The sequence below is a fragment of the Rhinichthys klamathensis genome, unplaced genomic scaffold, assembly GCF_029890125.1.
Source record: "Rhinichthys klamathensis goyatoka isolate OS25496 unplaced genomic scaffold, OSU_Roscu_1.1 h1tg000139l_1, whole genome shotgun sequence".
NCBI lineage: Eukaryota > Metazoa > Chordata > Actinopteri > Cypriniformes > Leuciscidae > Rhinichthys > Rhinichthys klamathensis.
The window spans coordinates 570,951-643,039 of record NW_026606674.1 but is presented as its reverse complement, the minus strand read 5'-3'; the positions used below and the strand labels follow the sequence as shown (position 1 = coordinate 643,039).

Genomic DNA, 72,089 nt, shown 5'->3' with positions numbered 1-72,089 from the left:
ATCGACAGCAGGGAAGCTTGTTGATAGCCAAAGAGTCAGTTGAAAAGCTCCATCTTGAACTGAGCTTAGCTCATCAAAAGAGTGAGCTTTGGGTATTTTTGACAATACATTTACAGTTATACGTACAACATTTGATTTTTCCTGAATCTTTTCATTTGACAAAAAATGTTTTACATATCATTGATAAACTATTTCTCAATTTAGGGAGTGGCTAATTAAAACAAAAGTAGCAATGCTACTAAATTAACTGACTTAACTTTTATTTACTTTTATTAACTTTAATTACAAGCTGCTTTTAGCGATTGAGAAAACAGTAACATCATGTATGAGCTTTTTAATAGTGGGAGGTTTGAATCATTTAAGTGTATCAGTGTGTTTACATGATTCATGAAAACAAACGATTCACTGATCAAATAAAAGATTCTCTAACTGAACAAGCGATTGTTCTAACCATTTAAAGGAGAACTCCGGTGCAAAATGAACCTCGGGTGTAATAACACATTGGTACAGACTAAATCGTTCCCTGAGATTTGTTTTCATGATAATCGAATGTAAAGAGTTTTATGTCTAAAAACAGTTTAGCTTATAACGCTAGTATATTGGGCATAGAGTAAGCAAAAAGAGATCGCTAGTTTATACCACTAACAAGGCTCAAATTAGCCCCACACTAACACGGTAGCATAGAGTGTTCTTACATGCAAACCGAAGCATTGAGAACTTTGTAAGTGTACAGACCGTTTAATAAGAAGATACTTTACACAGACAGTGCAGTTAGCGCATACAGACAGGAGCCATCTTGTAAAACAGTCTCGACCAATCGAACCACGAAGGTGAGCGAACAGTACGTGTAGATATTGAAGATAAGATAAATTATATTTATTTTTTTATTTTCTCTGTTGCGTTCAGTGCTTCTCTTATGCGCTCAGTGCTTTCTTCCGGAAACAACGGACCATATGAAATTCCAAGTCACAGTTCAGCTCACGTATCACCGTGTTCGTGGTTTGACTGATCGAGACTAGTTTCCAAGATGGGTCCTGTCTGTATGCGCTAACTGTACTGTCTGTGTAAAGTATCTTCTTATTAAACTGTCTATACACTTACAAAGTTCTCAATGCTTCGGTTTGCATGTAAGGACACTCATTATGCTACCGTGTTAGTGTGGGGCTAATTTGAGCCTTGTTAGTGGTATTAACTAGCGATCTCTTTTTGCTTACACTATGCCCAATATACTAGCGTTATAAGCTAAACTGTTTTTAGAGATAAAACTCTTTATATTCGATTATCATGAAAACAAATCTCAGGGAACGATTTAGTCTGTACCAATGTGTTATTACACCCGAGGTTCATTTTGCGCCGGAGTTCTCCTTTAAAGGCACACTGTGGAATTTTTGGCCACTAGGGTGCGCTCGACCTGTAATTTTCACGTCTAGTGCCCCTAGAGGCCACAAGCGCCGCAGCATTGTCGCAAAAATCAACAAACAGTCAACCGGTCAACCTCCCGTGTCTTTATGTGTGTGCAGACGGCATTTGATTTGTATGTTGGAGAAAGTTAATCGATTCACTACTGACCAAAATAATAATATAAATATAAGATTAATAATATAAATCCTATAAAGAAAACAAATTGAATAAAAGTAGCATACGCAGAAAACAATGTTTGATCAGGTAGGTCGCATTGACCTATAAAGCCCTAAATGGTTTAGCTCCTGTGTATTTAATGGACCTATGCCCTAAATTAATACATGATGATTAACTAACTATATTCTTCTATGTACATTTCTGAAATGCACTTTCTGTAAAGCTGCTTTGAAACAATATGTATTGTGAAAAGCGCTATACAAATAAATTTGAATTGAACTGAATTGAATTGAATTGACAAGGGTTGCCCAATCCTGCTCCTGCCGATCGTCTGTCCTGCACAGTTCTTCTCCAACCCTAATCAAACACACCTGAAGCAAACAATTAACGTCTTCAGGATCTCTTTGCAATGGGTTGGAGATGAAATCGAGTAACGTTAGTCGGGAAATCGTGTAACAAAACTGATATAACTCACTACATATTTCCGTTATTTGTAGTCTTCAGTTTGTTTTTCCTTTTACACAAATACAAACATATATGAGCTGAAAGGAAAAAAAACATTTACATTTACATTTGTATACGGCAGTATGTTGTGACTTATATCAGTTTTGTTACACGAATTCGCAGTAATTATTACATTATATATACACTTTTATGCCGATGTTTATTTTAAACTCTCCCTTTTTCTTTTTTTGGTCTCCTCTGACAAAATCTTTGCTTTCTTCGCTTTCTTCCGAGTAGCTGTTGATTCAGTCATGACGACAACATACAGACGCCGGCAATCAAACGCGAGTTGAGCTCTCACGTTAGAATTTGAGGAAGTTGGGGTGGTGGGGGAAGTGACGTATGCCGTAAAGCGGTCGAATTTTGTAGTTCTTTTTGTGCTCGGGTTCCTACCCGAAACCCGAAGTTACATAGTGCTAGTACAAGCGATACAGACACCTTCAGGCTTCGGCAGACGTGTCATTCAACCTATTGAAAGTCGATGTACCATCTCAATGGGTTTTGGTAATATAAAGGTTGAAAAGTTCCACAGTGTGCCTTTAAGTCTTTGTTGTTTTTTTAAGTGAAATATTTGTTTAAATGCTGCCGTTTATAATTTTCAACATTTTATAACTACTTTTATTAATTGTATTTATTGGTGAATATTAATTTACCATTTAACTTATTAAAATATATTTAAATTTAGGTCATTTAAATAAAATTTTGGGCAAGGACACATTCAGTTACATGCATGGTGACTTAGACAAAAATTTTATATTATTTTATAATTAATTTATGAGGTTGTCCATTTGAGGAGTAGCTAGATAATTAAAACAAAAGTAGCAAAGCTACTAAATTAACTATTATTATTGATTGTTAGTAATTCAAAAGTTGTATTTTTTATTTAACGTATTTAGCTAATCTTTGCATATAGCTAACTTGAGTTAAGTGTAGCTCAACCATAGTTTAACTAATTGATTAGCTTGTAGCTTAGCAAGCAGCAGCTGGCCAATAACTTGATGCTGTTACATACTGTATTAGAACTACAAATCATTCCCAATGTCGTAGATGAAAGTGGCACTTTTTTCCCCCACTGCGTTCCCATCAAGTGCCACGTCATCCTGTTCCTGATTGTCTCAGTGTCAGCCAACCCGGCTCAGCTGATGTCCCACAGGTCTCCGACTGCAGGATAAAATCGGAGTCTACAGCTATCATAATTAATAATCACCCACCCACAGGCTTCTCAGCCTAACCTTCAAAATCCAATCCAGCTCCTCTTCTGATCCCCGGATTGATAGATGTGCATGTTTCCGCGCGCACACTGTAAATATGTATGTACTCATAAACTCAAACAACATTCGTCCCTTTCATCTGCAGGTTCGCCGTACGGGGAGGAAAAGACACACACGTACAGATACACACTCGCGCGCTTTTATCTAATGTCAGATATCGAAATGTCAAACCATCGTTTGGGGGGGAAGGAGGGCGGAGCGGGTAGTCGTGGATGTCTCACACCCCCTAGTCGAATCCCAGTGCAGTCCGATCAATACATCGTTATAGATCTTAATCACGTGAAGCGTATAATCGCCTAAAACCTATCAATTATAGAGAGTGAGATAGCTGGGCCGCCAAATCCTGGCCTGCAGCCTCCTTCCTCCTTGGATTAGGATCTGAGATTGGGTCAGGATCATAGGAGCTACGCCCTGCCCGGCCAGATAGCACATTAATGACCACTCCAGGGGCAGCTGTCTCTCAGGCTGCAGTCTGGCAAAATAAATAATAAATCATTTAGGCTGGAGCTGACATAATTACCAACTAAGAAGCTCGGCACAGGCCAGCGAGGCCAGTAACAATGGCAGAGGAGAGAGTGATAGGCCGAGCGCTCTGCGCTGATTAGCTCCTCTTTCTGCACACATAAAGCTCGGCTACTCTCTTTACAACATCCTTCTACCTTTGCTGCCTCTCTGAAGTTTATATACAAGATCATGGAGCGCTGGTGCTGCACTTTTGAAATTATGCATCGTTAGTGGCACCGAGCGGAATTGGATCAATTATACAAACTACACTAAATATCAGACAAATTCAAATTTTGCTGTGAAGCAGCTCTATAGAAGACAGTAGTGTCATTATTCAGCTCAAATCAGTTCAGTGTTGATTCAGTTCAATTATTGTGTCAAGTTCATCAGTTATGAAATTAGTTCAATTCAATTAATCTATAAGCAGCTCTATAGAAGTGTCATTATTGAGCTCAAGTCAGTTCAGTGTTGATTCAGTTCAATGTGTAAAGTTCATCAATTATGAAACTAGTTCAATTAAATTCATATAATAGAAGACAATAGTGTCATTATTCAGCTCAAATCAGTTCAGTGTTGATTCAGTTCAGTTCAATAATTATGAAATTGGTTCAATTCATCTAAGCAGCTCTACAGAAGACATCTATTCAGCTCCTGGGAGGTCGATTCAATTCAGTTCAATGGCAGTGTTGATGTTGCAAAATTCATCAGTTTTAAAACAAAGTTATATCAGCTATATGGCAGCTCTGCAGAAATCTCAATCTCAATTCAGTTTTAATTTTGTTCTCATCAGATATGTGTCCAGTCAATTCTTTAATATTCCTGAATATTAAGTGTCTTTTCAATAATGACATGTCAGGAAACTGTGAGGGAACTGACGTGGAAAGTCACATGACGATGGCAATATGGCAGATACTACGTACATGCATATTCATAAAACATACTTTATTAACGAAAGGTAAGGAAATGCAGTAAGTGATTTTGGATGCAGCTACAGTATAAGGAGGAGGAGACAGAGACATTGGAAGGAATGGCGGCAGAACAAAATCCTGCGTTTCAGTTCAAAGAGCCTTTTTGATCAAGCTAAAAATGATAAATTATGATACCTCAAATAGTTTTTGACATGTCTTTTTTCCCTCACTTAAGTAGATATATTCTTTATTTGAATGCCTGTTGTCTACATAGAAAATCGCGGCCTGGGGGAAAAGTTCCAAGAAGGCCGCCAATTTAACGGACTTTCCTTGAAGGGACCTTAACAGTGTTTACACTCTTTATGGAAATTAACCAATTAAATTAACCCACTTTTCCCCTCCACATTATATAGGATAAAACTATACCTTTGAGCCAGAATGAAGTTAAAAGACGTAGCTTTTTCTGCGCAATGTTGCTATCATTAACTAAAACAGTTAAAAACATTTTTTGTCAATTGAAATAAAGCTGAAATAAAACAAAATATAAATATTTGACGAAAACCATTAACAAAATTTGAAATGACTAAGTACTATAGAAACAAAACTATAACTGAAATAAAAATAAATTGAAACTATTTGTATAAAACAAAAACTGATAAAAAAAAGACAAAAGCCCATAGAAAAATCACAAAATTTTTAACTGAAAATATTAAAATAAAAAATTAAATAAATATAAAATTCAAAGTATTCAAAATATAAAATAACTAGTGCCAAATCGATTAATTGCGATTAATCGCATCTAGCATAAAAGTTTTTAAACACACACACACACACACACACACACACACACACATATATATTATATTTACAAACTTTTATGTTAGATCTGATTAATCCATGGAGCACTAAAAAATAACCCAACACCGGTTCTGTTTTATCAATTGACCAGCACAAATGGACACTAAGTAGAAATAACAATACAAATATTTTTTTTTTAAATAGCTATTTTGAATATGCTTATAATTTTTTCAAAATGAATGCCAACTTACCTTGAGGTAAATAAAATATCTAGGCAATGTTGCACAGTAAATATGAAAGTGGTATTGACCAGCCCCCCTTTCTGCTGGCAAGCAATTGTCATTCCCTCCCACCGAAACACCTTGTTGCCGATGGCGATGCAATTAAAGGGACGGAGAACTCATTTCAGATGCATGTCTCCTTTGCTCGAATTGCCAATCAGGAAGGGCGATTTTGAGGTAGCTGTGGAAATGCCGCACTCTCCCGCTTCATTTGTTCTGCATTCAAAGGAAGATTTAGAACGATTCAGATAGAAATATATAGAGAGTAGGAAGGCCGGAAACAAATATGTTGTCTACATGTTCTAATTTATCTCACCTTACACACCTTTTCTGTCCCGCACCTCTCCAAGAAGCCTCCTCACTTCCCAGTCCAAATTTAAATTCAGAAAAATTCCTAAGCGGATTTTCTCAATTTAGCCATACTTTTAATCTTTGGCAAAAATGAGTGATGACTTCTTTCAATATAAAAAAAAAGAAAAAAAAAGAAGCCTGACAGGCTTACAGCGCACACCGGCGGATTAGTTTCCCGTGGAGATGAGGTTTTCCTTTGTGCTGCCGTGTGTCTGTTTGATGGGGGTTTAACAGGAAGCGTTCATGCTGAAATTGGATGCAGACAGGGATAGTGGTGCGATGGCCGGGTTTTGATATGGACCCCACGCAGTAACTCTGGTCTAACATACCCTCATCTTCGCCTCCCTGAGGCCTGCCTTAATGCCTATGAAGACTACTACACTCCCTGGATACACACAGCAACAAACTGGGGTGTTATTTATAGCTAGAAGAAAATGCACTTTTCTCCATGTTTACGCCCATTGAAAGTGGTTTCCGGAGGAAATGTGTGCCCTATCATTCTCGCTTTTGAGATATTGGATTCCTCACATGTTGCCGTTCTGCCAAGGATGCTGACGAAAGATGAAAACACTGCGTATGATGCCGGACTCTCGCAATGTAAGATGATTATGACATCTTGTTGCGTAGAAACGGGCCATATGCTGCCGCAAAGCAAGGTTAACAGGTTGTTTACCAGCTAAATCAGTTCAGGGTCCTGCTTCGTGACAGTGCATTACACAAAATGAAGGACAACTCGAGCTTTCTTCCAATTTGGGTGAAGTAGGGCGGTCCAAGACAAGAAGCATGATTTGAAAAGTATTAGGATCAACACAAGGCGCTTCATAGGCACGTGATTGGACGACTGGTGTCCTGGTGAGCACCCCCACCCCCTCCCGTGCTGGCCAGGGTTCACGACAGATGGGCAAAGGCAGGCCTAAGCTCAGACTGTCTGAGACACTCACCAGGGCAGGATGGGTATCCTGTCCTATCAGTCTCATCCTCTCAATCCTGCAAACAGGCATTTGTTTGTTGGTTTGGCTGCTTTGATGCCCCATTATACACCCTGTGCTGACAGACAGAGAACACTGGCTTTCCCCTGATTTGCAAGAGGTGGTGTAAACAAACCTGGAATCATGACGGTATTTCTTATTTAAAGTGATGTACATTGTTCATATAAACATGCTCTTGACAGTTCTTTAGGTTTATAGGAATGAACATTCATATGGTCGTTACAGAAAAATAAACCCCTTTGAGTTGATTTAGAGATTTTATAATTTAACGGTATTTATATTGGGTGTTTATAACTGTGCATGCTCAATGGTCAATTCTAGTAACACAATTCTTTAGCAAATATTACATGAAAATCCATTTTTTGTACTGTAACATTATAATATTGTGATTTTAGTATCGATATACTATTTTTTAAAATATATTTAAAATATAAATTTCTGTTTTTATTTTAATTTTAGTTCAAATTTTTGTAATGTTTATTGTTTTTGTCATTTTTATTAGTCATAGTTTTTAAAACAAATATCTATATAAGTTTTATTCATTTAAATTTTTAGTTTTAGTTATTTTAGTACATCAAGTTAAACTAAATAAAAATGATAAATGTTGCTTTGACAACTAGCTGAAATAAAATAAGTTTTATTTCAGTTCACGTTTATTTCAAGTAACAAACAGGTTTTTATGGTTTTAGTTAATTCACCTGATAGTATTTAACTTTTAATATATATAAAAAAAAAAAAAAAAAAAATTATATCAGTGCATCCCTAAAACCTATTATGTAATATTTATTATAAAAAAAATATTAAAGGGTAAGTTTACCCAAAAATGAGAATTCTGTCATAATTTACTCACCCTCATGTCGTTCCAAACTCGAAAGACTTTCATTCATCTTTCATCTTCTGAACACAAATGAAGATCTTGAGGAAATCTGACAGCTTTCTGTCCCTCCATTGACAGCTACGCAACTACCACTTTGATGCTTCAAAAAGTTCATAAAGAGATCGTAAATCTAATCCATATGAATTGATTGGTTTCTGAAGAGACACGATCACTTTATATGCTGAACAGATTTAATTTAGGCTTTTATTCACATATAAATATTAATCATCAGTTGTGGTAAACGGAAGCTCAAGCATGTTCATTTGATGTGCAAGAACCAATGAGGTTTGTTCTCGTGTTACGCAGCACGTTTGAGCTTCCGCAAGAACCAATGAGGTTTGTTCTCGTGTTACGCAGCACGTTTGAGCTTCCGCAAGAACCAATGAGGTTTGTTCTCGTGTTACGCAGCACGTTTGAGCTTCCGCAAGAACCAATGAGGTTCATTCTTGTGTTACGCAGCACGTTTGAGCTTCCGCAAGAACCAATGAGGTTTGTTCTCGTGTTACACAGCACGTTTGAGCTTCCGCAAGAACCAATGAGGTTTGTTCTCGTGTTACGCAGCACGTTTGAGCTTCCGCAAGAACCAATGAGGTTTGTTCTCGTGTTACGCAGCACGTTTGAGCTTCCGCAAGAACCAATGAGGTTTGTTCTCGTGTTACACAGCACGTTTGAGCTTCCGCAAGAACCAATGAGGTTTGTTCTCGTGTTACACAGCACGTTTGAGCTTCCGCAAGAACCAATGAGGTTTGTTCTCGTGTTACGCAGCACGTTTGAGCTTCCGCAAGAACCAATGAGGTTTGTTCTCGTGTTACACAGCACGTTTGAGCTTCCGCAAGAACCAATGAGGTTTGTTCTCGTGTTACGCAGCACGTTTGAGCTTCCGCAAGAACCAATGAGGTTTGTTCTCGTGTTACGCAGCACGTTTGAGCTTCAGCAAGAACCAATGAGGTTTGTTCTCGTGTTACACAGCACGTTTGAGCTTCCGCAAGAACCAATGAGGTTTGTTCTCGTGTTACACAGCACGTTTGAGCTTCCGCAAGAACCAATGAGGTTTGTTCTCGTGTTACGCAGCACGTTTGAGCTTCCGCAAGAACCAATGAGGTTTGTTCTCGTGTTACACAGCACGTTTGAGCTTCCGCAAGAACCAATGAGGTTTGTTCTCGTGTTACGCAGCACGTTTGAGCTTCCGCAAGAACCAATGAGGTTTGTTCTCGCGTGTTAAGCAGGTTCGGTTGAGTTTCTGTTTCTGTTCGCTGATCAATGTTTACAATATGTGAATAAAGAGCCTAAATTCAATCTGTTCATCATATGGTGTGATCGTGTCTCTTCAGAAAATTTGGATTAAACCGCTTGATTCATTTGGATTAGTTTTACGATCTCTTTATGAACTTTTTGAAGCATCAAAGTGATAGTTGTGTAGCTGCTAGTCTCGCGTAGCCAGACCTTCAGACTGACGGCTGAAGGTCTGGAATTCATAGCAGCTTTCTTTGGCCAAGGCCCGCCCATAAGGCCGTTTGACCGACATGTCAAACAACCAATTACAGTTCGTTTCGTTCAGCGTCACGTTTCGGGGCGTGGAAATGTCCCCACAACAACAGACCGGCGTGCAACAAGTCAGTCAGCATAGAAAATCAAAGAAGGAGAAGAAAACTTCAAGAGTCTATGCCGTGAACCTCGCATACTTTTGAGAATCCTACGTTTAGCTGATCTTGATAAATGCTCATTGTCACTCATGTAAACACAACGTTAGTTTTTCTTCCGCAATCACACGTCTGCGCTTTGTTTCCCGGCAGAACGAAAATAAACGCGACACTCGCGCCCCCCGGAAATCCGATAAAATTCAACCAATCAGATGACGACTTCGACATTCCTGAAGTGTTTCCAGTTAAGTGTACCATTTGCATCAGACGTTTAGCCAACGTTCCGTGGGCGTGACCTGAGGCTGAGACTATGTAGCTGCCAACCGAGGGACAGAAATTGCTCAGACTTTATTAAAACGATCTGCATTTCTGTTCTGAAGATGAACGAAAGTCTTACAGGTTTGGAACGACAAGAGAGTCGTGAGACATGAGAGTAAATGATGACAGAATTTTAATTTTTTGGCAAACTATCCCTTTAATCGAAATATTATTTTATTATATAAGAACACAGAGCATGGAGTGACATGCTATGTTGGGAATCTGACAAAACACATACAAAAAAAAAAAACTGACTGCAAAATTACAGTCAATCAATCAAATTAAAGCATCCAGAGAATTGTAATGTAAGTGAATTCTAATTAGATCACATTTTTTATAGATTCAAAGGGTCATAACACAAAATAACTATCCTTTAAATTTATAGCATTACCTAATGCCTTGTATTGCATGTGCTGCATTGCAACCAACAATACCACAACTTCACCCAAAATAACCTGATCAGGATACATCCTTTGATGTGCACTTGTATTTAACTGGTGCAAGTGCTGAGTTAGGACTGGGATAAACCACTGGGGTGGCTTGCTAGTCTGCAGGTTTTTTTTAAAGAGAGAAGTAAGGAGAGGAGAAGTATATTGGCTTGCCGTTTAAAGCCTCTGCTCTTGACCTACTTTTCTTTAATGGAGATTCTGAGTGCAAAAAAGAGCTGTTTATCAGACGATGAAAAGCATAATGACACAATTTATTTATTCAAAGCTGAGCAGCCAGGATTGAAAATGCTGACCCTTAAGGGGGGCTTGGTGGTCAGCCTCAAGGTAGGGATGTCAAATAAATGTTGAAAAGTGCTTTTTATGCATTTGCATTTCATAAGGCTTATTTTGCTAGCTTTTTAATCATCCTACGAGATTTATAAGGAAAGGTGCTGAGAAAATGGTTAACGGTGGAGATGCGATGAAGCACCGGCACTCTTTGAGAATGTTCTTTGGAGAGTTGGTCACTAGCGAATCAAAATTAGTTGAAACGAGTCAAAATTAACTGGTTTAAATATGGTTCCTTCATATTGTTGGTCCCCAGTGGGTTGAGCAGGTGTAGGGGGGGGGTCTTCACAAATTCAGTGGGTGGGTACGTGCCGAGCGTTTGCAATTAGAGTCGTGTTGTGCTCATGAGGTCCATAGAACTTCAAAAAGAATTATTCAGGCCTTCCCTTTATTTGATTACGGCCGGTCCCCTGACTTTCCCTTGCCAGCAACCACAATGCATTTCACCAATTAGCTGGTGCACCTGGCCACAATTGATATGTTGTCAGAGTACTGCGCTCAGTGCAGAATGCTTAATAGTTGCATCTCAATCCCCAAATTATTCACTAAAGCATATAAATATTTGATTCCTGTACCCTGTAGCTGTGTATTGGATCTTTTTTATTTTTTTTATTCCAACCTCCATAAAAACACAGATGTTTTATATAAATATTTTAGGTCATCAACTCTTCTCTTCCCCACTTTCTCTCACTCTCTATATCCTTTCCTCATTTACTATTTGAAGCAACTATTAGTATTTTAACACCACAGGAAAGCGGCTTCATTGAAATGCAATGAAAACTGCACAGAAAAGGCAAAGTTAACTAATGGGCTCAAATTTTCAAACGAATGCAAGATTAAAGTCAATTGAATCTCCCATTGGGTTTTGACTGAAACCCTTTGAAAAGGAGCCCCGTAGTGGTTTTCAGAAATGAAAAATAGGACTTGTTCTAAAATATTAATAACATTTTATACCCTCATTATGGCAAAGCAATTACATTTATTCAGAAACTTACTTTTGATTCTACCTTGAGGTGATTCGCACGCAGGTAATGCCACCCTCAGCCCTCCGAACAGTCTTCTACGCCGTTCTCCAAATGTACTGCACTGACGCACCAGAGGAAGGGATATAATTTAATATAAGCCAAATTCATATTTGATCTGTGCGTTGTAAGTGAGAGCTCTAATACTCCATGTACCGGCGGACCGTCATGAATCTCCAAGTGCGAACGTCAAATCTGGGTACGAGACAATTCCTTTTCTTCATAGTTGTCTAGAGGGGAATCAGAATTAGAGATCCGAGGTGCAATAAAACAGTAGAATAGTGCATAAACCTTTCGGGAGTGCATAACTAAGTTCCGTATGAGTGTTTTATATCAGTCTTTGTGCACTAGACATCTCCCATCAACTAGTCTGGCCTAGTTTCCCATAACAGACACCATTAATTAAATATATTACACAATATGCACCCTCATAGATATAAATGAAGCATGCAATACAAAAACAATTCAGAGAGGAGATTAGGCGGAAAAGTTGCATTTGTTCTCCATTGACTCCTCTCCCCCCAAACCCCCAAAGTTCCTCCCCGGCTCTTCAGAGGATTTTAGCATCACTCGAAAATCAGACACTGCAATTCTACAAAAAGCAGCACATTTGCTGGAGCTCGCACACTTTCAGACGAGGGTGACAGGGAGGAAGATTTGAGACTCCTCTCTCGTTCTCACTAGCGCACGCTCTGCCCGTAATGGGGTAGAAGTCATTAAAAACATCACTGCAGGCCTAATTAAGACGGGACATCTGGTCTCTCCTCACAGAACGGATCGCAGCCGAGTACAAATAACTCCTCCATGACAAGTTGAGAGGTGTCATACATCTCAGTGATCGTCAATCAACAGGGGACTTAGGCAACTCTTTCATCGTTAACGAGCGAATGCTTTGTTTTCCCGTTATAAGAGAAAACATTTTGACAAATTTCAAAAGGGGGGTTGGAGGCAGGGTGTCTTCTGTCATTTTTCAATTCCCCTTTTATGTTGCTGCCAATTAGTTGGTGTAAACTTTAAGTTGCTTTCGACAATGATGATTTTTGCATAGAAAATGCCTGTACGATGGCGGATCTGCTACAGGTTGGTCCACGAGTGACAACAAGAAGGAAAATGAAGACTAGATCTGCGCTAGTTTTTACGAAAGCCCTGTCAAAAGTCGTTTTGCGTCATCAAGAGGACTTTTGAACGTGAATTTCTCTGTCCAGGTAACACGGGAGAACGAGTAAACATTGTTCATTTACATATACTACCAACATTGTAACAATACAAGAGGCTGCATCCTTTTTATTATATAACATTTCTTGGTATGTTAGTATATTAGACACAGCATAAATATCAAATATCAAATGCACCAAAAGGAGCTGACTATAGCGTTCACTGAATCATATCTAGTGTGAAACTATGGTCTACTCATCTTGTTTAATACACTGATAGCTGCTAAGATGTTACTCAGCATCATGCGCATTTGGGATCCACAGTTGCGGCCCTTGGTGATTCAATATGTTCGGGTATTTGTCACTCTTTTATGAGATTAGACAGCTTATCAAACATTAATAAGTGGATAGGAATTCACAGCATGCTAGAAAAACGATTCCACTTGCAACGAGACAAAGGGTTAAAGTTGTACAACGCAAACCCTCCAAGAAAAATAACAAAAATACAAAAGATGGATAAAATTATAAAGAACAAAGGCAAAACAACCAGACCTAGTCAGAAGCTAAGGGAGACAATGCATGAAAATAATTGGAGCCCAAGGGGTGATATTTGTTCTCCTGAAATAATAATTACTCTTATGGACTGTGTGCAAACACTTTAACACTAAGGGAGCACACACACACACAAAAAAAATCTTATCAATAATCATTTCTACAGCAATGCGGCCAAGCTTTCTTTATGCATCACTATTTTTGCACTCGATGCACTTTGCTGCTCTGATTTTTTCACCAATATCACCTTGCATTTTAATTAGATAAATCATAGATGCAGAATTCTTAATAATAGAACTGAACCCTATGACAACTTCAGTATGCTTCACAGTCTAAAGGCGCTCTCCAGCCCTGATTGTGTATAATTCTAATCAGAACCTCGCCATCTTATAGATAAAACAGAGTAGCAGATAATGCACAAAAAAAAAAGCCTATCGAGTCTAAAATAAGGCAATTTCTATGTAAATCGGCAATAAAGCAGAACTTTCCTAACTGCTGAGGGCAGTCGCATTATTGACATGCGGGCTGTTCGGAAATTGTTTAACTGCTTGATAGCAGGTATCTCGCCAGATATTTGCTTACCTTTCCTCTTCCATTAATGTTCCCTCTAATATTAAGCCATCTTCCATGCACACGAACAGACGCCGCTCGCTCTTTAGCATCTGATTAGCGCCCAGTAATTCTATCTCCACCAACGACTGCGCTGTAAGATTGCCCGCAATATTATGTGCAGGATGAAGCATATCCATCCATCTCGAATTGAACTCTGGGATGCATTATTGATTGACCAGCGAGATTGTGTCAGGAAAATAAGTGCCACTGGGTTATAGTTTAATATGGATGATAATGCACAAGGGCCTTGGTGAACCATCAAAGCTAGGTCTGTTTTCATAGGTAGCAGTGCGCTTCTTTTATGAAGCTTGAATCTGACTCATGCTCGCTCTTTGTTTGACATAAAGTTAAGTTTCCACAACTTTGAAATGAGATGATAAAAGAATTCGGGTGTCAGCGGTTCTCTTATTGTAACTAGGGCTTATATTTCCCTGCAGGCCTCCTAGAGGGATTATGATTATACAGTAGATTAACACTTTTATCCCTATCTGTGAGCAGTAAATTATTGGTAGATGAGGCACAAACCAACAAAATACATTGTATTCGTAGGCAACCGCTCAGGAAGGTTTACCCTGTTGACTTTTAACCCCAGGACTGATCGAACTTGCCATCCGTCTTAGAGGATACTGAAGAGGATGTTCCCACTGCTAGAAACAAATCTGATTGGATGGGATTTCCGATGTAATTCTATACTGTATGTGCCTGCATGCATGTGTCTGTGAATGGCAGTGTAAGCTTAAAATATAAAGGTTAAACCGTTTGAGTGAGAACTAGATGTTATAATATTAAGCATGTATGTTCTGTGTAACCAGTGAATGCCAGTTAATTCAAAGTCAAGGTGCATGGCCATGTCTTGTGCCCGGCTGAAATTTGTTCTCAGATTCCAATGGACACAAACGAGATACCATTCATTCAAAAGTCAAACAAAGCAAATTAGAGAGGTGTAAATGTTACAGGGAGTGTTTAACCAAAAATGAAAATTCTGACATCATTCGGTCACCCACATGTCGCTCCTAATCTGTATTTTCTTTCTTCTGATGTACACAAAAGGGAAAATTGTCCATAAAATTAAAGTAAATAGGGCTGTCTAACTCCAAAAATGTGACACCATAAAAGCAGTCCATAAGACTTGCATATATGTGTGTGTGTGTGTGTGTGTGGAATTGAAGTTGTTTTTCACTCATAATTTGCAGTCCATTCCTCCAAAAATCATATCACTTAAAATATGTTCTATGGTGCTTTTGTGAGTTGGCCCTAAGCTAGTGTATCTGTGTTTTCATCACTCAGCATATGCACAACTTTTTCATTTAAAAGATATAGTAAGAAATATAGAAAGAGCAAATGCAATAAATGCAATTACAATGTTTTAGCATCCAATGGCAGATTGCTCAAAATATGATGATCTCATTCTCATTTCAGTATTTAAAGTCTAGGACAGTACTTTTCTGTTGTCGAAGTTCTCAAGGCATTTACAGTAGCTGTGGGGCATTTATTTATTCATGTTTTTTTCCTTTAAATATTCACACAGTGACAATCTGTTAAGACTCATTGTCTCCTGAGCACTGGCCGGAGCGATGCAGAGAAGAGAGAGAAAGGGACGCAGTTAATTATTAAAAATGTCAAAAATAATCACTAACTCCTTGCAAACCACCACTGTCATCAAACCTGTAGCGAATATCTGAATTCTATTCAGGAGGTCAGAGGCGCAATATGGGAGCCACTAATAGCAATGCAACAAAAACTCTCGCAGATTCAGTGAGGAATGGTTTTGTAAGCTGCTACAGAGAGGCTCAATAAATGACGGTTAAAACATGACCTCCATCCTACCGACATATGTTGTAACTGAAAACTACTTTCACCTCTATTTTCGCTGCTTTGTGCGTGAGATGTTTCAAGGTGGCCTCATTTGAATCAAGGCTGTCATAGTGCTTGAATTGGAAAGGATGTATGGAATCTTAATAAAACCCTCCACCATGGGCTGCTTTTTTATGAAAGCACTTCATATCTCCTTTAAATGCCATAGGAGCTTATTTAGTGACATGATTGTGTCTCTCATTTTAGGCTTTTGTCAGGGTTTTTTGTTGTCAAGCTTTTTTGTTCTGTGTTGCCTTTTGTACACATTTATTTGCTCTCTGTATATAATTTCCTGCACATTTTTTTTCTTTTTCGGATGGATGGATGGATGGATGGATGGATGGATGGATGGATGGATGGATGGATGGATGGATGGATGGATGGATGGATGGATGGATGGATGGATGGATGGATGGATGGATGGATGGATGAAAAGATAAAAGAATAAGAAGTAACAATTAAAAAAAATCTGGTTGATATGATGTTCACTATTCAATAAGTGAGAAAACAGAATCAGTCCATGTGTCGCCATATCCTATCTTGTTCAAGTGCATCCACTGAAAGCAAAACTAATGGAATTCTGTGTGGTGGGCCGTCTGCCGTTTTCTGATCACTAGAAGATTGCACTATTGACCAAATGTCAGGCGCAGAGAGATGCAATGATTGAATAAAAGAGTATACATAATCGAAGGCGAGAACTCTGCCAGGGCCGCCTTCTGTTGCCTCTCTAACTACACCCTGGGAAATTCTCAAAAATCATTACCCCTCCCATCACCACAAACACACATGCTTGCAGCCACACACGCTGCTGTCATCCCACCTCTGCTCTCTTGTGATGCTCTCTTGAAATGCTATTTGTTTTTCTCATTAAAAGCAAATTTTATATATGTCTCTCTCGTGCACGTCACATCTCTCATTCCAATGCATTTCTGCCCTGTTGCCAACAAACTGCAGCTTGGTATCTGTCTGAGGACATGTTGTGAAATATTTTGGGCCCAAATTAATGTGCTATTACTACAGGAGGACCGAGGTGAAGATGACAGAGAGCCTAAGGATATTCAGATCAGAACCAGATTGGTTACCGGAAGGAAAAGTGGGTGTTGACCCCCGGAGACCAATACACCACCCCAAAAAAACATAACTCACAGAGGGAGGAGGAGGAGGAGGCAGCTAACAGATTAAATTCTGATTAGGGAGAAGATGCCCAGAGGAATTTATTGGTCACTTGAGAGGCTGAGTGATGTTCTACCAGTCTGACATCAGCTTGAACATGCTAATGACACTGTTGCATTTATAAATGCAACACAAATGTGGCAAATGAAAAATGTATTCCCTCAAAAGAAAGATTTTTTTTCCCTCCTAGTTCTGTTCTAAAGTGATCCAAATCTGTCAGAGGTGTAATAAATTACATCCTCTCAGGAAAGGAATGGATTTTTTAAGGTTTTACCTTATGTTCTGTATTTTATATCTATCCTGTAAAAATACATTTGCAAACAAAAACTTGTTAAAGGGGTAGTTCACTTAAAGGAACAGTTCACTTAAAAATGAAAATTCTGTCATCATTTACTCGCCCTCAAGTTGTTTCAAACCTGTATGAATTTCTTTCTTCTGCTGAACACAAAAGAAGATATTTTGAAGAATGTCGGTAACCAAAAAGTTGATGGGCCCCATTGACTTCCATGGTATTTTTTTTTCTCCTTATTTTGGAAATTTTGGAACTTGAGGGTGAGTAAATCTTCATTTTTAAGTCAACTATTACTTTAATGAAAGTTTTGTCATTATTTACTCAGCCTCATTTCATTCCACACCCAAAAGACTTTCTTTCTAAAGCAAAAAAAGTAATTGAAAAATTGTACAGGTTGTTTATTTTCATGCATATTAACAACAAAAAGGACACAAAAACCTAAAAAAATATGTAACCATTTATTAATGTATTTGATTCATATGTAATATTATTAATATTACTATTATTAATTATTACATTTATTAATATGTAATAATTAAATGTAACCATCTCATTATTCACTGATAAGTCCAGTGGCCTGTTAAATAGCCAGACCATTGAATTCAAGAACCGGATGAGTCTGATTTGTGAATAAATAATTCAGATCAAAGAACAATTTGTTCAAGAATCGTCATTGTTACATTAAATGACTTATATCATATAAATATTACATTAATTTATGTTAATTAAATTATAAATGATTTTTTTCCCTTTATATATCCTATATATATATTCAATGTCAATTAAATAACAAATTTAAAAAAAAAAATACAACCTATTTGATACATTTATGGTGCTTTGGTATCCTTTTTAAAGCTTGAAAGCTCCACACCAGTTCTAAGTGTACTGAAAACATTTATTAGTGAACTTTTTTTAATTTAAGACAGAGCGACAAGTGAACAATGAAAGAATCTCTTTGAATGTGATAGCAGAACTTTTTTGTTGCACCTGTACTCTCATAGACACAGTTCTAGTCCCCCCTCCCCCCCTCCAACCACTTGTGCATGCAATTACACCTAAATGCACTAAAACGATTGACTGAACCATGTGAAGGGCATTTACTTTTTGTGAAGCGTGACATAATCGGAGAGGTTTAGATTTCTTTTTATCAGGAGGCCCAGGTAATGATGAAGGCCTGGGATCCTTTCAGAATTCTCATTTACAGCTAGGAGAGGAAGGCCCCATCTGTTCTGTGGCAAGGCCCCTTCCAGCAATCTTTGATATCACTGAATGCTATTAGCTGAGGAGGAGGCTGGGCTAATGGACCTTTAAGAGCTCATTTATTTGAAGCAATTATTTTGAGGCGACCCCTTTTTGGAGTTGAGCATTGCCCTCACAAACAGGAAGATTATGCCGTGTTTGGAGGAGAATGCATTTGACTGAAGGACACAAGGAAGTGGAGGAGAAGGATGGAACTCATTTCATGGAAACAGACTGGAGACCCACAAACAAGCACTCGATGTACCCTGATGTCAACTCAGTTTTCAGTATTCAGAAGCACAGGTTTGAACCACTCAGTTTTTAACAGAACGTTGCAATAACTAAAAAGAAAAACAATCTCGAAAAGGAAGGAACTGAGTCAGCAGCATTGCCTTTACAGTGGGCCCGGCCTTTACATCAAAATGGAGATTGAAGAACTCAAAGACGCCTATCATATGTCTTCTACTGCACAAAGGCGTTAATACGTTGGATGTCCCAAGTCTTTGGCCGGTTCTGACTCCAGTTATGTTCACACACCATAGGGGGAAATGTTGCAGTGGATACATTTTAAATATCTTTCAGATTTTAGAGTATATTGTTTATAATATTTTATCAAGGAGCCAAAAATATCAAATAAAAAAGCCCCTCTGCAGGGGGCAATTCTAGGGCAAATGGTCCATTCATGAGAACATTTTTTTCTGAAGTACAATACACACTATGCCATCCATTTTGTGTAAAATTATTAATATAAATTCTTAATATAAACTACTGTGGTTGATAAAGATAAAAATACATAAAAATACATAATTGAGACTGGACTCTATGTTACATTTTACAGCTCTCTACTGTTAACCATTACACAAGATTTTGCTGTAATCACTGTGCCAAGTTTTGGAGTAGGAGTATTTTCCTGGAATGTTTTCAGGGTTGATTGATTATTTATTTGTTTAAAAATATTTAGTTTTAGCTACACATTCAACAGCACTATCCTCTGAGGATGAATAAAGAGATCTGTCAGTTAAGGTCACTACAATGTCTGCAGAAGTACTAAACCCATAAGGCCTAGCAGAAAATAATAATAATATTAAAATAAACCAAATGTTAGATAATAGATTAAATTTTTTTTTTTTAAAATATGGCGGCATTTTCCCCTATTTTTGTATTTAAATATCTAAATATATATAAAACAAATGTTTCCAATGTTTTCAATGTAAAAAAATGTTTTAAATATTTACAAATACATTTTTTACAAAAATGTGTGGGACTATGATTCGAGGAGTGAAACAAAAGCTAATTTGGCATGTTATGAGTTCCAGGAGCTTTTCTTTTTTGCAACACATTCAGAATCTCAACAGATCGACACTCGACTTTTAAAATATTGCCAGAAAGAACACTTAGTCCCTTGCTGATCATAAACGTCTCTTTCTCCCTCCCTCATGACCGCATTTGAGAATATCACTCACTCTGCTAGGATATGAAAGAACCAAAAGCTGAAAGAACTTTGCAGTGGCTTCAATACATGACATTCCCAAAGTAAGATCAATCAGATCTTTTATGATTATGCCACTTTCATTGAATGTTTCAATCTACCAAATATAGACAACCTCTGCAATTTACTCAAACCTCACCCGCAAGAACCGCGAGTTTGTGATATACTTTTTGTACTCTTTTGAAATGGGTACATCCGTTTCTTGGCAGCCTTATTTTTTTTTTAACCTTAGCTGTATTCTGAGATCAGACAATGAGCAAGTGATGCAATATCGTGGCCTGGCGGACTCAGTAATGTAGTCAATGGTATAAGTCCTACTGCAATTTAAAACTGCTTATCCGAGCTGAATCCAGATGGGAAATCACTCCCAAACAGTTTTCTCTTATAAGCACTCGTCAGGGCTTAGCCAGGGTGGTGTTCATCTCCGCACAGAGGATGCGCAAATCGCTTTAGTAAAAAAAAAAAAAATTTAAGGCCTCATGAGCCATTTGATGAGACGCTGGCTCATAGGCCTCTGTCTCCTGCCTTCAATTTGGTGGGCCCAATGCCTCAGCTCAGTTGCGCATCCACTTCCATTTTCAATATTGCTTCTCCTATCATGGCGAAAGAGTCTCCGCAAAGACAGACAGCCTCATATTGGAAAATAATGGGCCTTGAACTACCTGGGCTGTACAGTCTCACTAGACTAAACTACTGTTCTGTTTTTGGTGTTTCTTTCTGTTCATCTGCCATTAAAGTCTTTGCATTTCTTGACAGAGCCAAAGATATACATTCACTCCACTTGTTTTTACATGCGATAATTCAGCACATTTGAAGAAGGTGCACCTTAGATTGGGATTCTGTGAAGATGGCGTCAGAGCAATCTGAACTACAATGGGGCGAGATGCGAGAGGAGGGAGTTTGAAACGCCTTCCTGCGCCCTCCTGAGAACGGGATCCGGTCTGATCGTCGCTGGAGGATTAGTAACTATTCCACCGGGTCCCCTGACATGCAAAGAGAGCAGCCAATTAAAACATGAAGGAGGGGACTCGCACGTTCCTACACAAAAACACGGAAATAAATGAAAAAAGGGAAAGAGGGAGAGACGTAGAGACAGGAGTGAGATGTAAAGATTCTCAGTTTGCTTGTACATCAACCCCGTTTTTGTCGCTGTGTACCATATGAATCAGGGAAAAAAGCCTCAATCCTGGGTGGCTTTGAACCACCAAAAGAAGCTTGAACTACACGCCTAATTTGCAGCTTTATGCCAGAACACATTCCCATCAAGCTCACAGGGGTTGTGACATGAGAAACCAAATTCTAAAAAAGGGGGGAACGGGTGCGTCATGCGATTGTGCCGGATGTTTATAATATCCTTTGCCTTCCGTACTAAGGTCTGCACAGGATAATGATGATAAGAGTCACCTGGCTCCGCCATTTTTTATCACTTTGGATCTGATAGTTCCTCACCTCCCGTGGGATTATGGAATACTGTGTTAGCACTTCTGCATACTGCATTCCAGGGAAGTACACATTCACACACATGACTTGACTCTGGACCTTCAGTGGATATTTGGCGCAGTTTAATGATGTCACGCGCTTGTGTAACAGCCATCGAGTGGATCGTAAAGAGTGACAGTTGCTCTAGCCACTGTGAAATGTGGCGATTAGCCATCTTAATTAGCTGTCGTCTCCAGCTCAAGCCCCCCTCTGCATGATGGAACGTTGTTCTCCAAGGATCGATCATAGCAAAGCGGAGACAATCGTCTTTAAATCCTTTTTTATACTCCTCCAACTTACATATTAGAAAATAGGTTGCAAAGTTAGTCAAGGCTGTATGAGAGAGATTCGCCATAGTGGTACAAAATATTAGTCAAATAATGACATATAAAAGCCACTTCAGCTGATTTTCCTTTCAATCTTACTCACATGGCCTTACCTTGACAACATTAAATAGCATGGAAATAAGTGTAATGCTTTGACTATCTCTCTCGTTTTTTTAAGCCTATGAGTTTTGGAACTTACCAAATTCGTAGTTCTTGCTGAGGGGAAGGTTAATACTTCTCATTCAAACAACAGAAGTGTAGGTGCTTCGAATGCCACCTATTGATGTGCAGAAAATTAATTTCCTGATAAGTATGTTTTGAAAAGCTCACCAAAGCTTCCGCACTATTCCGTCTCATTTTTGTAATGAGGCTATTGTAAGGCCCATCTGTGCACGCTTTAGTTCATCCCGCAGACCTCACCTTGTATGTTTTTGAGTCAATTAGCATTGGGTAAGAGAATGAGCTAGAGGCTAATGGCACTGAACAGAGAGGTGATGTCCTTCAATGTTTCGAATAAAGGGAGAGACTGTACAACGTCAAAGCAGATGGAGGATGGGGCCGTGTCATTGACTCTCGTGTGCTGATCAAGGTTTATCGCCCCCTCCTCCAATCGCAGGATTAATTATTTTAAGAAATGGCACAGTGCTGATCTCAGATCAATGTAAAAGGGCAACTTTTACGGTAGCAACACCATGTCATTACACTGACTGACGCGTGTGGGTGGGAAAATTGCAGCAAGAGCGCAGGAGAACATCAGTGACATCAATCATTGCTTCATCTTGCCAATTAGTGCTCCCAGATATACACGCAGATGAAAATCAGAGCCTCATCTAACTGGCTGACAGACTCTGCGATCAACCCCCCAGCCTCCAAAACAGCATCAGCAACACCAAAACTTCACAACGAGGTGTCTGGTTTTGTTCCTGGGCCTCTGGAGTCATTCTTCAGCAAGACAAAGTTGCTTGGATTTTTTATACTCATTTTATTTACAATCAAGACAAAGCAGACGTGATTAAGACACTTTGTCAAAAAAGTGACTAACTGCACTGTAGCCGCTGTTTTGCGCTATTGTGGGCTTTGATACAACAATTAATTTTATTTGACAAGCTACCCATTGGCATGCATACATGAAGATTTTGACAGTCATGGCATTAACTGCTGTGTCACAATCACAGGGAAACAGAAGGGGAGGTTGAGCGCACTCAATAGTTAAAGTAAGCTTTTAGTTGTAGTAAGATTGCCCAGACAAAGTGGATTAATAGTTAGTTGTTGTTCACAAATTTTTTATGGATTTGACTGAGTAGGAGATGAAAAAAATGTAGTTTTGTTCATTTTGCACTAGTGGTTGTCCTCGAAATGAAATATTTATTTGAGTATTCAAAGATAAACCTTGGACTGCATAAACTGACCCTAACACATATACACCAATAACTGCACTTTTCTCTGAGTAGAATGAAAATACATTTATACAGCAACTCATGGCATCTCTTTGCTATAGTGTGAATGTAACAAGTCTTGTTAAAGACTGTTTTGTGTAGTACATAAACTAAAGGTTCCATCACAAGCGAGCCTCCATTTTACTGTCAACTGATGCTCAGCACTGCAATCAGGGATTGTCGGCAAGAGATTAAAAGATATTTTCCTCTTCAGGCGGAGTAAATTGGTTTTGGATTAAGGCTGATTGATTGCCGCAGAGGTATACAGCAGTTTGTTTGAGATGCGTAGTTCCAAACACACAAGTCATTTCAACCAAGCTACTCAAGGAAATCATGCTGGATAGAATCAATAGATATTATGTAGCAGGTACCAGTATTGCTCAAGGTTATCATTAAAGGCTTGTAGAAATATTATTCAATGGTTCATCATCTTGTGCTTTTAAAAATGTGTGTGTCGGCCTAACACTCAAAAGGCACTGACTGGTTTATTGACTGTAAAGGCTCCATTGTGACGGAAGATTTAATTGGAAAGCATAAAAGTGACCTCCAAAACTCCAGAAGCGTCAAGTGACAGAAGTGTCAAATTGTGGGCTCTATGTTACTTGGATTCTTATGAAATAACTAAAGCTGATTCTGTGCAAGGGCAGGCAACTGTTCTTGAACACATACAAAGTTCAACAAACCCTAAAAAATAACTTGTCGCAACTTGTAAAAAATGTAGCATAGTTTGCTTAACTGAAACAGTACAATCATTTTTGTTTGATGCAAAAAAATCCAATTGCTTTACAACTTTATATATAAAAACAAAGCACTTTATTATTAGCTGCAAATGTTTTAATATGTATCTCAATGCAATTATATGTGGATTGCGGAGACACTCAATTAATTTAATGGTCTATTTTGTCTGAAAAGTTATGCAAGAAAAAAACAGTAATTTACTCGAAACATATTGACTATAAAAGTACAAACATCACAAATCAGTAAGGCAGATATGAGCAATAGCACTTCAAAGTCTATAAAATCATCCTGAATGTGAAAGGTAGTTGCACTTTAAAATGATCTGATCTCACTGCAGGCCTACCTACTTCCAACCAGCCTTGAGGCAGTCCAGGAACGCCCTCCTTCTGCAATGGAGTCACGTTGCACTTGGATATTCTAGCTCTCAGACTGGCCTTAACAAATTAATTGCTGGTTGAATTAAGTAATCTCCATTGATTCCCACTGCGACAGTATCTCGTGGTTTGGGTATTCTTTAACTTCAAAGGTGTCCCCTCAGGCCCATTACTAAAGGTGATTCTTCAGACTTTGCTAAGGAGTCTCTATTTTTCGCTTTAGTTGTCTCTCGGCCAAAAACTAAAATTGGTCTACAGGGCAGAGAAGGCGAGGTTGGGAGTACGAAAGTTGTCATTAAAAACTAGGCATCCCTTGACCCTAGTTGAGGGTCACCTATCTAAAGCAATTATTGAGTATCTCTAAAAGGAGAGGATCTTGTGGTCATTAGTGAAAAGTCACATGTGTCCCTTTGTGTCCACTGGGAGCAGAGAACTCTAGGAAAGCATGTGGAATTAGATTGAGGCTGAATCTGTACCAGAGTCAGGGGGTGCTTACTAGATTGTGGAAGTAGAGTGTGGGTAACTTAGTTTGGAAAAGATGATGAGATGTGCTGGATGAATATAAAGGTGCACGCTTTACAATCTCAATGGGACAACAGCTAAGCCACTAAAAGAAGGATATAAAACAACAAATGGCAAGGGGCCTGGACACTAACACATGCTATATTACGACTGCAGCCAATGCATACTATAAAACCCTGATTGGTTCCATCCGATCAAGATCATCTCTCTTTATATAACCAATTTTTAAACCCTGGATAAAGCAATGTTTTACTCTTGTAAATTTGAAATTTGGTTACGACCACTTTTAAGTCTGGGTTATGAAACCCTGCTTCTGGTATACAGTCTGAAACAATGCGGCTTTAGAATGTAGAGGCCAGTTGTTTAGCAAAAAACAACCAATTACTGAACAGTGCTTGCTTTATTAAACATGCATGTGCTTTGTACTGTCACATAAACTGAATTTTCCGTTGAATCTTGTTTCAGTTTGAAGTGGGGAAAATCAATATATCAACCAGTAACAGAAAACAGGTTAATTGTAGAGAAGAGACATATAGTCAGAAGTCTACAGGAAAAACTGGACACTACATTTGGGAGTAAATAAGCCAAAATGATACATAAAAGGTCATGTGCTGTGTTAGTCTAATCAATATACTGACTGGAATTTTTTTATTTGGATTCGGGTTGGCTGAACTTTTAACAAGTGAATTCTTCGCATTTATCAATATTAAGATGCTTGGTTTGGAAGTGAACTCTGAGTAAGTGGTGCTTCATGCATCGCTAACCTATTGACAATGTACAATGGATCTACTTTGCCCTCAAAGTTTCACTAAAGTGACCACATGCACTTTGAATGAATATTTCCTATAATCAAAGAATGTGCATAATCATTCCAGCAATAAAACGCACATTGATTATGCATTATATCGGCTCTTGAAACAGTTCAAGTCATGGAAGTAAATTTACAGACTGGACCTCTTTGAACATTAATCAAACACCTGTAAGGCATCAAAGGAAAACAAAAATCACATATTATTGCAATGTTTGCGCTCTCGCAAAGCTCCGCTGTCTACACGGTCATGTCAAGTTCACATCACTGTACATGATCTAGAAAAATGTACGCAGATGATTGGCACCAGGCGCACCCAGCCCTGCTTGCTCCTCTCTCTGTGTGACGTAACAGTCTCCTCTTTTAAGTGCGTAAGCGTGACATTCTCATTTCCCTAAAGTGCTCTGTGCTTTAGCACAGCGGATAATTAAGCGGGTGGAGGGAGTGGCTCTGATTGGCATTATAAACGCTGCACCATCTCTGCTCACCGTTCACACCACCTGCCTCTCTCCCTTCTACACTCAAATTCACCATCAGTGGAATTATTAAAGATAAAAAGGCATTGTGCAAAAAAAGAGATCCTCCCCTGACAGATATTATCATTACAACCTTTTATCAAAAAGTGCAAACTTGTTTTTTATCCATCCGTCTCCCCCCTCCATATGTCTCAGGCTTCATCCTTCACTCTTTCCCTGGGTATTTGAGCAGGGAGAGAAAAGGAGAACCAGAGAGAGAGAGAGAGAGAGAGATAGAGAGAGCAAAAAACGAGAGGGGAAAAAAGCTAGACTGAGCTCTGTCAATTGGAGTGAGCGCACTACTAAGTCTGGATTCACTACAAAGGTTAGCAGATCTGACTGTCAATACTGTCAGAGGAATGGAGTCTTAGGGAAGGGAGGGAGCAAAGGAGGTGGAGACACGAAGGTTAGGTGGTGGGGGAGGCAGGAAGGTTTGCTTTGAGAGAAAGAGATACTTTGATATTTCGGAATGTTAGAAGGGTGAATGTGGAGAACTGGAGGTTGGGGATCTAATTACCGGGCCATAATTGGGGGCTAGGGAATAGGTTGCCGTCCTCTCAACTCGCTGCAGATCAATTATGTTAAGAGAACATCTGTAAGTAGAACTTAATGAGGTCCATTAGAGCAACATGCGCTGCCTTCCCTAACGGTGCTTGTCAGCTTCTTGGATGAGCTGGAGTGTGCTGCTAACTAGGGACCTGGTGAAGGTGCTTAAATAGGCGAGGAGACGTGCGGGCCGGCTCAGGTCTGTTTTGCTTTGCTGCCAGGGAGGGAACGAGACCACGAGCGAAGAAACAGCCGTCGTGGGGAGAAGGAGGGGAGTCTTTTTAGAGCGGGAGCGAGGAGGAGTTGCACTGAGGCGGGCTGCACGTTTTTAACCCGCTCGCCTGGAACTTGACAAGGGAACCGGCTATATTTGAACTACCATCTCGTCTTAATCTGCAACTTTTCCTCGGTACAGTATCTTTCAATCAGATTTTCTCCTCTTCAAACATAGTCTGATCTGCAGCCTCATTAAGCAGCTTGGAAGCTCTTTATTCGTGCAGTGTTTTAATTTGACCCTAGACCGGAACTGATTGGTGATGATTTTTTGTTCTAATTAAGGTTGTTAGGATAAAGGATCTCGGGATAATTTCCAACTACTTTGTTTTCTCTCCTCAATAAGGAAGCGAAGAGTTAGAGTCGTTTGCGTCTATTACATTGTGAGTGGCTGTGCGAAAGCATTAGATTCTCTGTAAGTTACTAGCAGCGGTTTAAAACTGGGATTAAGTTGAAGCTTCCGTGAAATGAATGGTCGCTGGAGATGCTCAAAGGAGGCTTAAACCAGGGTAAGAGTACCAGGAAATATATTTTTTTTACTCCAATCCTCCCCGAGAAAGATTTTCCTCCCTTATGAAGCCCTGTAATTAAACTCTCGCTTTCATTTCTACCACAAAAACGAACCTGCATTCCTCGTGCTCGGATGAAGTGGGGTGGTCGTCTGATCGGATATCCCTCTCTTTGCTGACGTTATATTGCAAGTCTGTGTGTGAAAGAGAGAGAGAAAGAGGGAATAGTGAGTGAGAGAGCTAGAGAGTGAGGTGAAATAATAAGCTGCTCTTCATTTTAACGACGTCCGTTCGCCAAGACTGCGCGCGCTTCCCTCCACGCGGGCTGGACTGTTCCGCGCGAGCGTCACGTAACGTGACGGAAGGCTGTGTTCACCTCGCGCGGCAGTCTGATGATGGCACTCTCTAGCTCATCACCCCCAATAATTCAGATATCTTCGGTGAATAATTGACGTGATAATGCGTGAGATGAAGTGGTGGCGGGAGGGTAGAGTAAGAAGGGGTTACAGCGTCCCCTTCTCTCTTTCTCTCTCTCTCTCTCTCTCTCTCTCTCTCTCTCTCTCTCTCTCTCTCTCTCTCTCTCTCTCTCTCTCTCTCTCTCTCTCTTACACACACACACACACACTCACTCGCTCCCTTTTACTCAGCTTAAACCGTCTCCCCCGCAAATTGCATGATTACCAAGATAGCCCGCTTTGAAATAATTCAATCCATGACAAAACCTAATTACTGGCAGGTAATACCCTGTCAGCTTTAATGCATCTCATCACTCATAATGGAAGCGAGGAGCATTTTATGACCCATCTCATTACTGCTGTATTTTAGGCAGAGAGTGATTGGCATGGGGCCACAATCTTACCACTACTCACTCTCTTACCATCAGTTCTCTGTCTCCACATTCTCAGTTTAGTCACTTCCAAACTGGGCTGACGATAAATTACTTATTTTGGGCCATGACAGAAAATAAACTCTACAGTGAGTGTGTGATTATGTTTCCTTTTCTCTCACTGCGTGTGTATGTGTGTGGGGAGGGAGGGTAGGTGGCACTGAAGGCCTGTGATTCATCCTACCTCGGTAACATGGGCATCAAGCAGTGCTAATTAGAGTGAACAGGTGTAACCAATGGGCGAGGAATAGCTTTAGAAACACAGGCTGAAAAAGCAACTGTGAAAAACAGTTCTCCCTCTCTCTCTCTCTCTCTCACCTACACATACACAGTTAAAAATTTTATCATAGGTATTCATGGACTTTGATCTTGCAAGTGCACAGTGATCACACAGCATGAAAGTTCAATAAGGGAAAATTTTCATTGTTTGGCCTGGGGTAATACAGCTTGATTTAGGCCTATAAGTGGAAGCAGACAAACCAGTGTAACACTTTCAGACAAGAGATCACTCACAAAGTGCAAGATATCGTAGGCTTATTCAGAAGTCATCAGATTATTATTATTTTTTAACTAAAAAGGGTATTTTTAAATGTGTGATTAGTGATTAAAGATAAAACTGTAGGAAAGCTGATATGCTTTCCCCCCCTAAAATAATTTGCCTTTGAAGTTAGATCAGTGATTTCTAAAGGGTTACCTGGAAAGATTTTGGCTTAAGTACAGAAAACAAAATAATGTGCATAATGAGTACAAGTTTTATAAGGCACTACTTGGTGAGTCTGTTTACCAACAGTATTAGTGATTATGATGCTAAATGATATCCAACATGAACCAGAATAACACATTTCTGGTTTGGTGCAAGTAAAAGTGTTACTGGTGGGACTTTAAGGATAAATAGGAGAAAAAAGGGCACTGCTTTAGATTACGTCAATTGTTTTTCAAAATCAATCAAGACAGCTCTGATTAATATGGTCTGAACCAACATAGCCTATAAACAATTATTAAATGAATCACTTAAATAGTGAATGAATTGGGTGTGTTGATTTCATAGAAGACCAAAATATTCCTGGATTTGAGAACTACACACATTGGTGTGCAAGTCCAATGGCATACTGTATACATTTTTCTTACACTCTTAAAATGAAATGTTCCTCAGTGGTTTACTGCAGCTCCTTGTGATCAGCAAAGTACATGTTTGTCATTATCAAGAACCATTTTTGTTTTTAAAGGATTCTTGATTTATTCACATGATTTTGTTTTATTAAAAAGTTTTTGAAATTAAATTATAGGTTCTTCATGTCAGCAGCATACTGGCTTCTGGTTCCTTTAAAGCATCAGATGGTTTCCTAAAGAATCAGAATAAAAAGTTCTTTGTGAAACTTGGTTCTTACGTAAAAGTGTATTTATTAGAGTGTATTTGCCTGCATTTATTAGGCTATAGTAAAACAGTTGCGCGTGCACAAAACGCTGTTGTTAAAATGACAGACAATGTATCAATGTATCAATGTATCTGTTTTACGAATTATCTGTTTTACGAATCCGGTTCTGCAATAAAACACTAGCACTGCGAATTTGTTGCCGAGCTTCTAAAAGAGAGAGAGAGAGAGAGAGAGAGAGAGAGAGAGAGAGAGAGAGAGAGAGAGAGAGAGAGAGAGAGAGAGAGAGAGAGAGAGAGAGAGAGAGAGAGAGAGAGAGAGAGAGAGAGAGAGAGAGAGAGAGAGAGAGAGAGAGAGAGAGAGAGAGAGAGAGTCTAAACGTGTAGAACAGAGCTCATAGCATGTTTGCGCGCGCGTCTCAGAGAGGTGAGCATTAAGTTTGTGTTAGCGAGCGCGCGCTCCGTTACTCCGGCTGTCGGTAATAACCGAATGACCTTTTCCTCCTCGTGTAATGTCTCACTGGTGAGGGATTGGGTTTGAAGATAATAAAGCTAGGCTTCACTATTGCTCGTTCCTCACTCACTGGGCAAGTTGTTGTGAGCCTTCTCAGAATACTCAATACATGACGGCTCGCGCGAGAACACCTGTAGCTTTTGGTGCGAACAAGTAGACTACTCGTAGATGATCCATGTGGACCTCATTATTTTTAACCTGAAGATCACTCTTATCCGCGGTGCAATGTCAGATTCGTGAACTTTTGCTCCGAGGAATATTGAGTTGGAGTCGGTGCTCTATCCTAAGTTAACCTTCTGCATAACTTGGTCAAGAAGGTGAGTGTGTTGTGCATTAATTGTATTTTCCGAACGGACTTGTTCTCATTCTTTTGCTCCTTAATACACTGCGAAACTAATTGCCTAATCAGCCGAGGTTGCTTTAAGTGGTCTTTGGTGTTTAATACAAAATGCAGTGTGTGCCTCACGTAGATGCATCGCATCATTTGCGCATGTGATTCAAATTATTTCAGATAAACTGATCCAGCAAAACGCGTAACATACATCCAAGCTATCTGCAATTTATCAAATATAAATGACAAACAATAGATAGACATTAACTCAATAAGACAGCACTGGATATATAGCATAATATATATGTAAAGGATGTGCATGAGCATAAGCATTTTAATGTACGTACTTAATTTGCATTAAAGTTTGTAATTTAAAAATAACGATTAAGTCGGGGGATTCAGTGCTCTTTTTAAAGCTTGAAAGAATTTGCAAAAGGTGTTGGTAATGTAGTCGAGGTTGAATTCGTGTTTACATTCTAAAAAATATGGCATGCTTCTGAACAAATGTAGTTCGTAAATGCTGGACAAAATATGATTTCGTTTTAGTATAGGCTAGGCGAGTTCCTGTTTGTTGTCCCTTGTTTACATCCAACTTCGTGCCTTTTACTGTACGCGCACTGAAATAGGCGAATAGCGAGAGGCACTATAGGATTATAAGATTACGGCGCGCGCGAAGGGGTAAAGCATATGCCTTTGTCATCCGCTGTCATTTGTTCGCCGCCACTTGCCTCGCCACGGCTGCTGGTCGATCTAATTTCATAGTCGAGCACTGTTGTGACAAACGGAGTCTTAACAGCGTGTGGCGCTGAGCGATAGCGGCTCGCTCTTTCTTTTTTTCCTCCCTCCCGTGTTTTGTTGATTGGTGTTTTCGACGTTTTCACTCTTTTCTGGCGAAGCGAGGTGGATTGTTACTTGTAACAAAAGCGAAGCACCCTCGCGCGCATACAGCTGCTCACTTCACGCGCATCTTTGGCTCGCGCCTCGTCTTGTTGCATGGTGTTTCTGGGAGCCGAAGCGGGTCAACCAATGCAGAAAAGGGAGAAAAGTTTCGGTAAGAGCTCTGTTTTGCATCATATCAACGTGAGTGTGATGTGTTTAAATGTGTGGCTGAGTAGTTGGGATGTTTCTATGCGTATAGCGCAGTTTTGTCTAACCCCATACAGCTGCATTTTACTGAAGCCAAGCATTTTCCTCATTTTTTTCCCGTGTGTGAATTTTCGCTTTTCGGTTTGCTTAAACAATTGTAAATAACGCTATGGTGTGCCGTTGCGTATCATTGTGTCTAACACGTTAACGGTTTCATTTCGTCATTTTGCAAGCTGCAAATCTTATTGGCCTTTTCCGTGCACTACGCTGCCATGGCAACAGTAATTAAACTGATAAGAGGGTGAAATGTCAGCATCTCCGGCTCGCGCAGCTGTGATGTGAAATCAAATTGGTACTTTGCTCTCGGTGTTTGCCAAGTCTAGCCTGAAATTTCCCCTTCAGTCTGCGAACAGTGAAGCGCACAAAGAGCATCGTATCACTATGCGAACGGGACATAATGAAAGATCTGAGTGAGCGAGCAGAGACAAAAAAGGACACTCATGTCCCACACCTATAGGGATGAGCATTTACCGATTTTTGTTGCGAAGTCCATTGCGCGTAACGATTCCGAATCATTAACGGTTCCAATGATTCTTTGTGTAGCCTACTCTTGAGGAAGAAATATTTCGCAAGAAACTGCGATTCGTTTTGCATTTACTGCCCTTAGCAATCTATTGCCAAACCACGAGTTTCAGATTTCATCAGAACCAATATACAAATAAGAAAATACATTTATTTCAGTTCTTTCAGAAGATGGGTTTACACAGGCTATACTTTTCATAGACTTCTCAGAGGCGGCATGTGGTGACATTTCATTAAGTATTGATTTATTTGTTATGAAATAGCCATAACCCCTGGGTATAATAACTCATAATGCGTATTTTTATGTACATCTCATGACATTCAGTCAGTAAAAACACTATTTTAAGTCTCACGAGCCTTAACACCACAGCTTGGTTCATTTCGAGTCGAACATGACGAAAGTAATAATTGCGGTTTAATCAAGCGTCAGGATAAATTCAGTAACAGCTCGTACTGATTCAAAAGTGTGTTTGAATCGCTAAAAGAACCGGCTCATAAGAGTAATTTAGGACTCGGACTACACTGGTTGCGCTGCATGTTTTTGATTCACTAAAAAGAACCGATTCATACGAGTCATTCGTTCCGGGTTTGGGCTATGTTGGTCGCGCTGTAGCCTACGTTTTTGTGTCACTAAAAATAACCGACTCATAATAGACATTCGACAAGGAATCGAACGATACTGGTCACGATGTATGATTCCAATTCACTAAAAAGAACCGCTTCATAAGAGTCATACGTTCAGGAATCGGTTACGTTGGAGATTCATAGAACATTTAGTGCACGATCAAAGTAGTTCTGGACACTGTTCTGCATCAGTGGAAAAATCATTTGGTTACTGTATTTTTTAAAATGGCTACCTAGGCCCAATTCCAGTGTGTTAGATTAATCTTTTGTTCACTGTTTGATATAGGAAAATCAATGAGGCCCCCAACATTAGAGAACATGAAATTGGACATCCAGGCTTTTGAATGGAAGGGCTAGTTAATTTGTCCCATAATCGATTAATTTGGGACCAACCATGATTGTGGACAGAGGGGAGTCGAAACTCTAACTTCTTTGGTTTGGTAATGAGAGGCGGTGACTTTGTTGTGTTAACCAGGCGAGCTGGGACGGTGCGGATGAGTGGGACAGAACAAGGATGCATAGCAGAGGAAATCAGCCGTGTGCTCCTCTTACAATCCAATCCAGCCAATTAAAAGCTCAACAGCCTAAACACAATGGGACAAACAGTGTGGCGGTGCTACCTGTCTGATGTGCCTCCTTGCAGTTTTCCCCTCATCAAGCCCTCTCCTTTGAATAAACTCAAAATAAAGCGACATAAAAACACCAGCGAGGTCGAAGAAATCATCATTATCCCTTGCCTTATTTTCATTGAATGTTCCTACATCTTAACGAGCATGGTCCTACAGCAGAAAGAAGTTGTTCACAGTCTAAGCCTATGGTACTGCATCAGATATTTGCTCTAGGCTATAATTATGACCCTAGAGGGATCGGCTACCTGCTGTTCCTTTCCCTGCATTGTAATGCTCAGTTGAATTGAAACAATTTCACACCTGTCCTCAGTCTTACTAATTGGTGCACTGTCTTGTTTATTTTCTGTGAGGGCCAACTGCCACGCTTTTGGCAAATCATTTTTGAAAGTAATTATCGTCAAGGCCACATGTTTAAAAAAAAAAAAGAGAGCGGCAAACTCTCTGTCTGTTAGGTAGGGCAGAGTCTTAATGGTCTCCAAATGTGTTGACATGCATCCAAAAATAAATTTCAACATTTACTCACCCTCGTGTCGTTCCAAACCCATATGACTTTCTTTCTTCTGCAGAACGCAAAAGATGATGTTAGGGATTGAAAGCCTTGATTCACGTTCATTGCGTATGTTTTATCCATACCATGAAGCTGTCAAACAAATTTGTAATGACATGTTGGGGAGTAAATGATGTCAGAAATGTAATTTTTGGGAAATCTACCAAATATACTCAATGTTACACCAAATGTTTCACAAACTTTTCTTGTCAAGAGAGATTCATGAATTCCAAACAAGGCTTTTTAATCTCATATTCCTCTATGAATGTATTTCAGCGAGATTGCCCGGACAACGCATCGCGGCGAAGAGCACATTATAACTATCCCGAGGGAGGTCCTCAATTCAGACAGAGACACTCAATTTACCACAGCTGAGAAATCTCGCGGTGACCCTCTCACTCAAAGTTCGCAATTTCTCACTGCTCGCGCTCTCACCCCCCTCCAAGAGCAGCATATACATTAGGTGGAATCTATGGCTCTGACAGCTTCTCCTGCACAAGGTGAGAAATGGGGACTGTCTCCATGGCAGGACAACGGTTCAGAATCAGACGTACTTGTAAAAATGTAGGACAGAAACTTTTTGGGCCAGGACAAAAAGAGGGGCCGGAGTGGTGGCGTGGGGGGAGTGGGGTACAGCTTACTTTCCTCTGTATGGAAGGAGAATACTAATTACAGGCCTTCAGCATGAGCCCACATTGTTCCCTCTCTACCCAACAAAGCCCTTTCACGCCCTGTAAAGGGCTACACAATGCCTGCTCTGGGGGCAAGCTTTGGCCCCTCCCCTAAAGAGGGGGAAGAGGAGGATGTTAGCTACATTGGCTTCTTGTTATCGTTGACTAAAAAGTGTGTGTTCATCTCTTGACTGAAATGCAGAGCACATGATTTTACCTGCAAAAGTAACCAGGAACCATGTTCTCACCTTTGTGTCGCCCCTTGTTGTCTTTCTCCGCAGGTATACAAATGCTCTCCGTCCAGCCGGACACCAAGCCAAAGGGCTGTGCCGGCTGCAACCGGAAAATCAAGGACCGCTACCTGCTGAAGGCCCTGGACAAGTACTGGCACGAAGACTGCCTCAAGTGCGCCTGCTGCGACTGCCGTCTCGGAGAGGTGGGCTCCACGCTGTACACCAAAGCCAACCTCATCCTCTGTCGGAGGGACTACCTACGGTAAGAGGAAAAACTCATTATTTGTAAAATAACACGCACTCTAGACACTACACACACAAAATGTCACTGAAAACAGCTGAATCTGTACCACATTCAAAAGAGACCTCTCTGAGGGCCTTATGTCAAATTCAAAACAAAGCAAGTGTCACAAAAAGCCATATTGCTGTTAACACTGGCTTTAATGGCCGCCCTTAACGCCCAGAGTTCTCCCATGCTGTTAGATATCCTTTGCTCTTCATAATAGAAAAGGAGCTCAAAGGGGATCTTTATGAGCCTATAAACTGCTCCCATTTCTGTGAGTTTCCAATGGATTCACTTGTTGAATTCAATCAACACACTGAGGCTTGATAGAAGGACATTGTTTAGCAAAAGACCACCCTGGTTCTTGTTCAATCAGCTTACCTTTGTCCACTGATGGAAGGTTTCCCTTAGAAACCCAACCTCTCAATTCCATACTTTACTCTATGTATGTCCCCAACATTAGTTTAAAAGCAACAAGTCTTCTAGTATACATTTTTGGCTAACAGACAAACATAGACTCTAACATATTTAGTGTCTGGTCATTCTCTCCTAATGGGTAAAATGGAAAGAGTGCATAAGCTACTTTCTTGTAGGGGTGTAAGATCTGTAGGAAAAATATGATATGCAGTTAACTTTTGAAGCAATCAAATCATTTTAAATTATTTTCAAGTAGATTTAAAGCCAGAAAATAATGACACATTCTATGTGCAAAGAAAGCATCACGTGACCATAAAAAAAGCAATATTCTACAAAAAGCATCCTCCAGAATTTGTGACAATCAAATTGAAATCTAATAATCTGAGAGCTTGTTTTTCATGGACTTTACATGACTGAAGAGGTTTGTGGTATTTGACCTTTGATTGGCCACACACAACTTACAATTTTTTTTTTAATTACTATAATTATTTTAAATGTATCATTAAATAAATATTATTAAATAAAATATTAATACATAAAATGGAATATAAAAATAATACATAAATATTATATATTGTTTTCAAATTATATATATATTTTTTCATCTTACATTGGCATTGCTACTACTTGTTTACATTACATATATGATGTCACAAGTGTGTACACAACCTAAGACAATGGGCAGGATACTCTCTGCATCTTCGTGAACTTTAGGAATGAATGCATTCAAATCATTTAGCTACCACAGCATTATTACGCTGTTCATTTTGCAACATTTAAAAAAATTATATAATTATATCATGCAGCTGTAATCTAGGTCTACAAAGCAGCATTTTGTTCTCTCTTAGTGTCTCTACCTAATAGTTACACACACTCATGTTAGTAAACTCGCGTATACGTGTGTGCTACAGTATGTATAAAAAAATGATGTAAATGCTCAACGGGACGCTCCAGGGAGTCACAGCTTTGTGAGCGTGCTAGAAGCTACAGTAGGCAGGAGGCGCTTTGAAATGGCACAGTTCATTTAATTTTGGCATGGGCGATGAGAGAGTCTCCATTAGGCGCGGTACACAAGCAGGCTTTGGGGAAACGCGACTGTAAAGCATCGCCAGAGGGCCAGAGGCAGGCTGAGATTACCATCTTGCAGTAAGCCTCATTGACTATGCCCTCCTAAACTGCATCTTCATTCACGACGACGCTCACAAGTTTGTGCCTCAAACAACAACGGCGACGAGATAGATGGTTCCATATGTGTCATTAGGAGACGTGTAGATCATTCTTCGTGGTGAGGTGACGGTTTGAAATAGATGCACCTAATAAGGTTCTTGTGCATGTGTATGTTCTGTAATATCTCTCTTAATAATTTGACAACACACCTCACCGATAGCGAGGTAGGAGAGAGGCCAACTGCGCCCATGTGATTCGTTTATCTTCAAAGTTCAAGGTGACTGAATTGATTCGATTCTGGCCATCACATGAGTGGTCTTCCAGCGCCTCCAGCTCGCTGTCTCCTCGCCAGCAGCAAATTAGGGGCGAGTGTGGCACGGTCCCAGTTCCTCAAATCACATCTGCAACACAACAAAAGAAAAGCAGCCTTCATTGACGAGCCAATCAATCGGCAGTTCTACAGAGCGCTCCAACGTACTCCCCTCGATTGGATCGTTTCCTTATTTATTTTCCTAAGTTAGTGCCGACGAGATAAGAGATAGACTTAATCCCTTTCTCTTTGTTCTGTCTTCTATTTCGCTCGTTCTTATTCCAAGTAAATTATGCTTGGATTTATTATACAAGATTCCCCACCCCCACGTCTGCACAGAATCAATCCAGTCCTGTTTAGCAGTGTGGCATGTTATTAAGGCTGACATAACCAGGGTTAATAGAATTCTTCAGGGGTCTACAACCATGAGCGATGTGATCCCACCAGCTGAGAAATAATAATCCCTATCGCAACACACACAAAAACAAATTAAATAAGAAAAAAAGAAAAGATTTATGCCTTCCCGGACCTGTCTCCCTTAGTACGTATTACCAAATATGATGTGGGGTTTTTTGTAGTCGAAGGGAGAGGCAGAAATCGTTTTGGTCTGGGGATAGAATATCATTTGATTCATATTCAAAGCATCAAGAAGGTAATTATTGATGGAAAGCATTATCGGGTCCGACTTTATGCTCGTGTTGCTCTCAAAATATGAGTAAATGGTATTGGCCTGTCATATCAACAACAAATTATTCTTTTGATACCGTGCGGACATCTCCATTGATGATAAAAGTAATAACCGGCGTGCCAGTGTTAATGCCGATGCGGTTACATTTTTATAGCGGGGAGCGATAAAGTTAAAAGGCACAGACAAAAAAGCGACGGACACATTTAAGTTGAGAAACGGGCAGAAATGAACCCTGTCAGAAAGTAGTTACTGACAGGAAAGCCCATGATGCAAGCAGGGAGAGGGAAGCTGTTAGGCATCAGTTAATGGAAAACTGTAAATTTCAGGCATCCATTTTAAAGACAGCGCTGGGTGACCACTTATTTATTTATCTATCTATTCATTCATTTTTTTAAAATCCAACTTCAATTTTCCTCTACAGTGGTTTTACTAAGATTGTAAATGCAAGCAAACTCACAGAGCAGTCAACATGACTGGATTTATTACCGTTATGGAAAGCTGGCTATCGGTGAAAGATAACCAACATGTAAAGCATGGTTTGGTTGTAATAACTTGTATTTTTTTCCCCTCTCGCCCCTCATTCAGGAACCACTCTGTGGTCCGCATCTACCTTGTGCTGTGTAAACTTTTGGAAATGAACCATAAAAATGTATCTTTCACTTTTTCATACAGTATTTGCATCTGAAGTCACGCGTAGATTGTATGCATTTATGTATGTGCCATATGTTTATCTTTAGGTCAACAAAATGAGAGCAATCTTTAAAGTCAGGAACTTATGCTGAACAGAATGATTCATTTTGGTTGCACACTTACAGATAAAGATATAATTACTTTGTTGTTTGATCATGAAATGATGATTTCAGGATGTACATTTTAAAACGACAGGACGGTGCCAAGATAAAGTAGTTGTATTAAAAACTGCAGGTGGCTTACATATTTTATAAAAGAAAAAATAGTGTACCTTGGATGCAGTCGTTGCTCTCCGCATCCATGCAAAGTGATGTTCGGCTACTATCGCCCTTGAAAACATAAGAAGCATCATACTTGGGTTTGTGCCATTGAGCAGTCCAAAGAGTCACCACCTAAGGAGACAGAGACAAATTATTTGAAAAATCGCAGTATGTGGACCTCAACACAAACTGTGTCCAATCAGCTATTTTAGTTTAATCTATGTTTTGGGTGCTGTGCAGGTGTGCAATGCTCATTTCTTTCTTCGGCTAACCTGCTAACACTCTCCTTGTAATTTTGAAAAGGTCACAAATGCATAACTTCTTGGTTCAGAAGTTCTCTAGTTCTCCTGTGCTCTAGTTTACGCCCTCAGCTGATAAGAGCAGTAACTCTCAAATATAAACGCATTTATTGTTAGCTGACATGACACTAAAGTAACAGTCGTTGCTATGTTGTCTGTCAAAGGTTAGCCTGGTCTCTCCGGCGGGACTAGCGCAGTGCAGCCCGGTGTAGTTTGTCTTGTGTTTTCTTCAGTTGTTTTGAAGCTAGCTGAAAGATTGAGGCCATCTCTCGTTCTAATGACCAGTGCAGATGTTCACAAACAGAGCAGTGCTCTCGGTCTCTGAAGGGCTTTAAGCAGGACTTCGGTTATAGCAAACATAGAGTGCTAAAACAGAGCATTTCTAGCATTTTACTTTGTGTTTTACTGCCAGAATCGATATTGAGGTGTAACTAACGTGACAATGGTTTCGCTGTTGTCAAAATATTCCAGGAACTTTTACATCAGTAGCCATGTACAGTACCATTATCAAATTGTATACATTGCTGGTTTTTGTCATACACACTCTCACACTAGAGAGAGACAAGCAGGCTGACCTCTATCTCATACGAACTTTGATATGAATTGCAATTGTTCATTTGGTTAAAAACAAATTCTGACTGGAGTTCGGATTAATTTTAGTTAAGTTTGGGTGGTAAGTGTAAGTGAAACAAAAAAGTTGCAGAAGCATTTTGAAATTTGTAAAGAAATATCTAGTTCAAATCTGCTGTTTGAGTCACTGTTTTTGACTCGTACTGTATTAGTGTTTAGGGGCATTTGTTGTCAATTTACTTATTTAAGTTTAATACCTAACCCTAAAAGACATTTTTTGTGACCAATAAATAGTACTCTGAAAAATAAATGATCGGAGAGTTTAAATGGCTTCAATGGAATTACTTACTTTTTTTGTTTTTAATTATCTTTAATTTACCAACTTTAAATGTAGAGTATGCTTGGAAAGCTACATTTAAAAATTAGGATAAACTGATAAACTCTGACATATTTGAGGTAATGTTAATGTTTATGTACCTACATAGTGAGACACTTTAAAGGGATAGTTCACTTTGGAATAAATTTTTGGTATGTTTTAGCTTATGGTGCGTTCCATAGACAGTAAAAGAAATGGACAGAGCCATCTCATTGGAACTCAGTTGAGACAGTTGAAGCCCACTTTTAGCGATTTTTGAGCACTTCCGTTCCTGACGCACAGACTCAGACCGACTCAAACTAAGCTTGATGACGTGAGCAACCTGTCTGACAGACGTTAATCTTCTAGTAGCTATGCGTGAAAACTGCCAACGTTAATCTGGCAGAGACGGGGAACTTGAGCAAAGAGTTATTTGGCGTGAGTGAGCAGGAGTAAGTATTCCGTTGCTTTTATGGACTCATTATCTATGGGCTTCTCCCTTGACGGGACGTCCCCCCGATTGCCTGCGAGCTTCTCCTCCTGTCTGTACGGTCATTTCTGTACAGCGCGACAGAGAGTCGAGTGGTTATGACGCAATCGTTAGCCTATTTTTACTAAATCTGTTTCTACGGGGCCATAATGTAACATAGAAGGTAATGGAGCCCTTTATACATTGTCGTGTTTCTTTAGAAATAAATAATGGACAAATGGAGTCTTTAAACGCCTCAGATGTAAAGTTATTCGCTGTCAAAGTGACGCCAAAATGAATGGGAGTCAATGGAAATGCTAACGCAAGTGAAGTTCTGCTACAACATGGCGGCACCCGGCCGGCTTCAACTTCCGGTCGATGGATTACCCCCTTGGTGCGTTCAAGTTATCTCGTATAGATCGTATTTACGAGTTGAACGCACTTGAACGCCACCACAATGTCGTAAATACCAGTGGGGAGTTCGGGATTTTCTCTAAGCCCCGATCTTTCCGAGTTGTGGGCGTGTCACTGAGAAACATGGCGGAATACCACAATACTTAAATATTATGCAGTGATATCGTCAAGGTTTTCTTATTTACAGCGCAGTTAAGCGAATTGCCTGCACAGAATATGATGGCATTATAATATAACAGTGCAACATGTAACGATAAAGTTGGCAGTGGCTTCATAAATTAATTAAAAACATAAAAAAAACAAAGTACATCCGATGCACATTTCTTTGTTCTTCATTTTCTAGAACAAGAGTTTAAGAACCTTACTGTGTTTTTGTGTAATTAATTAAGAGAAAGTACTCCGCCATCTTCCTCCGACGAAAGTGACTTGAACGCACTGTCGTCGTAAACACGACTTCCCACCTCGTACGTACGAACTTCCCCAGGAGGACTTGAACGCATCATTACCTCAAGGGCATCCAAGATGTAGGTGTCTTTGTTTCCGCAGTAGTTTCAATTTTGATATTTTTAGGTCAAACCGTTCTTGTCTGTCAGTCATATAATGCAGGTCTATGGTAACTTCCTCAAAGAGCATGCACAGAGAAGTCCAAATTAAACATGATTTAATGACTCGTAAATGTAAGTACACATTGATGGCCTAAGACACGAAACGAGCAGTTTGTGTGAGAAAACGAACAGTATTTATCGTTTTTACCTCTTGTAAACACAGCCACGTCCAAGTGATCTGATGGCGCGTGTACGTCACTCATACACTTGTTTTATTATTTTTATTTTTTAATTGTTTTCTTTTACGACGGTTTAAACATCCTGGATAAGCGCATATAAGTACCATTTTAATTAGCCGTCTTACCTACAATCTCTGTTCTGTGTAAACAATGAGTGACGTACACGCGCGAGAGATCACTTCCGGCGCTTTCCGGCGCTTGCCGGAAAAGACCGAAGCGCCGGCGCCATCAGATCACTTGGACGTGGCTGTGTTTACAAGAGGTAAAAACGATATAAATACTGTTCATTTTCTCACACAAACCGCTCGTTTCGTGTCTTAGGCCATCAATATGTACTTACATTTACGAGTCATTAAATCATGTTTAATTTGGACTTCTCTGTGCATGCTCTTTGAGGAAGTTACCATAGACCTGCATTATATGACTGACAGACAAGAACGGTTTGACCTAAAAATATCAAAATTGAAACTACTGCGGAAAAAAAGACACCTACATCTTGGATGCCCTAGAGGTAAGCTAAAACATACAAAAAATTTATTTCAAAGTGAACTATCCCTTTAAAGTATATTTTTCAGGTTAATATAGTAAATATTGTTTTGATATAACAGTTACAATCCGTGCCCAGACCATTTCTAGTCTACAGCAAAACGACTGCCATAAAACTGAGGTGAAATATGCTCTTTGAATAAAGACTATTAAGATAAAATCCTTTAATGACACATAAAACAAAACAGTTGACAGAAGAACAATTTACCATTTATGTTGAGATGTTTCACTTCAGTGCGATTACAATGCTACACAACACTTCAAACGCATGTTGTTTGGTTTTAAAACATTAAGATTCTTTATGAGCATCCTGTGTTACTTTTGTTGGCAGCGCCATCTTAGCTGACAAATTTCTAGGCCCTGGGGGACGTGTTTGCAAGGTCTGCTTTTGAAAACACTCTGCACCCTGCATAAAGCTGTTTTCTGTGGGTGCACCTGTGCTGTAATTGTTTTTTCCCTTTCCTGTCTTTTAAACAATGGCTTTTTCTTAAAGCTAATGAAAGACTAGTATTAAAGTATTGAATGAAAGAAAAGAAAGTATTATTGTCATTAATAATTACAGCCTTGTGATGTAAAACATAATGTATTACTTTTGTTTTAAAGTCTTGTGATTTTTGCATGCTTTCTTTCCATCTTTGTTTGTACAACACAGTCTAATTAGCCAACAAAACAATTGTCTAAATCTCTAGTATGTGAAGGTGATGCATAAAATGTCCATGAACTTTTTTTTTTTTTTTTATCAGCATTAAAATTTTAATTAATGTCTAAGGGAAAATGTATGATTTAGGTTCTGTGACTGGTCACAACATCCATAAAAATTAAAAACAATTAGCAAAGTGTTGGTTAAAAAAGTTTTAGACATCAACTTTCCGAAAGTATTTAATGTCCAAACCATAGCTCACTGGAGAGTTTGATTTATCCAACCTTCATTTTGGCCTTATGAACTCTGATGACTTTAAGGAGGTAAATCCTCAAAGAGAGGGGCTCCAATAGGAGTGGGCTTTAGTGTTGCGGGATCACAAGCACTTGAGGTGTGGATTCAGCGGGTGTGCCGTCTCTCACAGCCCCGGATAGCGCTCAGTCTCAACGGCACTCGTTACAACAGAGCACTCAGCGTGTACAAAAGGGCTTCTTCCCAGTGAAGGTTTTAATGGTGTTGCGGCTCTGGATACTTTACCTCCTTATTCCCCCCGTCTCATTAGACAGCCCGTCACCGTCTTCTGTTTCTTTCTGCTTTGATACTGCAAATGAAACCTTGTGATGACCAGTTTTCAAGCAAGCCAGGTTTTCATTTGAACTCAAGGGTACATTTATTCACCTAAAAATTAATCATTTGCGTGTTTTTTTAAACTCGTATGACATTCCTTCATCTGTGGAACATGAGGAGAAATTATGACGAACACACAAGTCGCCTTCTTACATCCAATTACAATGAACAGAAACTTAAGGTTTAATGCTTTTGCATTTTTCTAGAAGATTGAACGCTCCGGATTGTTTTTTTGGCGCACTATTTCTTTATTATTTTGCTCTTGAATTTGGGACACTTTCAAACTAAGCCGCACTGATGAGATAAATGCAAATTCAAATATAAAATGTAGTTTTCAAACACCTATGTAGGCACCCGAGAGTTCGTGAAAAGTATTATAACAAAGTACAAGCTATATACACAAGCTAATATAACATAGCACAAGCTATAAATCTACTACAACAGCTACAATAATGACCCCAAAAAAAGTTTAAAGGTAAGAATTTACCGTGTTTTTACGCGCTTGCCCACTGTTTGTTTATTTGTTTCCCCGTAGCGTCCTGTATGATTCGTGCCCCTGGAGGCTGCACAGCGAGCCTCTAAACAGCAACGGCCGCTCCACCGCCACAAGGTGAACTATTCCCCGCTGTGCATTATTATTAATAACTGTCAGCCAGAGGGGGTCACCCACGACAACTCCTTGAAAAGAACCTAGGGCAAGGCAACTAGGCCGCAGCTGGGCGCCTTGTAAAACAATGCCCCATCCCCCCCTCCCTGCTTTCCCAGAGGATGAGTGCTTAAGGCAGGAATAATGCATGGGAGCGATTGGGGAGTAGGGCACGGCCATGTTTCCAGCCGTGAAAAATTAAGATGTCACCACCTGGCACTGTTAAGCATACCTTTTGCCAGAGCACGAACCTATCTATTAGAACAGGACAAGGCAAAGACAGTGTTTGAATGTCTCACTCCCCACTTCCACCTCACATTTCCCCCTGTCGTCCCATCCAATTCTGTGGCCTAAACTTTAAAAATAAATAAATAAATAAATAAAATGAAGAATAGGAAAATCCATGATTTACTTTTTATAATATAAAGTAGTTTTAAAAATTATAATAATTTATAAAATATATTTTTTATATTTATTATAGTTATAAAATAACATAAAAATATATAGCATTTACTTAAACAAATAATTTATTAATTTAAATTTATTGTGCCTATACAACGTTAATAATATAATATACATTTATAAAAATTGTATTTATTATAGATTTGTTGCATTGAAAACAAATAATTCAAATGTATTACCATTTACTCAACTGTGCCTATATAATACAATTTAATAATATAACTATTACTATAATATAATATCATTTAATATAATGTTATAAATGATTAAATATTTGTAAAAAATGATTTGAAAGAATATAATATATGTTTTTAGTATTTGTGAGCAATCCTTTTAAACAAATTTTGTAAATCGTCGTATTACTGTATTCTTTTGCTACACTGAGGCACAATACATTGCAGCTCAAGGCATGTATAAAATTAACTTGGCTCTGAACAATTTTTTGTCTTTGCAAAGAATCTCTCTTTTAAAAATAGCGGCTTTTGTTGTTCTCTGCATAGTTCCATTCCTGTGGTCAGAGCAATTCCAAATAAGTGTTCCTCCAATCTCCCTACACCACCTCTAATCCAACAAGTTTCCATTAAAATGAATGTTATAACTGAAACAGGGTGCCGGAGATGTGTGTGGGAGGGTAGTGACAGCAATTTATTTGTGCTCACCTCCTCTCCCGTGCACTCTCACTTTGAATGCATTACAAATCCTGCTTTAATTTTCTCCACTGTACCACATAGACATCCAGCTACATCACTCCAATCTCTCCAAATGAAATTGGTTTTGGAGGGGTCAGAGTTCAGTGCACTGGTCTGTGTTATGATTTCCATCTAATCTGGGAGAGGACTATAAAGACCTAATCCGCCCTACCTTTTCCAGGCGCTGCTGCACTCTTGAGCCAGCATATGGGAACCTTGTAATAAACCGAGAGAGGAAGGAGGGAAAAGAGGGATGACTGTTTTTCAAGTCCTATTTGTTTTGTGGATTTATGGCATGCAAAATGTTGGATGGCTTCAACTGTGCCACGAGTAGACAGACTCCATGAGGCCAAGGCTAGATTAACTGTCAACTTTGACCCTGCGAGCTGATAGTAAAGGGCCACCCAGGGGCTTCAGATGGGTTTGATTTGATCCAGAGCAAGAATAGGAACCCCTGTGGATTTATTGCTTGGACTGCCACCGTTTCCCCTCGAAACAACGAAAGCGAGAGCCGTTTTCACTGAAGTTAAATGTCCATCATTTGCCTCATTTTATTGCTTTATACCTCTAAATGTAATTTTATTTTAATGTGTTTCGCTTCACTGGAGTTTATATTAGAGTTGTTGTACTACTGTATATCTCAGCTTGCACCTGCCAAATGAATGTGTTTACTTTGTCCCAAGAGTGAAATTGGCTGGACAGTAGTGCAAAAGCTGGACAATCACAAAGCATTAGACAAATGGCTTTGAAATACTCTGTTTGCAGAAAGCCATCATTTTGTATTCATGACGCCTGACGGTAGTAGGTGTCACCGGTAGCAGGTGATATTTTGCTACAGCTAAAATTGTCGGCCGTGGAAAAACACCTTGCTAGCTTAGGAACACATGCTCTAAAACACGACTACCTGCTGGGTGTGACATTATCTGTTATAGTAACGCTGGAGGAACTGTTTTTTTGCTGCTCATAGTACCTTTCAGCGTATTCAGCTGTATTAATTTCTTCTGTTTGTTTTTTGCTTTTTCTTTTTTTATATATACTCACAGCTCTCTAAGATTTGAACACAGTAGAAAGCAAGACTGCCAAGACATTCATGACATTGTGTACATGCATCAATGACAATAGGCCTCAATAACGTATAGTGACATTGAAAGAAAAGGTTTTAATACTAAGTTTCCACTGGATGAATAGGTGCGTACGCACCTAAATATGTTCTTACCCTCATTATTCCCTTGTCTGTTTGAGTCCCTAAAGCCGTCGAACGAGGTTATATTAAGCTTGAGTCAACTATTACCTTATGAGGCTTCATTTTTGATGAGATGACTTTCCCGAAATAGTTGTCGTGATACATCTCGCAGTCGAAAAAACCTCCACAGGCATTACGACCATATGGGCGCTTCATTTTTCCCAGCACTCTTGTCATTACATTAATTTTTAGAAACTGTGGCCATTGCTTAATGCCAAAATTAAATCCTGCACCTGCTGACTGGACTCATTGGGGCGATCACTCCTGTACCCTGAACTTAACTTTCTACAGCAGACATTTATGTGGATTTCTTTTTCCTCTGCTCCCCACCATTTGATATCCTTGCTCCTCAGAGATTAACCTTTATTCACTTGATAAATGCTCTATATTGACATCAAAGGAATGGGGAAAATGGCGCAAGGCCTTCTGGGAAGAGGTCCAGGAGCTTCCTCAAAGAACCCAGGCCCTGGGTCTCCTAAGCGAGAAGCCATAATCTGGGCAGAGCGTATGGAACTTACCGCTCGTCTTTGTCTTTTTAATTAAACTTGAGCACAGTTTTGAGGCTATTTGACCTTTCTCAGCCCCCTCTTTGTGAGGATTGCCGTAGGTCATTTCCATGCATATATTACCTCATTTGAGCTCTTCTCTGCTTCTAGTGAGTCCATGATCCGCTTGGATTTACAGATTAGGCAGAGGTGCGGCTGAAGAATATCGGCCACATATTATATCTGCTGTTGGGGGGAAAATATTGAAGATCAAGTATATCATTTTAGTGAGGCCTGACTGAGCATTAGTAAGCGAGAGATTTGTACTTTTAGAAGACTTTAATAGGTCTGTATGTTCTGTAACTGTCAAGCATGTTTTTCTTTCTAATTTTCAATTTTAATTTGAAATTCAGTGTTCTTTTACAAGAAGCAGCATTGCCTTGCCTGGCACAGCTGTGGTCGGGGATGTGGTGCCACTGCATCCTTGGCTGGCATCTCTTCTCTGCCGGCATGTGAGAGTGTGATAACCAGCCTTGTCGCTTGACACGGCGAGATATGCAAGCCCCTCTGCTGCCCTCAGAGCTTTGGCAGACACCGATCGGCTTTTGTTTCTGGGTTGCGAGCTTGGAAGCCATCCGCCATCTTGGCTCATGACACAGCCATTTGAAAACCTTGCAGCTCATTCTCCAACCTCCTAGAACAATCCCTCCAAAGCCAACTCCTCTTTTACCTGTGATAAAGCAACAGACCCAATCCAGCAAACAAGACAGGAATGGATTCCCTGCCCTGAGAGTAAGGCCGAATAAATAAACCCTACTCTTCTGAAGCATCGTCTTGCATGGCCTGGTAGCTTTTAAACAATTCATAGCGAATTGTGCAGAGTAACAAAGACAACCATGTTGTTGTAGGATCAGACGCAAGCACAAAAAAAGTTATTTTGGCTAGCCCTTTGTCATTAGGTGTAAACTCGATTTGGGCTGCATCACAATCTCATAAAACCTACACCCCCAGTTTACCGGTTTCTCTTCAAGTGCATGTGTCGTAGTCTGTAAATCCACAGCTCTTTTTAAAAAATCCCAGCTGTTTGGCTGAGAAACACACAGAGGGCTAAAATGGAAGATCTCAGGCTTATTGTTTAAGGCGTTCTTCACTCCTTGCATTCACACTTTCTGAACATCCAATTATTTAGTACAGCTTGGTGGGTCATTGGTCCAAGCAAGTTCCCTCTCTCCAGACCTGTCTGCTATGCTTACACCTTTAGTCTGAAGAGCCGCTGATGGCATGAGTCCTTTTTACTGTGATACAGTAAGTTTGCTGTTTTCAAGAGACCACAATGGCTCTTAGAATCTAACTGGATACTAAGCAAGTTTCTTTCACATACAAGTTTAACAACCGAACAGAACAAAGCACCCCAGCCCCAACTCAAACCTCTGACCTTCTCTGAAATGCTTGCTTTAGGGCTCTGCAATGCTATGTATGTGTTACCCTCACCTAACAAAGCTTACTCTGGAATACATCACTATCTGTACACTATACACCACTATGTGTGACTGGCAGCTCAACGGACCTACACAAGGCAGTCAACTCCACTCACCGAGAGTTACACTGCAGTTTGTGAGTACATGCTTGGCTTCAGACCCTCAGTTGCAGCACCTTAGTAATGAGCCTTTTATGGAGATGAAGAAGGGGGAAGATAACAGAAGATCCTTTCATGGTAGTCTGGGAGTGGTGGGGGTTTAGTGGAGGAACCTCCAGATGGTGATTGGTCCATGTCAGCCCCACTTACAGGGGCTTGATTTGGATAGGGAGCACAGTGCAGCGAGCCCCCTGTGCTCAACCCCTGAGCGACTTCTCAATTAGTGTGCTGCCTAGCGGAACTGTGAGACGCTGCTGGATGCTCCTCACCTCAGCCCCTCAGCTCCAGGCACACAGCATCTGCCAAAATATCTCATATGATCACATGGTCAGGCTTATTTTGCTGTGGATGTTACATCAATACACATGCTTCTATCGAGAGCAGCAGACCAAAGCGTAGCCTGACTGAAAAGTGCGGAAGGCACACAATTTTTTCGGTATTGGTAAACACAGATGCATTCGCTAAAGAGCACTGCTTGCAAGACTTTAAAAGCTTTCGTCTCAAAATTGTTTGATTATTCTGACTATAATCAAAATGCTGCGTTTCCCCCTATATTTAAGTTGTAAATAAAGTATCTTTTTCTTTATGTTAATGGTATGGGTGAGACCAGTCAGACCTAGTTGCTCAACTGTGCTTGTGTAAAATGAGATGTAAATGCAGCCGTTTTAACGCCCTACTTTATTCATGAGAGAGCCAAAAGAAAGAGAAGAATGCAAATGAGGCGCTCAAGTTTGCCCTTGAACCGGACACATCCACAAACAAGTCCATCTCACCAAAAGAACGAACAACTTTATTAAATCATCTGACATGTCAGAGCCCTTGTGTAAATGTGTCGGATACTTCCTGTGTAACTCTATTTCAACATTTAATGCTCTAGAGATGATGTCCACCTCACTTGACTTGAATGTTCTTATTACAAAGATGATTAGATCTTCAATTTTGTTTTCTTACATATGACTTTCTTTATTTTTTTTCTTTCTTTCTTCACCTTTTACTTTCTTCTTTCTTTATCTCTTTATCTCTTTTCCTACCTCTCTTCCTTCCTTATAATACCGATATAATCAATACATTCCTAAAATCACAACCAGCCTCTTCACTACATGTAAATCTGAGCTTACACACATAGGATTACTCAATGTGTAAAAAGAGAGGGAGAGAGAAAAGAAAAAAGCAAATAGGTATTCAGCGCTGTCACCACCACATTGATTGTGCTGAATCTGCATGATGATACACAGGACAGCTTTTTGAGCAATGTTGCTGAGCAATGTTGCTGGGCAATGTTGCCGTCAAAGGGCAACCAGGTGAGACACAGGGCCCACGAACAATCTAAATTATCCAGATAGAAATTTGATGCCCATTCTCAATGGGAAAGTACCCAAGCAAAAAGTTCCCCCGTGTATCATCACCTCAAGTCTGCATTAGCGTTTGCGACAAAGTCCTGGTGTCTGTGCACTTCACAGGCCCTGTGTTTTCTCAGCCTAGCTCCTCTGCACTAGCCATGCACATCCTGATCAATCGTACACACTGGTTTGTTCCTTTATGGAGTGTGTTAAACTGTTGTACTGTGATTAGCACTCTAAATGCTGTGCATATTGCATGCTAAACGCTATCACGGCTGGTTATTTAAATGCAAAGACAGAGACAGAACAGAACTGCAGAGTCTTGCATGTTTTTTGTTGCTGGTGTTGTTGCTATATAGCACTGACCAATTAAGTATAAGCAGGGTCACAAGAACTAACATTGTATTCTAAAGTGAGATGATACATTAACACGGACAAAAAAAACTAAAAACATAACTGGCAAAGCATGCTGTCGTAAAATAGCTAAGCATCTTCCCTGCAATCAAAGTTACTGTGTCATCCCTGCACACTATTCATTACAGCTATTTGGATTTGATCAGACCCATGGCCTTTGTAAGCTCTCATTTCAAAAAGCAGTCTGCTCTTGGTCTGTTCATTAGAGACCTCTCCATTGTCAGGCTTGGATAGCAAGATCATTTGCACTGATTCGCTTCTCTCTACCACAAATCTGCATAAAAAAGAATCATCACACCGCGGGAAGTGTAGGTGCTGCTGTCCGTAACGCATTACTCTGATACCCATATGTCCCCGGCACAAAGCGACAGAGGGTTTTGATACTGAGAGGAGTGCGTATAATTAATTTGATTTTGAAAACATTGAGGTGGGTGGAGAGAGAGGGGTGCCGGTTAATGTATTGATCAAGAGTTCATTTGGCTTTATCTTCATTCGACTAATTACTTTACTCTGAATAATATCAAGGTGGTTTTCATTTTAACTGCCAGTGGGAATTCCTGAGAGAGAAAAAAATACATCCAATCTATTTTATCAGTGATTAAAACATTTCAATCATTGGGCCCACAAAAACTCCCCTCAAGCTCAATGTGGGGCGGCATTCAGGGTTCTGTTTAATTAAAATCCGACATTAAATATTTCTTAATTATCTTTTTCAGCAAAAGAAAGGAAAGGAAAATTAATCAGGATGGTTTTGAAGACCTTTCCACAGATGAAATCGGCAAATCTAGTGCTACAACAATATGGCGCTGTTGGTTTATCCCTTTCCTACAGTCAAAACTCTACTTAGTTAAAAATCTGATTTTTCAGATTTACACATCACTGATTTAAAAGCCTTAATCATTCAGTTATACATTTAGGACCTTTGCTTTGTTACTTCAATTAAATTAAATTTCTCTGACAAGTCAGCTGAATTTTTTTTAAAAATGGATCGATTGTCCATCCTTCATCAACAACAAAAAAATTATTCAAATTCCGTAAACTTTGTACAGTACAAAAAAAGAACCTCTTATTAAAGCATTTGTTGCTTCAATTGTACTGACAGTCTTGAAGCTTGCAATGCATGCAGGAAAAATGTACAAAAACACACATTAATTTGCAAAATGACTCAATACAAAAACCTATAAAGATCTAAATTGATTCCATTAATTAAAAATATAAATAAACAGAAATTTTAGACATAGCTTGCATCAAATATCCTGCAATCATAAACTTATGCACTGATACATGATAGGCTACCAGCTTTATTAGGACTAAATATCATATTATTATATTACCGTATTTATTATAAATGATTTATCTGTGCACATCATTATTTTTTTTTAATCCATGTGCCCTCGTAATCTTTAATCAAAATTCCTCTAGCAGTGACATCTATTCTCTTCTCTAATGATGTGTTTACTGGTGTGATGGCGAAACAACCTCACTCACATGAGATCACTGCAAAAGCAAACCACAATGATCCAATCAATTCTCAACAAAATCAAGTCCCACCCTACATTTTTTCTCATTCAAGAAGCTGTTTCACTCAGATATACAAAACAATAGGGGAGAAAAAGGATCACAACTTCCGTTTTATGCCAATTTTAAATGCAACCTTGTGTACTTCTGACAGTGTCCAGTTTCTGGCCAAAAACGAATGATTATGATCCTTCAATAAGCCACAAGATGATTTTTCTTTCATCTCATTCTCCCATTCTCACAGTTTCTCGTGTCTTGTGACATTTCAAACAGCGGCTCTAAGCAGGAGGCCTCCATATTATGAACAAATTCTCATCTCAGGAACAGATGGTTTAAGTCTTGCGTCCTCAGGAAATAAATTAACAGATAAAGCTACAGAACAAAGAAATCCAGCGTCCCCTCTCGCCTCTATTTTGTGTTAAATGAGATGGCGTGGAGATGTTAAAAGCTCTGAAGGCGTCCTGTAATTGCTATGTTGTGCTTGGAAAAAAGCTTTGCCACCATTAACCTCTCCTCAATACAATTCACTTCACATGTCTGGCAATTACGTGGCCAATAATGCTCCATTCTTGCAAATGTGTGTGTTCTTGACTTCCTGTAATTAAATTGGGCTTTTCACATGTAACCTGAAATCGCAGAGAGGTCAAAATGGGCACTTGTAATCACCATTGATCGAATTTGAAGTAGAGGTGCAAATACTTAATCTTCTATTTTTCTTCCATGCTAAATTGTCCTGTTGGGAAGGTCAAGGATATAGCTAAGGGGTCAGGGGTGGGACGGTATTGTTTTCTCCCTCTTTTCAATCTTTGGCAGAATACGAGATGTGCAAAAAATAAAAGAACAGACAACAAACACTTTTTTTTTTGTTGACAGACCTTGTAACTTCTTGAGAGCAAAAGCCGCATCTCTTCTTTGAAAAGTCACTATCTCTCAAGTAGATTATGAATTTTAGTATTGAAAAGTAGCTCACGCTCTAAAAATGACATTCACTAGGTGATGTATGCTCTGAAGTATTTCATGTAGCCATAACTATCCTTCACCAAAGGCCACATCTGCTGCCATGCATCTTTCCAACATTTTTCTATAAAGTTAGACCTTTAGAATGATCCATTTAATGTGCCGACACCTACACAATGCCCTAACGCGACAGCTCAACACATTTACTCTGCAATGCCATAAACAACTGTAGGACGCTCTTTCAGGAACCCTGTTCTCGATCAACAAAGCAGCAGAATAAGGTTGTCAGCCCTGGTTTAAAGTGCTAAATACAAAAGTTCACTCACAGTAATGTTATAAAACAAAAACGATTGCCTGAAATTGTCAAGTAATCAGAGAGGATTGGTTAGCCTGAGCTTTGATAAGCACTCTACATTAATAATATAAGGGGGGGAAAATGACAGAAGCTTTAAATCTTATTTAAAACAATTTTAGTATGATAATTTAAGATTTGATGAATTTGTCAATTGCAAATTTCGTTGTTTTTTTTTGGGGGGGGGGGGGGGGGAGTGGGGGGTGGAGTCGGCAGTTATTAGAGTTATTCCTTCAGTTATTCCTTCATATAGATTTATTCGTATTCGATGAGATTCTGACTGCTGCTGTATGAACAAGACAATTCAAGATTTACACCTGTTAGCATATACAATTCCAAACATTGACTCTGTGAATGGAGTCTCTGCATCAGCCGCCATTTTGTTTGCATTGTGGAACGTAAAGCTCACAACGCTGGCATTTCCATTTGCGCTAAACGCTTTTGAGATCATTCGCCTGGACACATTATGTTTTTGGATGGTCCCCTCCAGTTGAGATTAGCTTAATTAGCTGTGAAGAGCAATGACTCGTGGGACTGAGCATGTTTGGTGCAGATAATTGCAGGGCTAGCGTGGCACACCCCGGTGCCCAGCTTGCAACTGCAGGTGGGTTGGCACCGAGAAGTGCCTATCAAAGTGCACATCTGGGCCCTGCGGGGGTTGAAAACTTTCATTACACCCCTCTTCAAAATACCCCTCCGAATCCCCGCACACCCCTGCCAGGTTTTCTTGCTGAAAAGCGCTCCAAAGCTTTTGAATGGTTTTTGTGTGGAGAGGGCATAATTATTTTGGTTTCACTGTGATTTTCACTTGAAAGAGGTTTCGCACCTTTCATCTTGGTTGTTTATTGAATACACAGATGCGTGAAAATATTTGACTGCCATTGTTTTTCAGGAGTCCATTAAAGACTGTGTTTTATCTCCTGATAAGAACATCTACGTTATTATCTCATAATAGCAGTTTCTCGAGTCAATTCCTCAAGTTGTTGTCTTCTTAGAGGGCTGTTTACAGTAATTACCCCATTGAGGCAGTAACTTTCGATGTCAGAAAACAATTACCCTTTACTTTCAGGAAGAATTTCTGTGCTCGATCTCACGCCCGGGTTGTAAAAGCTGTCTTCACTGCGCTTTTGCCGAGAAGAGGGAGAGAGGAAGAGAGTGAAGGGCCTAATGAGTGAAGGATGTTCATGTGATGCTCATGAGTTTTAAACACGCACATGGTCTTTCTGGGCAATTATCGTGGGTCTCTGCCTCAGCCTAAGCGAGCTGACAGGTCAGTGGAGAGCTGTTCTATCTGCCCTGCAGTGGAAAGCTAAGAGGCCCATAATTCATCATTAGGATATCAGAGTCCAGGTGCAGATTAGAACTGATTGAGCCAGCAGCCAGGCAAAGTCAGGGCACTCAAGGAGGAAAATCTTATCCCACAGACAATTCCCAGGTCACGCCCGCTGTAATTGAAATAATTTTGCCCCAAGAGTTGTTTAATCTTCGAAAATCATACGTGTAGCCGCTAGATTGAAGAAAGTACACGTCTGATAGCATCTGCCAACTCGTTCCAACTGGTCAGGCATCTTTTCTTTTCAATCCAAATACTATCGAAACCAATACCTTTATTTAATCGAACATGTGATTTTGTGATTGTGATTTCTGAGGATAATATGGGTAATTACAACTATTTACATTTAAAAATCATAATTAAATTGCTCTAATCTGCAGATTTTCAGGTTCTTTTTTTAGTTGTACCTTTATTAACAATATTTGTTGTGCATGATCAATCATTTAAAGACCACATGAAATCTAAATGGATGTTTCAGCCTTTTAGTCCATGTGTACCAACTTTCGAGGTTATCTAATGCTAGTGTACTTTTAAATGCTGTCAAAATTTATATTTAGCAGAACAAAAGTCTAAAATCTCTATTGGGAAAATATGGCAAAATGACCGATGACTCATCCTGTACTACGCAGATTTCTGTCCAATCAAATGCTGTCTAAAATGAGAAACACAACTGAAATTGACAAGCAAGTAAAAAATCATGACTATGACAAAACTGAAGCCTATTGGCTTTTTAAAAACAACAACAACAAAAAAGGCCCAAAACTTTGATACAATAGGAAATATCAACATAGGACAGAAAACTGCAATAATTAAGCAATTTTTAAAAGTTATATTATAAAATCAATTGACCTATTAAAAAGTCACATTTAGCTTATGTAGCGAAATAACTCAAGTATGCTTCTTTTTACTGTTGGTAGGTTTTTTCACATAGACACTAATGATACGCATACATTTTATGCTAATACATAATAAAATTACTATCAAGGTTTTAACTCAGGATCCAAAACACTTACAGTCGATATTTTTATGTGAGGATCAATCATCTTGACAACGTCAGTAACATGAGCATCAATATTTCAAGATTAATCTAACTTTTTTTAACTCACAGCACTCCAAACATTGACGTTAAAAGTTAGCGCCAGCGCTAACCACAGACACAGCGCCGCACGGTAGCAGCAAGTGAGCCTGCTGCTCGAGACGCAACAAATCATTTGTCTGTTATTAACCCTGAGCCTGTAATTATGCAGATTGCCATAGATTTTCCCTGGGTGCCGAGAAGTGAGATCCAGGGGTTGCTCTCAGCGTGGCAGGCGGACGCGAGAACGGCCGCGCATTACTGAACTTGCCACATTCATCACTGTGACTGATGGCACAGGCGGCCGGTCCCCGGGTCCCGGTGGTTAATGTAGTGGGTAATTAACTGTCATTTGCCTGGTAATAGGCCGATGATCAATGGTTTGTGAGGAAACAAATTCTAATTCGGCAGCTGATGAATGCACGCTGAGGCCAGAGCGATTGAAGTCGCGGGGGTGGCGGCGGGAGAGAGGAGCAAGATGGAAAGCCAGGGACAGGGAGCCACTGTCAGAATTTCAAATGCTTCTGGAGGTGGTGGCGTTATCATGCTTTCTCTTTTCCCTGAAAAAAGGTGCAGAAAGGAAAAAGCAATGCTTTATTTGTTGCCCTTGATGTTCAGAAAATACCCAAACAAATGAAGCGAAAAGAATACAGGCCTGACGTTTAAGATAAACATTATGCGTTGCTTTGTTCAAAATCCCATTTACTTTTTTTATTTCAATCTTTACAGGCTCCGGGACCCCCTGCCCAGACTCTGAGCCAGGAACCCTAAAAAATAAGTAAAAAAAAAAATATTTTTTCCATAATATATTTCATTAAAAACATGATCTACCGGGTTTGTAAGGAATTCAAGCTCTGTTTCTATTCAGGAGCATGGATTTTAATTAAATTGGCCACACCCCACAGGAAGTTGAATTAAATTTGAATTGAATTGGCAGGAAGCTGAATTTCCTGAATTGTAGATTCAACACAGGCAATGTATTTCCTAAAATTAAGTGTTCTTCCGCACTGGCCCTCAAAAGTTAATGTATTCAACTAAATACAAATTTCTATAGGTGGCATTTCATACATCGCAGGTATTCAAAACAGTTAAAAACTCGAATTTCAGTGCTGCATCATGTTTGCTACCTTAATTCATATTCGATTCAAATTAAACTGATTTGGAATTTAATAATACTAATTCAATTGTGAATTGATCACAACCCTGATTGCACTGGATCATCACTTACAGAAGTAATTACTTAATAGTTCGAAATTTCATGAAAAATTAATTATCTTCTCCATGGACCCCTGGTATAAGGGGTCCCAAAATGGCATAGTTTGGACCATATCAGTGTGTCTCATTTCTTTGTGTTATCTGAATGACTTGCATAGAGTCCCAGAGGGGTCTCGTTTGATAGAGAGTAATTTACAAGGATTTTGTGTAGCTGGATGAGGATATTGAGGTGACATCGCTCATGCATTTTCCATTGGGGCACTGTCTAATGATTACAGTAAAACTGCACGCTTGAGCTTCGCTGCTGCGACCACTAGGAGAAAGCCTTGTGGAATAATTTAATTGGTGTCTGTTTTCCTCTCATCAAATAGGTGCCATTCAACTGTGAAAAGCCGCTGTGCACCTCCAACACCTTTTGTGTCCAATCAGGTGGTACTGATTGCGCATTCTCTTTTAACTTATGAATCCAGAGCCGCTATGAATTTTAATTTCAAGCTGCCTCTTCAGCCTGATAAAATATAAATGCTATTTTGTAAGCATTTATGTCCAAGTGAGTTTGATTTCCTCCATAATACTATTAAAATATTACACAGCCACTGACCATTGATGGAAAACTGGACTGAGCGATAAACTCAGTTGAACCATGGAACGTTTTCTTCACCCTACAGAACATAAATGGGAAGGCCGGTCTGCATTTGTCTCTGGACACTCAGTTCCTTCTTTTACAGACTGCATTTAGAGAACATGCACCTCCAAATTCATTACAAGCCAAGCACGCTTAATTTGCCGCCTCCCTTGAGAGCCATTAGCGTCTGTGGCATCAAACTGGCAGACCGGTGAAAGACAAGTGGCAGGTAGGGCTTCATCCGTCTTACCGCCCCTCCCCTTTTCCTGTTGGGCTGAGAAACAGAGCTCTCTGAGAGTCTCCTGTACAGAGGGATGGTTACCGTACAGTTCCCTAATTTTGACAGCAGTGGGTCTTTTTCATTTCTGTGGAAGTTCTCCACTAGTGGTCGACCAATATCTAGACAGCATATAGGTATATTATATTATTTATCTACACTGCCATTCAAAAGTTTTATTTTTAAGGAATCAATACTTTCATTCAGAAAGGATACTTTAAATGAATAAAAAGTGACTGTAAAGATAATATGCATATTTTACAAATAATATCTACAAATAAATGCTGTTTTTTTTGTCATTTTCTTTGCTAATAAACATTATGCCACAAATGCTGTAAATAGAGCTGAACTTCAAACATTATACTGTTCAATCGGACCCAGTGTTTATATTCCAAAGAAGATAACCATTTCACTTTCACCAAAGCTCAAGAGTCTCCCTTTTCACATGATCTAACTCAATTAGAAACTTAAAAATAAAGGAGTATGTGAATGTAGTGAATGTAAATATGAGCCAAGGATACACATGTCATTTTTAAAACAAGAGAATAGCTAAAATCAGCAGTCAAAAGGAAGAAAGCAAATCCCCCATTGTATGTCAAGATACTCTCAGCTACTTTCTGATGGATTACAATGCATTTCATTGGAAAAAAATAAATACAGTTAGTTCTTTAAATAAAAACAGCTATTGATTTCTCTGTGCAGCGCATGTATTACACAGCCAGATTCTCAGGTGAGATCGGCCGTTTTCACTCAATGCCTAGTGTATTTGCAAAGCACAGACCTCTGTCCTCAAATTCTCAAAGCAAAAAGGCATGACTGTCCTATTCCAGGAAAGGTATTGGTTACTTTAAATTTGCACGAGATGAGACGTTTTGAGCTCACAGCTCGCTAGAGTGGCAAACCCAATACTGGTTTGATTCAACCTGATGACAAAAAGACCTTCAAGCATCATTTTTTCATATGGATATCATCTATCATTCATCAGCTGAAATCCAGCACATGCATTAATGCATCTTTTCTTTCCAGAACATCCATTAAATACATGCGGCATAAACATTTTCTTTAAATAAGCGAGTTGAATACAGTGAATCTATCATCCTTTTCCTATTTACATGCAGATCTATGATATATTTAATTGCAAGATGGGAGTGGAATAAATATGCCTCATCATTTCATCGGTTTCATGCGGAGGCCTTCTGGCTATGCACTTTTTTGAAAATAGTGGAGACGTGATAACATGAACGTGTCTATATTTAGACAGCTCAAAGGGAAAGACATAATTCCTTTAATTAAATCGGCACCAATTCACAGGACGAAGGCTCGTTTCCTTTCTCCTCTTACCTGGAATGCTATTGGAGATATCCTTCATTGTCTCAAGGTGCGTTCACAGTAGCCCTTAATTTTGTAGGTATTCATGAGAGTACAATCTATCTGCTCAGCTCTTTTATTTGCCTGTGGGAAACATAGTTTCTGAAGGTTAATAAACAACCCTGCATATCCCAGGCCCCAAGATCATTTATCAGATTGCGATCTCTTACAGAGCCGGAGAGTGGCATGCAGTTTTATCATTTTAACAACGACGGCTAAAAGTGCCCGAAGAAGTCCGCCTAATAGGTTATTTTGTTATATGATTTCGTTATCAGATATTTCTTTTCCCCCTACCCCCCTTTACTTGGTCTAGGTCGCAGTAGAGTAACAGCCATGAATCCCTAATGAATCCTCTCCGTAATGTCCCGCGAGCAGGCAGGAAGATAATAGGCTCATCCCTGGGCAGCCGCTCTGTGGCGTTAACCTCACCCGGCCCGGCCATCTTCATGATGTTCACATCACACTCCGCTTTTGTGCTTTTATCCATTGAGCAGTCTCTTTCAAGCCAAAATATCATAAAAGGAGGCATCATCGGAAATGGGAAAATTGGAGTAGGACTTGGTATCGATACAGTTTTCCATTTCAATTTACAAGCTCTTTATTCAGCTCGATTCACTTTGTTCAACTGGGAACATTTCAGCTATAATGTCAAGTTTTGTGTATTCAAATGAAATAAGTTTTTCAGCTAATGCTGTGAATTACAAAGTGAACCTTCTAATGTTGTGATAAAAAAATATTAATTAAAAAAAATGTACAACAAAAAGTTGCAGATGTATTAATCAACACAAACACTTCTCAGTGGATACCAAGGCTACGTTCACACCGTCATTTTTTGGGATTGACAACCGCATTTACTTACAGTAGTGTCTGTATGAACATGCAACGGGAGTCAAGCCCGGATTCTCTTACCAGGACCACAGCGACAGTGACCAGTAATATTAATGATTGCAATGTCCATAAAACTGAAAAGTCTTATAACTTTTGGCACAACAAGAGTCCAATCGAGTCAAAGAGTTGATCTGTCAAATCTTTATTAACCGACAGCAGCGTTTATATCTGGGTGGAGAGCGCAACATTTGAGTCGAGCGTAGAGCACGAAACTGACAAGCAGCTCCAATGGAGAACAGTGACTGCTTCTAAACCCTTCAGATGACACACAGTTCATATCTCTGTCGCTGTATGATACAGTAAACCACACATGAAAACCCACAACACAAGGTAGACACACGTTTGTGCAGCACAGAGCGGCTCTCTCGCACTGTATGATGTGACAACTAGTTGTCCGGTCCGGTTCGGTTCACACAGAGGTTCTGACAACCATATTCTGTTGCTGCGTGAACGTTGCCCAATTGATACCAAGTTCAAATTTCTTGTGTGAACACTAATAATTTGTAAAAGTATTATATAAACTCCTATGAAAGAGAATAATAGGTTTGTCTTTTTGGATGATTCATTAAAGAGTTTTGACATTTACATTTATGCATTTGGCAGATGCTTTTATCCAAACCATTTCAAGGTACACATTTACATTCTTATCAGTTCTTGCTTTCCCTGGGAATCGAATCCATGACCTTGGCGTTGCAAGCACCAACGCTCTACTGTTTGAGTTACAGGGAAGCTGTAGTTTGAGTCATTTGTTTGTGAATGGCTGCTTTTATGTTTTTGATTCAATAAAAAAAATCAGTTCATATGAGTCATTTGTTTGTGAATCCAACTACACTGCTTGCTCTGTATGTTTTTAAATAACTAAAATCAACCGAGTGATTCGTTTATAAATCACTCCTTACAATCCCATTTCAATCTGAGCATTGATATGGTTGATCAAATGATTCTGACCCTAAAACTTTACATATTTTTCAATCTGTCAGGTTGTTCGGTGTGACAGGGAACTGTGCGGCTTGCAGTAAACTCATCCCAGCATTTGAGATGGTCATGAGAGCCAAGGAGAACGTCTATCACCTGGACTGCTTTGCCTGTCAGCTGTGCAACCAGAGGTTAGTTCATTTATATGCAGTTTTCTTAAACATTTCACAGTACTTAAATGTATGTATCTCTTTGGAGATGTGTTAAGCCCCTTAAAACTCAAAGGTTGTCTTGAATCCAAAGCATCTTACAGTACATTTACTACAAGGACGGTCCCGCTTAACCCCACTATCGTGTCTTGCTCAAGGGCACAATGGCGATAGGGAATCCCAGCAACACTATGGTTCATGAATCAAGACTACTGGGGTTTGAAAAATGACCTTCGGATTAAAGCCCACCACCCTACCACCGAAAGATGGTTTGGGTAGATGTTTTCTTATCCAAATTACATCAATATGTTTACAACAGGTACCGTCTCCCTGGAGCAAGAAGTACATTGCTCAAGGGCAAAACAGTGATATATAGACAAAAACTCTCCAGCCCATGAAACACCCTTCAGGGGTCTGAACTGGCAACCTTCAGATTGCTAGCACAGTTGTATTGACATATTGAACCCCCTTTCAGATGCAATTTCTAGTGATATTGAACAACAACCTCTGAACCACAAGCCCATTTGTGTAACTACCACCCTACCACAAAAACTGGCATAGACACTTTTGTATCCAACAGTGGCTCATAGTACATCTCTTCATGCCTTGCTCAAGGGTAGTGATGATCAGGAACAAAATAACCCTCAAAAATCACCTCTTCTGGGGTTTAAACTGATGACTTTAGATAGTTTGGATGGTTTAACCACTGAACTACAACCACAGCTGATCATTTTAGGCTCAAAAAGAAAGAGGTTACGTGTTACGTGGTTACACGTTTGTTTATTTTTTTTTACATTCTGTTGCCCCTAATCTTGAATATTTCCTTATATCCTTCATGAGGTCCATCATATGCCACACATCATGTTTTTACAGTCATTTTCCTATGGATGTTAAAACAAGAATAATTTTAAATGATCTTTCTGTGTCAAAATAAATTGCTTGTTGCTGTGGTTCAACATCAAAAACAGACAGCAATATAACACTTAAATATTCCGTGGGCTGCAGTTTTCTTCATTACTTTGGGCAAATTGTGTTGTTTGTCTTCATTCACTCTAAGAAGAAGAGGCCATTTGTCTTAGAATGTGGTCAAATAAAGAAAAAACCTCATGCATGGGCTGTTCATTAGATACCTGCTTCATACAAACACACAGGTGCCAGAGAGAAGTACACACAAGTGGGGGCCAATTGCAGGATCCGGTTACGCTCAATTAACACCGGGTTATTGTCTTGCCACTTCAGTTGACTGCACGAACCACGCTCACCTAATCTAAGAAGTCAGCTAATCTTCATCAGCCGAGCCACAGACAGGTCCACCCGCTTGCCTGGCATTACAGCCCATTTAGAGCCAGGCAAATCTTTCTTTTTACATTAGGCCAGCCGATCAACTGTTTAATAAAATCTGTGTCAGTCTGCTTTGCACGCTCTGACGAGGCCTCTATGCATCTTTCGTTCGCCCATCACAATTTCCCTGGTGTTCACCACAAGATTTATAGCATGGAGCTGGTGCTAATTGCCCATATTTCAGACCGGAACTTGAATTTCCTGTCAGTTTATTCACACTATTGGATGTTTTGCTGGAGAGAAGGATGTAGCCTACATAGATGTCCTTCACAACAAACTCACATTCAAGTACATTAAAAAGTATTTGGATACTTACTCCATGCTTAAAAAATGTATTGCATTACACACAAAATATTAAATCAAATCCAGTTTATTCCGTGGTAAGTTTGGGGTCAGTGTGATTTAAAAAAAAAAAAAAAAAAGTAGTAATCATTTTATTCTGCAAGGTGCGCTTTAAAGTGACAATACATACATTTATAATGTTACAGAAGTTTTCTGTATCAAAAAAATGATGTACTTTTTCCATCAAAGAATCCTGTGTCATGTTTTCCTCAAAAATAATAAACAGCACAACTGTTTTCAACAGATAAATTACATTATATATTTAAATGCAAAAGGTCATTTTAAATCATAATAAAAAGTCAATATTACTGTATTTGTGATCAAATAAGAGATTTGAGCGGAACTGATTTTTAAACCAAGTTATTTACCCATTTGTTTTCTTATACATTGAAATTCAAATGTGCAGCAATATGTGTTTTGCCCACTGTACATATACAAACCACTTAAACTACTTTTTATCCTGACCAAACACAAGAATTTAATTTACACAGATCAGAAAGAAGTACCTCCATCGGATCTCCTGCAGTCTGAGAGCACCGCATCAACAGTCTGATATGCAAATACCCCCCATTTGACCGAGAGAAAATTCATTTGTCAACAAGCTGACGAGACATTATCTCCACAGACACCCGCCACCCGACACGTCTCAGACACTTTGTTGTTCTGTCAGTGCCTTTCGAGAAAGCCTCGCAAATTTTGATGGACTCCTCCAAAAGAGAAAAGGACGGCAGGGCTTTTCATGACGCGTCCGTCATTGTGACAGCTCGGCACATTACCCGAGTACAGGCTCAGTCCAGTGATGCTCTTTGATAAACATCAACACAAACAGCGAGACATTGATGGAAGGAGATCTTTTAGAGAATCACACGGCACATTATTGTTTTGACTAGCCAATTGGGCCTGATTTCAATTTTCCCATTGGTTTTGTTCTATGCACTTAGTGCTTGAATGAAAATGATGAATAAATCAGAGGTAAAAGTACTCATTTTCATAGTTCAAGGAAATCAAAAAGAGTTTTATGGCCCTGATATTTTTGTCCAATTAAATCCTCTCTAGAATGAGAATGCCTCGCCGCTTTCTTTAAATAGGGGTGTTTTGTTTCGTCGATTGCCTTGCATTTAGCTTTTCCATTTTCATCTTTTTCATCTATCCCCTTTCTGTCTACTTTCATATACATCCCACCCTGCTCTCTCCCTTCTCATTTTCCCTCCTCAAACAATATTAAAGAGGCCATGGCCTTTAAAAGAGCCATCTAATCCATCTTACAAAATGCTCTCTTCGCCATCAGTGACGTGGGACAGGCATTCTGATGCTGAGAGCAGGCTAACGGGTCAGTAGAGGTCACGCCGTATAATTATGCTCCTCCATGAGGGTAAGAAATGTCCCGACATTAGCGTTTGATGCTTAAATGATTACAATCAAGCTTTTAATACAGCTGGGCCACCCCTCCTTTTCCCCACTCACATCAGCAAGGCCATCATCTCCTATAGAGTCGTTTCATTAGTCAGGCCACACAAAAGCACCATTAAATACTGCCCGTGATTAGCTTGATTTCCACAAAGAGAGTGCTGAACTATGTCTGGCTCACATATAGCACCTCTGAAAACCAGAAACTTCCACATAATATTGTAATGAATCTTTTAAGTGAACGAGTTATTCTTCTTGACTCCCATGCACATCTCGTATTTTCTGTTCAAATCTCTCTCTTTTTAAGCATGTGACTGTTTGGCTTTTCTTGCCTCCAAACACCAATTAAAACACAAGAAAATTTGATTCTGATTGTGATTCATCAGTTGAATCATTACGCCCCCCTTCACTGAACTGAGTCAGTGTTTTGAGTCTGAAAGAGACTAGTTCATGAATGAACGAAATGATTCATTTATTTAGCCTATTGCTGTAATCGTTTATAATTTAATTAAAGTAATGCCAATTTAAAAAAAGTAAATACAATATAACCTGATCTTGTCCGGTCGTTCAAAACACAAAGATATTTGCCACCTGCAGAAATGGCCACTGAATTAATTCAATGAAGCTCCCTATCAAACAGCGTTTATATTTAGCTTTAATTTATTTTTATTTCATTTTTAGTAGTTTTAGTACTTCAACCTTTCAGTTTAAAAAAATTGTTGACGTTTGTTTTTCCACCTGATAATATTTCTATTATATTTTGGAATGGAATTAACAAAATGGTTTTTAACAGTTTTAGTTAACAATAACAACACTTCCAATCACTGACTGAACTGTACGTTCCAGACTTTTATGGCATCACGGAGGTCTATAGAGTATGCCATCATCCCATGCAGCCGGACTTAATCTGGCACGATTATTCATGGGTAGGATATGAATCTGCTCACCTGGCTTGAGGATATATCCTCAGCTTGGTTAACAGGGATTGGGGCGACAGTCACAGCGGTGAGCGCGAACGCAGTGTGTTTGTGTGGTTTCGAGACTCTAGCCAGGCGTTAGCCACAGATCAGCCCTGAAGGGACAGCTAATCGATGAGCCTGTCGTCCGCTCAGACCTCATCAGCCAACCTCAGGAGTCCCAGTTCCCGGTGATAAGCCCGGGCGATGGCGATCCGAGGCCCCACGGGATTGGGAGAAGGCCGAGGCCTGGGCAGCAGGGCAGGGAGGTCACCGGCATGGGTCACCGTCCTTGACGGAAAGTCTGAAAAGCCTGAGCCAAATTGGGCTGCACGTGCTCTGGGACTGCGGTAACTAAACGACGCCACAGACAACAGTCTCATCCCCTCTGAGACATCTGCAAACCTCAGTTCTTGCCATCAGTCGTTAGAAGAAACCATGCGGTTGCATTGCAGACACTGCGGCAAATCCACTCTATTCTGTCGGATAATGTCTTGTTCACATCCAATGACGTAGACGTTCTTTTTCTCCATCTATAGACCTCCCTCCGTGATTCATTTCCTCTCTCTTTTCCCTCACTCTTTCAAGTCCTCTCTCCTCCACTCAGCTCCAGCATGTTATTTCACAGAAGAGGAATGTTACTACTCTAGTTAACACAGACCTCAGAGGCAAATAGCTGACGAAGCCATACATCATTAAGTCCACTGCCTTGGAAGCCATCTTTTCTTTAACAAGATGGGTCTCAATAGACATATTCATCATTACTGTCACACCTGAGGAAAAGAAGAGAGGCGGAGGGAGGGAATGATGTAGAAATGAAGGAAAGAGAATATAAGGGAAAGATGGGGAGAATGTAAAGATATTGTTGATAAAAAAACAAATTAGCTCTGTCAATCAATTGAAATGTTATTAATTTAATTGATTTAGTTAATCAAATTGCATTTAATTGCAAATATAAATATTTGTTGAGAAAAATAAGAGATTTCAACGACTTTCTTTTAATAATAATTTATTTTCTCAATGTTAACAGTAACAACTTATTAAATTATAATGAATAATCAGTTTTTGAAAATCATTTTTATGGCAGACAAAAACATTCAATTTTTCAGTCTAGTTTTTCAATTTGATGCTAAATTAAAGGGCCATTCACACTATTTTTTGTATATTTTTTTTATTTGCTTGATTAATAATTTGGTGAGGCCAGTTGGTCAGCTACAAAATTTACACAAAAATTAAGGTGATACTTAAATGGTTCTGATGGTAGGGGAAAAAAGTGCACTTTACAATAAGGTTAAATTTGTTAACATTAGTTATCATGAACTAACAACAAATAATGTTTTTTTCAGCATTTATTAATGTAGGTTAATGTCAAATTCATGTTCATTCACTTGATGTTAAAAATGTAGAATTCAACCAATTGTAATAAATGCAGTGAAAGTATTTTTCATTGTTAGTTCCTGATCCTTAATGATTCGTTTGCCTAACTAAAGCTAACAAATTGAACCTTGTCATAAAGGATTGGCACATTTTACCAAAAATGATTTAAAATAATATCTTAAAATGCATAATTTACACATGGGTCAGGGGGAGGTAACTGTGTTCATGCTTTCATCACGTTATTTTCTTTATAATTAAATCGCGCTTAATTAATGTGTTAAAATGACAGCCTTAGAAAACACATAAAAAGCCCCGCATTTACGGTCATACCTGAGCAAACACTATATCAAATGCATTTACTTTTTTCTCCTCCACTTGATGGGAAATACTAAAAAGCAATTAAAGCAATCTGAAGTTGAACTCATCTGGGAGGAGAGATTGAAAGGGGAGGGCGAGGGGGGCGCATCAAGCTAAGGGTAATGTAGGTGCTCGGAAACATGTGGCGATCGGTAATGACTGCACGAGTAGAAAAACGGAGGGCAGCGCAAGGGCATTTATTACCGCTACCTCTGATGGGCTGACTGCAATATCCCCGTCATAATTGGCACACAGATGTCACAAACGCTGTTGACATTTCACCAAGCAGAAACAATTTGGCGCTGCGAAACGGGGCGGCGACGAGGCTAAGAGGGAACAGAAAACACAAGCTGTAAATAAACACAGAGAGATCCTATTAGTCGAGAAAGCGAGAGAAAGAACGAGCGAGATGGAGGTGCTCAGAAGAGGAGGTGGAGAGGGCCAGGATGTCAGAGAAGACAGACACTAATGGATTCCTGGCAAGAATGTGTCATTTAAACAGGACGTTTTTATTGGAGTGAATGACACCATTACATTAAGCACACCTCTGCTTTGTGTTAATCACCGTGTCAACAAGCACGATTAATGGATATTACTTGTTGATACTTGGTCCAAACTAATGGCTGCACCTTCCTGCTTGACACTGCCATGCATAACGAATAAAAAAAGTTTTCCGGAGTGCATGCAAGGGAGGGAGGGAGCCGTTTACAAAGTATCCTGGCGCTCGCTCATTAAATTCAACAATGCCGGAAAGGGTAATGGCTCTCGGATCTGGTTCCGACCCCTCCTGAGGATGTTTAAAGGAATATTGCGGGTTCAACACAAGTTAAGAGCCTCACTTGTGGCATAATTCTGATTACCTCTAAAAAAAAAAAAAATCTGGGTTAACAACGGAAGTGAATAGGGGCAATCCGTAAATGTTAAAATACACAGTTTTAATGGTATAGCCAAACCATATAAACAAAATTATTTTAGTGTGAAAAATTTTTTGCTACTAACCTGTTTGCTAACTACTAACTTTGATTCCATGACCATGTAGAGCCTAAAATGACTAATTTAACTCAAATAATACACACGTTTTAACAGAATAATTACCTTTATAAAATGATCTTCACATTTCTGCTTTAAACCCCTTTCATTGTTAGTGCCTCACTGTAACCTTGACCTTTTTTTTTTTTTAAGAAAACGAGAGACGAGCCAAAATTATTTTAACAGTTATGCCACAAAGCTTCAAGCTTAAAGCCGCGAATGGAATTAGCAACAGATCCTTTCTTCCATATTTTGACGTTCATCTGAGTGAAATGGATTATTGAAAAAATGGGAACTTGGTTCAGTCCACTCGTTGTTCATTAGTTGGAGGCAGATATGAATCAAAGCTTGCAGATGTTTGTAAGAAATGGGCGGGGTTTATGCAAACAAAATGATTGGAGAAGTCTCTCTCGAGTCATGACACTTTGAAAAATCACGAGGTCAAAACTAATTTTAATTAATGAAGCATGCATAAATGAATAAGATCAATAACATTCATTTAGAAAATCGATTTGACATTTCATGCCGACTTGTAATGAACCTCTCTTACAATTCCTTTAAGACACAGCGTCTAATGTCCACCTAACGTTGCATTCCCAATACAAACTTTTAATCATTAAAATGGTACCAGAAGACACTCAAACGCATTGTATTCCTCCTCGTCCACAGGCAGGAGGGTTCTGTAGGCAACGCTGGCCAGACACGAGCATTCGTTGGCACTCCGACCTTGTCGAACTCTCGCTGTGAGCAAGATAAGCGGCCCTCAGGACGGCTAAACACACAGAGCTACTCGCTCTCGCTCTCGTTCCCTCTGCCGCCTTCTTTGTCTCTCTCTTCTGCCTGACCAACATAATCTTCTTTCCAAAAGGTCAAGTGAGACAGCGGCCCGTCAGGCAGTGCTAAAGCCTGCGCTCCGTCTTTGGGGTATATTTATGAAACAGCTGCAGGTAGAGAAGATGCTAGGTGCACTCTGGAGATACTCTTTCCAGACCAGCCGATGTGTCCGCAGGATAACGTACGCTAATATTTGAGGGGGCGGAATGCGGCTCTGTGGGGAAGCCTGCAACTTTTGCTAGTAATGAGTCCTTCTGCGTCCCTTTCGAGTTACGTAAACACCATGTTTCTGTTTCTCGCCTCCATGCAGGTTCTGCGTCGGAGACAAGTTCTTCCTGAAGAACAACATGATCCTGTGCCAGACAGACTACGAAGAAGGACTGATGAAGGAGGGTTATGCGCCGCAGGTCCGCTGACCACCCCCACTACCCCGCCGTTTGCAGTTGGGGAATGAGTTGCGAGAGGACCTGAAGGGGACATGCAATCAGACACAAAAGCACTAGTGTCCTCTCCAGCCCATGTCCCCATCACATTGTATATACGAAGAGCCCAAATAAGGGATGGTGTACTGTACAGATTAGCCATAGAGACGTTTTTTTGTAAGTGGGAGAACATTTGAAGACGGACCAAGACTGTGGTTCTGTTATAATGACGCTGCCTGACGGCTCAATGTCTCAATGGCCCGACTTTTGTGAACACAAACATACAATCCACTGCAAGACATCTGTCCAAAACACAATGATGCCATTTTAATTGCTTTACAGGGTGAAGACCACATAGTTTAAAAATATATTTAAAAAATCAGTATTTATTGGCGAACAAGTTTGCGAGAAGAAAAGGGGCCATGTCAACATAATTACTCAGGTTGAATGAGTTTCCTCACTGTCCTTTCGATTACAATTTATTTTTCGTTTACATTGCGTCTTAACCAGCGACAAGCTATTTGGAATAAACACAATCAGCCAATCAGAAGAAATTTGATGTTTGTGTACATGTCCGGGAACCAATGAGGTTTCACAGTGCTACCGAGCACAATGGCACAGATATAAACTAAATGTCCTGGCTGTTTAGGACAGCTTGGCGAAAGATTCACAAAGTCGCACCTGGTTAAAACATGGTGTTCGCTTTTACTACCAATCTTTGGGCTTCGACATCTTCAGCATCAAGTGACGTGATTTCATTAGTGACATTTTGAAGAAAGAAAAAAAAAAAATCACCCTCTTTTATACCTCAAAATGCGAACTCTAGGAACATTTGGGTTTGGCACATATGTAATGTGGTTTGGTGGGTTGGGAAACGATGGGTTTGTTACTGTCTTCACTGTATTTATTTATTAGGCTTTTCATCATTGCGCATAATTCAAGGCTCTGTCCATTGACATGTTTATACTTGAACTGAAAGACAGCTTAGTCGCCAAGCATCTCCTCCAGACATGACGAACGTCACATCGTATTTTTTTGTGCGGCCCATCAGCTGACATAATCCTCTTTAAACATAATCAGGTCGCATAAACTAGGAGCACGTGAATACCTGGTCGGAGGATGTTTGTTTGTTTACTATCAATTCAAGGCGACACTCAAGCGCAAATCACTACTGAAGCCTACAATGTTGATAATCTTTTTATGGGCTATGATTACCTTTGGAAACCGAGGGCATAGTCAAGAGAAAATATGAGGACAAACTTAATTTGTATATGGTGGTTGTACATATTTAAAACAAATCCTTTTTGCTTGCTATTGTATACGGATTTTCTTTTTATGTGTTATTCAGCATGAGATGTTTATTTTTAGGACGTGTACATACTGTACTGTAATCATTTTAAGCACAAATGTAATACAGTTTTATTGTGTTAGCACTGTGTGGTGGCCTTCTTTGTGTCTTTTGTTTTTTCACAAAAAGCATTTGGCACTTTCCACAAATGGTACAAAATAGAACGTGAAGCGCTTAAGTAAAGATTTTTTTATTTTTGCCAACATTTTTAATTAAAACATTTAATTACACTTAAATATATACAGTACATATTTTATTAAAAGTAATTAAAGACAAATATTTGTTAGATTTTTATTTATTTATATAACTTGGATAATAGGATTGAATGGTTAAACTGAAATTGTCCAAATTATATTATTGTCATTAACTGATTCATTGTTGGATACAGCCAGTAAGATGGAACTGGTAAAAAAAAAAAAACATTTTAAGGAGAGTATGCAGATATGCATCTAATATTAATGGTTTACCAAATATATCTAGTTGTCTCACAACAAAAATGCATGGGATTTGTGCCATTAAAAATGGCATGGTACACCAAAACCTATGGAAAAAGATTTTTAGAGGATGCCATCTCTCTCTTTCAATGGGCCAGTTTGCATACACTGTCATTTCTAAGACGGAGTGTTTACTGAAGCAATTTGGGTTAAGTGCCTCTCTCAAGGGCACAACTGTAGATGCCGAGCAGCCAGTGGTGAACCTTCAGGTCTCTACTCCATTAGCCTATCCACCAGACCATGCTGCACTTCCGGTTTTGTGATTGATCATAAGTGCAATTTGTCATTTTGTCATCCATTTAGTTGTCATTGCCCCTCAAAAATTTCCTCCCCTTTAGTCTGCGGGAAGGAAAAGCGGGCGAGTGAGAAAGAAATGAATCCACCAGTCCAGCTAAAAACAGCTGTGTGTTTAACAGCGAGTTGCTCAACGTTATCTTGAATGATTTCAAGTGAGGTTTAAAGGTAATGACTAATGTCAGAATAAACCTTTACCTTGGTGATTAAGGCCCTAAAACAAGCGGCAGGCTCTTGAGGGGGTTTATTTAAAGGTGCACTATGTAACTTTTGTTTGTTCAAAATTAACAAGTTTAAATAATGAGTCAAATACACCATCAATCCTTCTTCCAAAACATGTTTTTGTCTCAATACTACGGTTAGCCCATTATAAGTGTTCATATTTTAGACAGAGCGGGATGCTTTTGGCGCGAAAATGCGTACGTAACTCGCCTGTGTGTGTCTCGGCATATCCGTAAACAGAGAAAAGTTCCTCCGGCTACTTTGAAGCATGTGGGAGTGGCATAGGTTAGTTGTCACAAAGAGTTAGAATGGTTGAC

At 39.5% G+C, this 72,089-nt stretch overlaps 1 protein-coding gene across 4 annotated transcripts; it reads left to right on the top strand.

Moving 5' to 3' along the window:
• The first annotated feature begins 26,851 nt into the window (after window positions 1–26,851).
• Window positions 26,852–70,847, top strand: lmo3 (LIM domain only 3). Of its 4 annotated transcripts, none has more exons than XM_056257493.1 (5): window positions 30,351–30,797; window positions 34,556–34,779; window positions 35,232–35,445; window positions 61,206–61,331; window positions 69,303–70,847. In XM_056257493.1, the coding sequence occupies exons 2-5, from the start codon at window positions 34,752–34,754 to the stop codon at window positions 69,406–69,408; spliced, it is 474 nt and encodes a 157-aa protein (XP_056113468.1). In that variant the 5' UTR covers window positions 30,351–30,797; window positions 34,556–34,751; the 3' UTR covers window positions 69,409–70,847. The 4 variants fall into 4 exon arrangements, with proteins under 4 accessions (XP_056113469.1, XP_056113468.1, XP_056113466.1 ...); XM_056257492.1 differs by lacking the exon at window positions 30,351–30,797 and adding an exon at window positions 31,374–31,862; XM_056257494.1 differs by lacking the exons at window positions 30,351–30,797; window positions 34,556–34,779 and adding an exon at window positions 26,852–27,335.
• The last annotated feature ends 1,242 nt before the right edge of the window (window positions 70,848–72,089 follow it).

Excerpts from the sequence above, each read along its gene's own strand:
- lmo3 (XM_056257491.1), top strand. The coding sequence starts at position 31,805 with ATGGTGTTTCTGGGAGCCGAAGCGGGTCAACCAATGCAGAAAAGGGAG. Across the intron at positions 31,863-35,231 it reads GAAAAGGGAGAAAAGTTTCG|GTATACAAATGCTCTCCGTC; the intron begins GTAAGAGCTCTG and ends CTTTCTCCGCAG. Across the intron at positions 35,446-61,205 it reads TGTCGGAGGGACTACCTACG|GTTGTTCGGTGTGACAGGGA; the intron begins GTAAGAGGAAAA and ends TCAATCTGTCAG.